We start from the raw sequence: 51,858 nt of genomic DNA on the forward strand, positions 1-51,858 counted from the left end.
ATCTAATAAGTTTATTGTATATATCTCCTAAACAACTAAAGCTAAAACAACGAAATTTGCCCTGCTAAAATATTATAAGAACTCCTACTGACAGTACAAATCTGTAACTAAATGTGCCAGAGACATAAAATTTTACCAAGATGTTATGACAGGGCTTTAATTGAGCCAGACTCAAAATTGGACAATGGACGTGGCAGAGCCCACTTTAGGGGGAAAACACATATATCGAGACGCGCCGGACCAAATTCAATCGATTTCGGTACATGTTATTCTACTGAAATTCTTATGCCACGGCGGGAAAATGGGCGAAATCGGACAGTAATCACACCTACTTCCCATATAGTACCATTTTAAATTAAATTTCCCTTTCCAGTACACAAAGCAAGAACTAATTATCAGGTTATCATAAGATTCCTTTAAAGTATGCCACCATATGACCAAAAATTGTCCTAATCCAACCATAACTCTTCAAGCGCCTAGATACCGAATATGTGGACCCCAGTACCTATGGTTGACTTTTAACCGAAAATATCGGTCAATGTATACAGGATATACAATAGAAATTCAGAGAGAATCTTTTCCTGACAATAGTAACGCTGTGCGTCAAAAATGGGTTGAATCGAGTCAATACCTGCCCGAGTCCCTATATGCCTAATATAAAGATTTTTAAAATTCCGGGTGACTTTGTCCCCACATACCGGTCAATATGTGAGTTATCTGAACGAAAATTAGAGAGCGTGTTTTACTCACAATAGTGTATTTTTGTGCCTAAAATTGATAAAATTGGGTAAGAACTTGACTTAGCCCCTATATAGCTAATATCAGGATTTTCGAATATCCGGCTGACTTTGTTCCATATGATTGGTGATTGTATGTGAGGCACCTTTATGAAACCCAGGAAACATTTTTTTAGTATTTGGCAATGTTCATGTAATAAAATCAGGCACACACTATGATATGGAGTGATATTAACAATTATACATTCATACATACATATCTCTATATATACATAAATGCACATATGTACATATATATTATATACAACAATAATTTCTTAGAAATTAGCTATAGTAAGTCCCAATGATAATATCTAGTTAAAAAAAAACCTGTATATAGTATACTATATAAGTTTATGAATATGAATTATGTGCGCCGTATAGAAATATAATTAGTAGCATAAATAATTAAAATAAAAAAATGCACAGAATTCCATAAAAATCGTAGCTTTTCTAATAGTTGTATTTATGTTGATTTGAAATCGAAGTTGTTTGCGACACGTTTTGCCTCAAAAAATCAATAGTGATTAGCAATTGATAATAAATTATTCAAAATAAACATTTAGCAGTATTTTAATATGGCTTTTTGTTGTTTGTGTTTCGTATCAAACTTAAATTTTCAATTGTTTTATATATAATTTTGCTTGGCAAAGCAAAAAATCTCTTAAAAATTGAATCCGTTCCGGTTCAAGTGCAATTTTGTATGCGAGATATTGTAATAAATAAATTGTAGTTATGTTACTAATGAATTGCGAAAAATATCAAAACAAAAACAAAAACAACAAATGCGTTGCGATATTTTTTTCAAATATTAAATATAAAGATAAATGTAATTATTAAAAGTAATTAATAATAAATATGCTCATAAATAAGTATTTTACAATTAAATGTAATTAAAAACAAAAACAAAAACGAAGCTAAGATAAACTGCTTTGAAACAGTTAATAAACATAAACGTGCAAAATTGAATTGAAGCAATACTTGAATTTAACAGCAGAAACAGTTATCACTAATACCCTAACAACACTAAATTTTTTTATACCGTTATAAGCTTTAGAAACTTCATATCGTCACTTAAAATGCAAAATAACGTAACATCACTTTTCATAAGTTTACAGGCGAAGGAAAAACGATATAATAGAAACCACTCTTATTGAAACAAAATTTTGAGTTTTGGTTATATAATGGTTAAAAAATAGGTTATTTATTGGTTATATATTAGTTATATAATGGTCATATATTGGTTATATAACGGTTATATATGGGTTATGTATTAGTTATACATGGATTATATATTGGTTATATCGTACAACAAAAGCTCAAAATTTTATGCTGCATATTTGTAACATGATATAGTGCATTATAAGCAATAAAAAACTCAATTTCGATTGTTTTGATGATACGTTGTTTTGTATTTTAGGTGACGATATACAGTATTTATAAGTTTCGGCACGCAATCTCACAAAAAAATTGAACAACTTTATTAGCGACTTTAATTTCTCGCCAGACTTTAATGATTAACACAAAAACATATATAATATACATAGACGTATGTATGTATGTGCGTACAATTGCGTGCCAGCACCAAACTTACAAATATTCCTTTCGCACGCCACGCTGACGCAACAGCAAACGAAATGTTAGTAGCAACAAAACTACTAACATTCGAAAATATCCATGGATAAAAAAAAATTTGAAATAAAAAGAAAGCGTGGAAATGCCATAGAGAAGAAAAACAAATTTCCGTCCTTTTCGGCGAAAATTTTGACTGACAGCTAAAAGATGGATGATTTTAATGTCAACGCCTGTGACTGCATATCTCGCAGTGCCTTTCTTCCGATATTCTATGCATGTGCACATGTATGTATGTATATGAAACGGCGTTTATACATCCTGTGTCACATATAGAAACATACTAATGTGTACGTCCGCATGTATTTGCACATGCGTCAACATATGCGCTTGTATGTGTGTAATGCCGGTTGTAATCTAGTAGCCTCGTGGCTGGACGCAGCATTGTAAACATTGGTACGCTTAGAACTCAAGTCGCCCAATTTGAGCCAACTGCGGGGAGCCTTCAAGTACCTTTCAATAAACTGTAGATTTGCTCAGCATATGAATTGAGCTGTTGCAGAATTAAATGGAGATATACAAGTATATGTATTTATGTATATGTGTATATATTTCAGGGAATATATTTTAAACGACTTACTTTCTTTCATCGGTTTTTATACGGAAATTGAGAGATTAAATTTTTCGGAAAAAAAATGATTTCTGTCAATTAAAATTTTTTTATATTCGCTTAACGGTACTTTATAATACTTTCTGATTCAGTTTTATCAAAAACATAATCCTACGAGTGGTACAAAGCTTTCAAAGACGGTCGAGAGATTGTTGAATATATGCCTCATGCCTCGTATTGGACGACCTTCGGCCACATGAACTGATGAAATTATTAAAAAAGTGAATGATATGGTGCTCGAAAATCGTCAAATAAGATGGTAAGAGAACTCGACATTTTTCGCGAGTCTGTTCGAATGGATTTGTTGGATATTTTGGGTATGAAACGCGTTCTTGCTCGACTCGTCCCGATAAAGCTGAATTTTTTTCAAAAAGAGTATCGTTAACAAGTCTCTTTGGACATATTTGATCGTGCGATTTCCGATCATACATTCATACTGGTTTATGAGTTTGACATGCAAAAAAATCAACAATCGTCCAAATAGAACCCGTTTTCAGTCGATCGAAGAGATAAAAAAAATTCTTCGTACAAGTCTTTAAGAATTGTATCTCAAAGACCTGTGTAAAATTTCATGAAGATCGGCTGAGTAGTTCTCGAGAAAAACACAGTTTCACGAAAAACGCGTTTAAAGGCGGCGCATTCAGCCTAGCTAGCTTCGATCGCTTTAGTTGTCAAGGCTGTATCTCCGAAACTATTACTCGGATCAACTTTAACATTTAGGACAATATTCCAGAGGTGTTATAGAATTTAATAAGTCAATAAAAATAATTAGATTTTTTGAAACTCGTAAGCCCACGTAACCCCTTAACTCGCCCCAAACGACAGATGGATTGTTCTAAGCAGCTTTTTTGCGTAGCCTCTCCGGCCAGGGATCGAACGCATAACCCACCGAGTGGCTGTCATGAAATTAACGCATTCGGCTCCAGCAGCCACTGCATGAACACACATACCATTCGGATATGGTATTTGAGGGACACATTGTCGCCATTACATGGAAGCAACCGAATGCCGGCTATCCGGTGCTGGCTGTTTTCTTCGCCACTTGGACCAGCTGGTAATCTATATGTAGGCTATGCGTGTATGTATGTGTGCTACATTCATTTGACAGTCAGCGAAGTAGCAGCGTGTTTTTCTCTTAACTATGTGTTTGTGTTTGTGCTTGTACTTGAATGCACATCTCCACTTTTGGAAATGCTGGCTGACAGAAGCGGTGAAAATTTAAGATTGATCACCCATAAGGGTGTTCAACGAAATTGGTTTATGTGGGCAACGAGTGTGTGTGTGTGGCTAAAAGAGGAATAATGTCAAAAATGTTTAGTACTTTTCAACAAATGCTTGTTCTTGCCCGCCAATTCCCTGTTGAGTGGTGTGTTGAAACGCAACAAAACATCGAAAAAGGAATCAATTTAGCTTGGGCAACCGTGGACCAATGGTCCGTTAGAATTCTGTACCGACAAATGTATTTATATATGTATGTATATCCTATATATACATATATTGTGTATATACATATGTACGAGTATATACTCGTAAAGGAAATATGTGTGTGTGTGCTCCGTCCACAGCATTTTTTTGTTGCACGAGAATTATGACAGGCAACTAATTAAATTATTTTTGATTAAGCAAGAGACTCGTGTCGGAAAATTAGAGTACCACCACTCGAGCTGGTACTAAGAGCAATGTTTCGTATATACAAAGTTTTAAATTTTGAAAATATTTAGCAAAATTTTCTAATAAAATAAATTAACTGTGGAATGATATTAATTTCATATCAAGTCACTTATTATTTATATATTTTCAAGGTTATCTTGTTAATAATGTTCCAACAATGATTTTGTAAGGTATCACTCTAGCTCTTTAAAATAGCAATAATATTAAATTGAATTTTCATGTTGCAATCATCGTATTCACCGATATAGCAATTTCGGCAATTTTTACGATGAGTGAAATTATGCAAGAAAGAGGTAGATCGCGTTGATCAACATGTCAATAAAATAAAGGAATTGGTGCTTGAGAATCTACGACTAAAAGTCAGAGCTCTTACTGGCATCGTTTAAATAGTGAAAGTATCAGTGAAAACCATTTTGAAAGATCACTTGGGCCTAAGAAAAGTGAAAATTCCAAAATCACTCAATTTTTTCGAACGTTAAAAAAGATGTCATAATTATGGACCGACACCTCTTGATTTTTGCACCACGATAAGCACAGTCGCATACTTCATTGAGTTTTCGTGAGTTTTTCGTCAAATTTTTAACCAATATCGTGCCACAACCACGGTATTCGTCTGATTTTACTCTGTGTAACTTCTGACTATTCAGCAAACTCAAACGACCGCTTCGGGGAAACCGTTTTGAGTCAATTTAAGACATTAAACGTGAGTCGCTACGCGCTTTGAAGGCTATTCCGGAAATGGGCTTTAACAGCTGTTTCGAGGACTGGAAAAAATGTTGACACAAGTGTATTGTGGCCAAGAGAGATTACTTTGAGAGGGACGACATAGATTTTGAAGAATAAATTATGAACAAAGTCTTACTTTTTTTTTGCTCATAGTAGTATAGGGGGTGAGAGGAAATATTGGTCTAATTTTACTCATTTTTGACACAAGGGTACACTATTTTTAGTAAAATATTATTTTTTAATTTCAGTAAAATATCTCATAGTTTTGCCGATATTTTAGTTAAAAAAAGTTATACGAGCTAAAATTGGGAACTTGAAAATTTTTGGACTTTGACTATTTTTTGACATGAACACGCCTGAGGTATAGGGTCACTATTTGTGCAAACTTTTGTTTCAAGAACTTATTGGTATCTTATTTTCTTAATACACCGGTCAACACGATTTTTGGGACTGACATCTACGTGTTAAATTTTAGTTTCTCCTATGACAAAAATAAGGAAACATTTTTTTTGCCGGTTAAAGTTTGCTTTCGTAGAAATTAGAGCAATTTTTCGATGATTTTTATAATTTTTCTACAATTTCACTATAGATTATAATTAGAAAATTTATTTTTAGATACAAGAGTCGTTTTTATTCAAGATGTGTGATAAACAATAATATATAAATGTAAAATAACAAGAAATTACTGTCTAAAAGTGAATATTTTTTGTATTTCTTTTATGCTCATATGAGCTCTCTGGTATTAAACCCCAAGCATACTTATCGATGTAGATCGGCCTTAAGCAAACTTAAAGAACTAAAGATTAATATTTAAGTGTTTTTCAATGTCTAGAATCAGAATTCAAGCATGAGAACAGAAACCCCAAAAAAAATATTTTTTTTTGTTGACCGGTGTTATCTTAATCTGTAAAGTGATTAAATCCAATGGAATTTAAATGGGAAAAGGGAGTAATCGTGGTTGTTGTACGATATTGTCCAGAATATCAAAATACTGTCATACCACCAACTTCGGCTGAGATTGTTAAAGTTGTTCCTTAGATATAAGGTCATTTAAAGGTACCACATCCATTGTTTAATTTTATTACTCGCTCATTTAGGCCGTTCTCTACCACATCGGGTGTAAATTGAATGCCCCCGACGTTTTTATTTATTAAGTCATCGCATTTTTAGTAGTTTTTAATATAACTATTATGAGTGGGTGTGATCATAGTCCGATTTCACCCGTTTTAACAGTGTATGAAGAGGTGCCAGAAGGACTTCGAATTAGTAAGTTAGAATAAAATAGCTCTTATGGGTTGTAAAATATTTATTTTAAAACTATTAGATGGTATTGCCCACTTTTTAAAAATTTTCAAACAGTAAATTTCTCTTTCTACAAAGATTTCCTGTACCAAATTTCAGTTTTTTATCTCATCTTTGTATTTCTTAAGCTTCGTTATAATACTTCATAAATTTTCTATTAACGGCATTTTGTGGACGTGGTAATGGTCCAACTCCACCTATCTGCAACACCAACATCCCTTGGATCACAAGTAACATATTTATCAAATTATCAATCTATAAAATTTTCTGCTCAGCTAACATTGCAAAGCATCTCCACCTCTGCATCAAAACAGAGTACTCCTTGCCGGAAATTACTTTTGAAACTAAATTCAAATCACTACTTTAATGGTTATGTGAGCTTTTTTTGAAATTTTCAAATTATTAAATTTATAACGGGTGATCCAAGCAGAAGAACTTTTTTCAATAGCCTTTTTTTGACAGATCACGCGTGAGTCATGTCAAGCTGTCATGTTATTTTTGTTCAGTTTTGTTTGGTATTTCATCATGAAAGTACTTAAGCCTGAACAACGTTTAGAAATCATTCAACTTCGGTTCAGGCCGTGGCAATCGTCAGTTACCAGTCGAAATGCTCGAATGAGTCATCGAAAATTGGACTCAACGGATGGACCATGTGAGACGTACCCGCGGCCATAGAAATCATTTAAATGCCAAAGATTGTTCTTTCGAATGATATTAAACATTCTCTTTTTTTCTTTAAAAAAGTTGGGAACGTCGAAATGGATCACCCTTTACTTCAATTATTGAGCTAATTTTTAACTCATATTTTTAATTCAATAGTATAAGTAAATCTCAGTTGTAAAACGATAATTAAGCATTTAATAATTAATTCAACAATATCCGCTTAAGATAAGAGTTCGTGCGAGCAAGCTTTACCCAAAAAATGCGCAGTCATAGCTTAATCATTTTCTACTTTTTTGGATTATAAAATGATTTCAAGTAAGCGAGATCATTAATTATTGAGCGTAAATAAGTGTGTGTCGGGCGCATTCCGGGCGCGAATCTATTTTAGTGCATACCTAAGCATGCACCTGCCATGTCTTTGTTTCTTTTTTTTGATTTGTGCAAACATACATGTTATGTATGTATGTGTGTGCGCACATACTTATCTTCGAATGTCATGCGAGAATAAGACTTGCAACTCATTACTTTTATTAGGCTTATTATGTGCAGAGCAAAACCTGAAACGGCCTTGAAAGGCCAAACAGCGGTAATTGGAGTGCACAAGCACATCTACATACAAGTGCACACATGTTCGTATGTATTCGTCACCAGACAATGCTTAATTTTCTTTCTATAAAAAGCACAGCGCGGCTTAAGGCACAAATACAACAACACGGCGAGTAGTTTGAATGAAAGTAAGTAGCAATGAACGATTATGTTTATGAATGCAGCCAATTGAGCAATCGACCAAATAGTTTCGGTTTTGATACACATATAGATGTGTGTATGTATGTATGACTGTGTGTATGTGCATAAAAAGCGAAATGAAATGCAACAATGCCACTTTGCTATTGTCCCCAACGACTCATGGCTATGTCTACCGTTATTGCATGCACCAACACTCACGCACACACATACACAAACAAATTGACATGCCCATTGTACCTTCAAACTACCAGTTTCAAACGGTGTTTCAGAGTTCGACATTTCAATGTGCCAGCACTCAGCATAACTGTTTCACCAAGTTTGGCAATGACAATAATAACATAACGGTAAATGATAGATAAATGCGAGTGAGTTAAAAATGTTATTGATAAATGTGATTTGCTAATTTTGAATTTTGTTGTAAATTCATATGAAATGCAGAGATTTATTTAGCCATAATTTTGCAAAAAAAAAGTTTCGGTAAATTAATAAGAAATGGTGCATATTTCAATTTAAAGCTTGTTTTTACTGACTCATTACTCTAAATATTGCTTGCAATAATTTAGTGTAATGCTGTAATGTAATAATACCCTTCACAGGTGCATTTCTTGTACCTTAAAAAGGGTATAAAAAATCCGTATATTGATTTTAATTGGTCCGTTTGTATGAGAGCTATGCGCCATAGTGATCCGATCTGAATAATATGTTCGAAAATTGTAGAGTTGCCTTGGAAAATATTTTCTGTCAAATTTCGTGTCGATATCTTGTCAAATGAAAAAGTTTTGTGTACAAGAACCTGATTTTGAACAGTCAGTTTGTATGAGAGCTATATGACATAGCGATCCGATCTAAACAATAGACTAGAAGATGATAGCGGTGTCTATGGAAATAAGCTGTGCCAAAGATTCGTGTAGATAGCTCGTCAAATAAAAAAGTTTCCCATACAGGTACTTAAGTTAGATCGGTCAATACGTATGGCAGCTATAACAAATATTGGTTCGATATCGTCGATTTCTACAAACAAACAATATCTTGAGAAGAAAAGAACAAGTGAAAGTTTCAGATTAATATTTCCAAAACTGAGGGACTAGTTGGCATATGTATATGCAGGCAGACGGACTTTCCCAAATCGTTCATGTCAAACTTAAGATACCTTGTGCAGGGTATAAAAACCCAACCTTTGACATGAAAATCCGTACATTTCCACCTTAGTCATTTCTATAAGCTTTTGACATTTCGAAAAAGTAAGCACTTGAGTATTACAAATTTATTTAATTGTGTATATTTTCATGGTTTTTTTTATGTTGATGGGAAGGAGTATTTTGTGCTTCAATGCTTGCTCGGCAGTATTTCAAATATTTTAAAACCAATTTCCAACGCACGCTTTAACGTATAATTTGCAGAAAATAAATCAATTAATGCAAACAAAAAAATCAAAATTATTAATATCTTCAGTACACAGTCACAAATAAATATTTTTTTTCTACGAAATCGCAACAGCAGGCCATAAAACATTCTCAATACACCCCACAAGACATTCAAAAGCCAAGCACCAAATATTGTCTATTGTATTTTTTTATTCGTTGAACCTAAACTATGAAAAATCACAATTTTGTCCAATGGCCGAGACTGCGTTTGAGGTCTTCCAACGTTATTTTTGGCGATTCAATGTTCGATGATGAGTGGCAAAGTAGTTCAATGAGTCCGAATGTATGGTAGTGATGTCATGAAGTGTGAAAGCAAGCTTCTCTTCCATGACCGAGCAAATATGTTTCACTAAAATCAAGAAGAATTCATGAATTACACACTTTAACATTTAACGTAGCACAAAAATTAATAATATTTATTATATAATTGTCACACTTACCGCAAATGCGAAACACGCTCACTAATCACTGCTTGAAGTGCCGCTGCTCGGTCAGGATTCTCACAAGTTGCATGGAATTTGGATGGCAGACTAAAATTTAAATTTAAATATTTTTCATCGAACTCCTCAGACTCAACACAAAACACTGAATGAAGCTGCTTGTGTTTGAACCCATATTTATATCTGCAGCAAAACTTAAAGTGTTCTCTTTCAAGAATCCAGCCACACAAACACACACACAGACACTAGTATGTAATGCACAGATCACTGCATTTCAGCATAAACTTTTGCAAAACTCCTTGTTGACATGCTCACATACATACACACACACACACATTCACACGAGAGTGTCTCCCTTTTTCACTTTTCTGCTGCGCTAGCCATTTTTTGCTCACCAGTCTGGTTCTGCTCATCCAGATTTGTTTTTTATCCTTGCCTCGCTACCAGCCCTGTGATGCAATACAATTGAAGGGGCGCTGCTTCACTTCTTTATATTCCACTCCAGAACACAGACTTTGTCGCTGCAATCGTATTATGCTATTTTACCTCGTAAATACATGTAATATAGTCTTACGCGTCGTGGCGAAAAAAAGCGTAGACATTTCTGCAAAAAAGCTGACATCTTGTAAAAGATGCATTCTCCAGCATTTCATGCCCGCTAGGAAATCTAAACAACATTTTAATTATTTTTTTTGGAATTTTCTGTTTGAAAATTCTGAAAAATCAAAAAATTTGGTTAATTTCTTCATAACTTTTATTTTTAATAAAATTTTGTTTTTAAATTATTCTAGAAATAGTTTCTGTATAATTTTTTTAATTTTTTTTTTGGAGTCAGAGATTTTTCTAGAATTATACGTTCAACGGAATTCTTTCGTAAAAGTAAAAAAAAATCAACCAATCCACATATTTTATTTGAGCACTGATCTGAATTGAAATCTTTATTGTGACGGTCATTACATAGGAGGCTTCAGGGGTGCATGGGTTTCCTCGGGTAAAAAAAAGCCTTTTTTCAAAATTTCTTTTCTCATATAAAAATTTATAATTTTTTATTGTTACAAACACACACTATAAAAAAGAAATTCTGAAATTTTTGGAAAAAAAAATATTTTAAACTCGGCCATTGCGACGCCATTTTCGGTGACCCCTCGCAAAAAAGATGCGCCCGCGTTGGCAGGATAACTCCTTGCAGATGGAAAAAAGCTCAAAATTGATTTTTTGGCAGAAATTTTTACACAAAATCAAAAAAAAAATTCTTTGTCCAAGTCTTTAAGAATTGTATCTCAAATTTCATGAAGATCGGAGGAGTAGTTCTTGAGAAATCTTGCCAACCGACGTCAAAAACACAGTTTCGAGAAAAACACGTTTAAAGACGGCGCAGTTAGCCTAGCTAGACTCGAGCGCACAAGTTCTCAAAGTTGTATCAACTTGAATTTGGGACAATATTCTAGAGGTGCTGTAAAATTTAACAAGACAATAAAAAGTTATTTTTTTTTGGAAACTCGTAAACCTATATAACCGCTTAACCTCTTTCACGTATATTTATCGTCCATTATGGTAGGTTTCCACTTTGTAATAACCCAAAAATACTTCTCTTAGAATTTTAACTTATCCGAAAGCGTTCCATGGTCACTGTGTATAGGCTACCCATCTCATATTTACGAATTCGGATAGAAAGTGAAAAAAGCGAACTCATATTTCTTTTGAAAAAATTTTAAAGTTTCCATTTATAACCTCAAAAACCACAAGAAGGCATCCAAAGGGCACAGGTTTGGGATTATTTGCTGATAAAAAGTTTATGGAATAAAATTATGTGAGCTTTGCATTAGGTTATAAAATTCAATGAACAATCATCAACTCTAGATTGCGAGAGGTTTCATTATGAAGAAGAAACTATGTGCATGAAATCATGAGATCTATACATCAGAATAGAGAAACTAAAAATAAAGCCGAAAAAGAGTTAGAAACTTAAATGGTTTCTATAAAAATAAACCAAAAGAGAAATAGAAATTTAACTAATTTCTATAAAACTGAATCCATAACCAACAATTAAGATCAAAAAGAATCAAGAAAACGATTGAAAGCTTAGACAATTCAAAAAAAGTAAAGAACCGAAAAAACTTAATTTAATATTTGCTAACAAAACATTAAAAATAACTAAAATATATTATATAATAATCCCTCTTTCAAATAATTCCCATTCAAATATTATCAATCGACTCTAAAAAAGAATAATTATTTCGCCTGGAGGACTTCAAGTCTATAAACATCAAGCTCAAATATTTTGAAAACTAGAGTCCTGAGTCCATATGAAATTACTGAGACTACTGTCGATGCTGAGCCCGTGGCTTTCTGATACGAATTTCCCTCAAACCTTGCGCAATAATTTTAAGATTGTTTCTACAGGGTTGTCTTGAACATATGGCTGCTTGCCGGAGCTGCATGTTCTACAAAAGCGCCCAGGTGCACGTAAAGTAAATGATTTTTACTTAAAAATTCTGTAAAGGAACAGAAGGTACAGCTAAACTAATGGATCTTGTAAGTATTTTTCACTGACCTTGGAAACTTAAACCCTTTCATGATTTTTACAAGTATAAATTAAGCACACATACACACACACATGCACACGCGTGCATGTAAGCCCACGTCTACAGGTATGCAATTTCCAAAATAACAAACAAACTTGTTTACGAAAAGTGGAAGCACAAAAAGATGTAAACGGCAGGTGCAGACGCAGAACGCAACGAAATATTTCGTAGACGCTATTGTGCCAGTATTTATTGGTTTATTTGCGATCTTTTCGGCGATGAGTGATTTTTATTTTTATTTTATTTTTGCGTGAAGATCTAAAACGATAACTGACGTATTTGCCATGCATGCGAGCGCGACTCTTATAGTTTCGTCCTTAATTGTAACTTCGTGAACTGAATAAACAAACAAACAACAAAAGTTGACACACACATACATATGTATATTATATTGTATGTGGTAAAATGCGAAGTGCATTGGCACATAATGAATTGAATGTATTTCCTTGGTGCTTGTTTTCAATTCAAATCGCTGCTTTTTGTATTTGTATGTCTGATTAAATGTTGTTTGAATCCGCGCGAACGGGAAAAAAATCCCTCGCTGGAGTCGAAGGGTTGGTTCTAGTGTCTGTGTCGGTCGGTCATTGCACTTTCGTTAAGCTCGCAGCATTTTGTAATGAGCATTTCGCTGTTGCTGCCAAGGGATCTTCACTGAACTGATCAACACAAAGCAGATGAGCCTCGGGAAACAGGTCAGCCCAATGCTCATAAATAAGCATTTCTATGAACTCTGTTTACCTCCAAGTCCAAGTCCTAACTTGCTGCCACAATAGATTTCAACACGTAAGTCGGTACGCTTGCGCACACAAGTTTATTACAGAGTTGAAAAGAAGTCGGTCAAAGGGAAGAATTGCAAATCCCTTTGTGTGTGCGCTTTTTTCTAAATGGACAACAAAGACCTAACATAACTTGCTCAAACTCCCATTGTCGCTTTGTTACGAATATTGTAAAGGTGACTTTAAGGTGGCAAGATTCAGAGAATAAAATTTACTTTGCATAAAGATTGTTCACATCAACTATTTGCCTCATGATGGTGATGGTGATGAATAAATTTGTGCCAGTATAAGAGAACTACTCTAGTTTCATTTCCCATTTCCAACTATTTGTATAATCATTGGGAAGTAGCCGAAAACGTTTCAAACTATTTAGCTATATATTGGGTAGTCGAAAAAGTATTTTCGTATTTTGTTAATAGATGTCGTTGTAGTCGTATTTCTCCAGTGCTACCAACCACATGGTTTCATACCATATAGTGTTGGAAAGGTGAGATTTTAAGCTTCATTTAACCAAAAATATTTAAATTCGGGGAATTTGAAAAAAAGTTGCAGCTGTTCAAAAATGAGTGAAAATAATGAAGAAACCGCTATATTTTGAAATGTTTGTATGAAAAAGGGAAGAATGCCACGCAAGCCACAAATGAAACTTGCGAAGTTAACAGAGACGATGCTGTATCAGTTCATGTAGCACAACGATGCTTCCCTCACTTCCATTCTGGAAATTTCGATGTGTTCGTAGAATAAGACAATGCTATTATGGAAAAGATTGACCAGGACCATCACATATGAAGCCATGACATCGCTAAGGAATTTAACATTCATCATCAAACGGTTTTGAACCATTTAAAAAAGGCTGGCCACAAAAAGAAGCTCGATATTTGGGTACCACTTGGATTGTATGTGAAAAATTTAATGGACCGAATTAACATCTGCGATGCTTTGCTGAAACGAAATGAAATCAAATCATTTATGAAGCGATTGGTAACAGGAGATGAAAAGTGGATCAAATACGACAGTAATGTGCGAAAAAGATCATGGTCCAAGCGTGGTGAAGCTCAACAAATGATCGCAAAGCCAGGATTGACGCTTCGAAAGGTTATGCTGAGCGTCTGGTGGGATTGGAAAGGAATCATTCACTATGACTATGCTGCTCCAGCCTGGTCGAACAATTGATTCTACATTTTACTGTCAGCAACTGATGGGATTAAAGCAAGCAATCGAAAAAAAACGGTCAGAACTGATCAACAGAATGGGCTTTGTCTTCCATCAGGACAACGCTAAACCACTTACGTCTTTGATGACTCGGCAAAAACTGGGAGAGCTTGGCTGGGAAGTTTTGATGCATCCACCATTTAGTTCTGACCTTGCACCATCGGACTACCATTTGTTTCGGTCAATGCAGAACTCCCTTGATGAAGTAAAGTTCGCTTTAAGAGAAGCCTATTAAAATTACTTGTCGGAGTTTTACGTCGAGAAACCAGAAAAGGTTTACACTGATGGAATAACGTTTCTCGGAAAAATGGCAAAAAGTGGTCCACCAAAATGGTACAATTGGTTCATTAAAGTTCAATGAGTTATATCGGGTGATTTTTTAAGAGCTTGATAACTTTTTTTAAAAAAAACGCATAAAATTTGCAAAATCTCATCGGTTCTTTATTTGAAACGTTAGATTGGTTCATGACATTTACTTTTTGAAGATAATTTCATTTAAATGTTGACTCATGTGGTTTCAACAAGATGGCGCTACATGCCACACAGCTCGCGATTCTATGGCCATTTTGAGGGAAAACTTCGGAGAACAATTCATCTCAAGAAATGGACCCGTAAGTTGGCCACCAAGATCATGCGATTTAACGCCTTTGATATTTTTTGTGGGGCTACGTCAAGTCTAAAGTCTACAGAAATAAGCCAGCAACTTTTGGAAGACAACATTTCCGAAGAAATTCGGGCTATTCCGGCCGAAATGCTCGAAAAAGTTGCCCAAAATTGGACTTTCCGAATGGACCACCTAAGACGCAGCCGCGGTCAACATTTAAATGAAATTATCTTCAAAAAGTAAATGTCTTGAACCAATCTAACGTTTCAATTAAAGAACCGATGAGATTTTGCAAATTTTATGCGTTTTTTTTTAAAAAAAAGTTATCAAGCTCTTAAAAAATCACCCGATATATGAAAATAAAGAAAAAGGAAAGAAAAAGTTTGATTAAAAATACGGAAAGACTTTTTCGACTACCATATATATAAACAGGTGAACTTCTATAACTCGAACTCTTGAATTGGCAATTGGTAAAATTTCATACAAATTTCCCTCCATAACTCGAAGTTTGTTTGTGGATTATGGTGTCAGTCGCTCAAAGATGAAAAACCTTCTAGAGTGAAATAATAAAAATGAAAATTGCTGTCACGATCTTACGCAGATTTTGATGCCGGCGGCGACAAGGTGTACCAGAATAACCAAAAGTCAAATAATCTTTGGTATTCATTATGTAAAAAAAATATTTTCTATTCTTTAAATTTTCCCCAAATGCAAATACAATATATGATATCAATCCTATGTTTACCGATTGCATTTTCCCCAAAAATACATCGCGAAAAAGTACATTTTTCGACCTTTGTGGGTGCTACCCCCCTTTAGTTAAACACAGCTACAGATAGGCTTTGTAGATTATTTTTTATTTAACGTCGAAATAAATTAGAATAAAATTATTAACAATTCGTTGAGCGTTCACGCACTCGTCCATTTAAAATAGTCTTCGAAATTGGACACTTCTCTTCGAATTAATGATGGTATGCAGGGGCGGCGTAGGATGTGTAATGGGCAGCTGGAGCGGCGTAGTGAGCCACTGGGGCAGCATAATGAGCTACGGGAGCAACGGTCTTGACCACAGCAGGGGCTGAGTAGTGAGCGACTGGAGCGGCGTAGTGAGCAACTGGAGCAGCGTAGTGGGCAACTGGGGCAACAGTCTTTACAACTGGAGCGACGGCAACAGCTTTAACGAGAGGTTCACGGTTCACGACGGCATTGAAACCGTTCACGGGATCCGAAGTGTATTGCACAGTGCGTTTGTAACCATCAGCATCAATCAGAGAGTATTCACCACGAACCACATCACCATCACGTTCCTCCACTTGGCTCTTGGAATCACCGGTGAGTTTGTCATCAACGCCATAAGAGAATTTGTATTGAGGATGAGGATCGTATTCCTCCGATTTCACAACAACCTTTTGGGCTACAGCCACAGGTGCTGCGTGCACGGCGACGGCAGGTGCGGCGTGGTAGACGGGAGCAGCGGGTATGTAGCCAGCGCTGGCCGCGGCGACGAAAGCGAGTGCGAATACAAACTGCAAAAGCAAATTGGATTATTAACGTAATATAAACATATTTCTTATATATTGAGTTCCCGCTGCTTAACGGTTTTGTGATTGAACTTACCTTGAAAGCCATATCGTGATTATTAGTTGAGTTCTTTGCGAATGCGAAGACAAGAAGTGAATGATACATGTCCGTCAATTCGCTGACACTTTTATAGTAGTGCAACGCTTTGATTTGGTCTTGAAAATTTGGTGTGAGTTTTTTGCTCTGCAATCTACATATTTCTTTTGCTAAAACCTGTTCAGCTGCAGTTAGTCAAAGGGCTAATATACTCTCCTTTTCCATTTTTATGTCGAAGCTACTTAGAGCTAATAAGTTGAAACTAATAACATTCAAATTAGACATACATATGTATACATATATAAATCTGGAGATGTGCGCTCTTTTAAATATGAATATGAAAAAGTGTGATATTAGTTTGTATCGCAGCCATTTGCATACAATTTTAAGTTTCCGCTATCAAATATAACCAATATATAACTATTTTATAACCAAAACTCAATTTTTTTTTCAATATACATAAGTGGTTTCTATTATTTTGTTTTTCCTTCGTCTGCAAACTTATGAAATATTTTAAACACCGCCCATTTCCAGTGATCCCTCGAAAAAAAGATACGTCCGCGTAGGCGGGATAACTCCTAAAATCTAAAATGGAAAAAAATGGTTTTAGTTGAAACCTTAACTTAGAGCTTGAATGAAGGGGAAAAACTGAAAAATGGGCAGACATTAAAAAAATGAAAGTTTACTGAAAATTTCGCCAAATTTTTTTTAATAGTTGTAACCGAAAAAAAAATTCTTCTTCCAAATCGAGAAATCTTGCCAACCGACTTCAAAAACACAGTTTCGAGAAAAACGCGTTTAAAGACGGCGCACTTAGCCTAGCTAGCCTCGAGCGCACAAGTTCTCAAAGCTGTATCTCCGAAACTATTACTCGGATCAACTTAAAAATTTAGGACAATATTCTAGAGGAGTTGTAGAATTAAATAAGACAATAAAAAAAATCGATTTTTTGAAAGCCGTAAACCCATGTAACCCTTAAATCTAGCCTTTATCAAGAACATATGTATGTAAGTTATGTTTCAGTAACATTTCAGCTTTGGCGACATCTAGCAAACCATTTATCAAAATCGAAATAAGTAAAAATTTTTCACAATTCATCAAGGTTATACCTTCAAAAGCTAGGCTTCTGGGCTTCCACAATTCGCACAATTAAGTCAGAAACTATTCCATCTAATTGAAGAGTTTTATAAGATTTTTTTTGTTTTAGAATTGATCGCTTTACATTTGCAGTTATGCCATAGGTAAATTTTTCACGGAAATCAAAATTTTTGTAATCAATAAGTGCTCGCCGACAGATAGTGACGTCCCACAGAGCATCACCGCACAAAAATACAAGCTGTGTGAATGAATAGAAGATCGTCAGTTGGCTAGTTAAGCGCACAGTTGTTACTAATGTAAACTCATTTATAACTAATTTATTTCACTGCAGGATTGCCGCTACATCAATCTGCAACAACATATTTAAGCATATATTTGTAATTATATTAGTAAAACTTTCAATTAACACGGTTCACCTTAAGTCTCAATTTCTTATGTGTAGGTGAATAGTATGTGTGCACCTTCAAAGATACAGTTATTTTCTTTGCTATAGCTGCATAGATAAATAAACGCACTGCAAAAAGTATAAAAAGATTTTTAAAATCATATTTGGCATCATTCACTTCTTGCATTCGTTGTGACAAAGAACCAACCACACGCTTAACACCGAAATTATTCAACACATTTCGAAAACATGGCATTCAAGGTAATTTTGCCAACCTGATCTAATTGTTTGCCAATATCAATAAAATGAATATTTCTCTTTGCAGTTTGTATTCGCATTCGCTTTCGTCGCCGCGGCCAGCGCTGGCTATCTACCCGTTGCTCCTGTCTACCATGCCGCACCAGCCGTCGCTGTGCACGCAGCACCTGTGGCCGTAGCCCAAAAGGTCGTTGTGAAATCGGAGGAATACGATCCTCATCCTCAATACAAATTCTCTTATGGCGTTGATGACAAACTTACCGGTGATTCCAAGAGCCAAGTGGAGGAGCGTGATGGTGATGTGGTTCATGGTGAATATTCCCTCATTGATGCTGATGGTTACAAACGCACTGTTCAGTACTCTGCTGATCCCATCAATGGTTTCAACGCCGTCGTGAACCGTGAACCTCTCGTAAAAGCTGTTGCCGTCGCTCCAGTTGTAAAGACTGTTGCTCCAGTTGCCCACTACGCTGCTCCAGTGGCTCACTATGCCGCGCCAGTTACTCACTACTCAGCCCCTGCTGTTGTCAAGACTGTTGCCCCCGTAGCTCATTATGCTGCCCCAGTGGCTCACTACGCCGCTCCAGCTGCCCATTACACTTCTTATGCCGCTCCAGCAGTCGTCAAATACCACCATTAAAGCCTAAGAAATGTTAAAAATTCGAATTGAAATGGGTGAATGTGTTATTTATGGAAATAATTTCCATTTGTTATTTAATATCGACATACATATGAATATGTACATATATTTATTTAACACCACAAATTTATTTAAATAAAAGGAAACCGATAAATTGAAAATAAATCGTTTTTAATGCTAGCGCAGCTAGAACTGTGTATTAATAAAACATACTTATACTATACACCATACGAGGGTTGCTTTTTATATTACGGGAGTAGAATACAAAAACAAATATTGATAAACCAAAATCTGTTTATTGTTTTCTAAATATTCTCCATGAAGACCTATACACTTTTGTACGGGTTTAAACTAATTGTCGAAGTACTTTTGTCGCTCTGACTGAGCTACATATCTCAAAACATAGGTTCTGAACACATCAACCGCCTTTACAGGTGCCAAAAACGCGTTTTGTTTGCGATTGACCAAGTGTGTGGAATACAAGGTGAACAATTTGTTTTTACAATTAAATGCAATTCATGCAATATTGAATGTATGATGGTCTTCCAGAACATATAATTCTAGATTGACCAGCAATTTGTAGATGCAGGCTCAAGGACCTAAGTTCCAGCAAGCTCCTGGAATTGTTCAGACTGCTGGATCTTTCTTACCATATGTGATATAGGAGAGGACGCAATAGGCTATAGGTCGCATTGCAAAGCCTCAATTTTTTATCTATCTCTGTTGGTATAGAAAGTTACATACATAGCTCTATCTATCTATGCTGTTCTAACTAATGATATAATTGTCTCAATCCCACGATAGGTCACAAGACGATCTTGCAATATCAGATTGCGCACAGCATCAACAGTTTCCGAGACAATAACTAATTTTGAACGACCTTCACGAAATACGAGTGATCTGTTAATTCGATTGGATTCACCATACCATCGACGAACACTGACCCTTGATGGAGCTTCATCGACATAAATTTAATTATAATAAGTTCATCGATACTGAGTTAATCCACGCCAAAAGTTGTAAAAAATAATCTGGATTCTATTCCATTTTTAGCCAAGATGAATATTTTAAGCTACTGCAAATAGGGTTCATATGTCAAAACGTTCTAGATATATACATATGTGGGACATAAAAAATGTCAAGCTCTACTATAATATGAATAATAAAGTTGTGATTTGCCAGATTGCAACACCAGCATTGTCCCGAAATATCAAAGGCAACCTACTTCATGTTATTGTGGTCCGACAAATGAGCTGTTCTAGGGGAGAAAAGAACGTGTACAAAATTTCAGAACGATATCTCAAAAATTAAGTGACTCGTTCGCAATATACAGGCAGACGAGCATGAATATATAACCTCAGCTCGTCATGCTGATCATTTATATATTTGGTCCAGATACCTGACCATCATGCTTATCAGCGTAGCGTTTTACGATTTTGGCGTTCTGACTTGAGCTTTCTCGCTAGTACTGCTTTGCTTCTGTTCTGTGAGATTCTTTACGGATGGTTCAAGCCTTGGGGAGAAGGTTGGTGAAGGGGTTTACCGTCGGAAGCTATCTATCAACTCCAGTTTCAGACTTCCTGACTATTGCAGTGTCTTCCAAGTCGTAGCAGTAGATCTGCTACTTCGGAGTGCAGCCTCCATTCACTCAGATAACAGAGCGCCGATACTAGCCTTGAACTCATTTACAGTGCGTTCAGGGTTGGTCAAGGAGTGCCTAACCTTGCTATCAATTGCATCGAGCATCTTTGCGATAAGACTGGTATAGGTGCCGGGCCATAGCGTAATGGCAGGAAATTGTAAAGCTGATAAGCTTGCAAGGAAAGGCACCCTAGAACCGCTATCGGTAGAATGGGAGTGGATCGGTGCTCCCGTATCCTCTTGTGTTCGGCTATTATATAGCTGGGCTTCGCGGAAGCTTGGCCAGCACCGAACCATCATCGGTACTTGCGCTGTCACAAAAGCCTTTTAGCCCAAGATTGAACGCAGGAGATCTAGTGACCTATTTGCCGTCAGTAAGGTCCTCTCCCTAGTTGTGGGGCTTTTAACAGGCCATTGCTCTATTATCGTCCATGCTTTAAGGTCGGGAATCTTACTAGGCGTCGTTTGCAGAAGCTGTTTGGAAGAAGATGAGGTGGAAAAACTCAACCCTTGCTTTATTGCCTGTCCCGCGTTCGGGAGGTCAAGACTTAAACACTTGGGAGCGCATACGGGATCGCATTGCGGAAATGTAAATTAAATGTTTGTGCAAATTTGTTTTGACTACTAAGCGTTTTGCCCATCTCTAAGTCCGAACACAAGAGTTCTTATATTCTATGGCTTCACAAAGGACTATACGTGCGATCATCGATCAGCAATCTAACCTAACCTAACTTATTAAATGTGTGTTTCCTTTAAAATGCGATTTTGAGCCTATCTGCTGTCTTACATTATTTCAAAGTTCAAAATTGTGCCAAATTTTCCCTAGACTTTATTTATCATATTATATAAAACTTTTTCAATCACTAGATAATTTTTTATCATCAAGCAATATGTGAGATATACTCATTGAATTAATAGAAATACTCCGCTTGTCATATGTAATTTGGTGTTAAACTTGCCTTAATCGGCGAGCTAAATACAAGGACCTCGGTCCCCTACACATTAACAACTCAAATATTTCAAATACTTCACACTCCTCAAATTCTTGAATTTTGCGATGTTTTTTAATGTAAGGTTCCGTCCAAATTTTACCCTTCAATATTTGTTATAAATTTAACCGTTACTAATTGTAGCAATATCAAACTGAACTGCTTCAAACCATTTAAATACATCTACACATGTTCGTATGTAGATATGTATTTAATTATGAGTCAAGCATAAACTAATTCATATTTATAATATTTTCGCACGTCATTACCTTTGTATGCGAAATTTTGTAAATTTGTATCAAGCGTGCTGAATGCTTTGATAAAGCGAGCTGACCTGTCAAGGCACAATTATACAATTTTCGCTCCAATAAAAAATACGGACAGGTGTAGTATAAAATAGGCGACAAACTCTTGTTTTCTATCATTCACTTCTTGTATTCGTTGTGACAAAGAACCAACCACACTTCTCTAAAATGGCATTCAAGGTAATTTTAGCGACTGCTTGAGATTAAAGCAACCTGATCCAATTGCTGCCAATAATATCAAATTTAATTTTTTCCTTTCCAGTTTGTATTCGCACTTGCTTTCGTCGCCGCGGCCAGCGCTGGCTATGTACCAGTTGCTCCAGTATACCACGCCGCACCTGCCGTCGCCGTGCACGCAGCACCTGTGGCTGTAGCCCAAAAAGTCGTTGTGAAATCGGAGGAATACGATCCTCATCCTCAATACAAATTCTCTTATGGCGTTGATGACAAACTCACCGGTGATTCCAAGAGCCAAGTGGAGGAACGTGATGGTGATGTGGTTCATGGTGAATACTCTCTCATTGATGCTGATGGTTACAAACGCACCGTCCAGTACACTTCGGATCCCGTGAACGGTTTCAACGCCGTCGTGAACCGTGAACCTCTTGTAAAAGCTGTTGCCGTCGCTCCAGTTGTAAAGACCGTTGCCCCAGTTGCCCACTATGCTGCTCCTGCTGTTCACTACGCTGCTCCAGTTGCTCACTACTCAGCTCCTGCTGTGGTCAAGACTGTTGCCCCCGTAGCTCATTATGCTGCCCCAGTGGCTCACTACGCCGCTCCAGCTGCCCATTATACTTCTTATGCCGCTCCAGCAGTCAATTACCATCACTAAAGACTATGAAGTCTTCGAATATTAGCCAAATCAATAATTGTGAATGTATCGGTTCTTGTTATTAATTTATGTTTGCATGTTTAAATCGATCAAAATTTTAAGTTAATAAATGATGTAATATAAAATCGTATCTTATTTCATTAATTTTATCAATTTTATTTCATTTTATTTTAAGTAAGATTAGGATAAGTGAATGATCCTTGCATAAATGACCATGAAGGATCCAGCTTGTACAACTTAGATCGCCGATCCTTTGTGATAACAAGAGATAAGTGTGGATCATAAAGGCTTTTATAAATCAGCTCAGCACTTAGAGCGTGTCATATATTCAACGAGAGACTAATGTCAATTCCAACGAAGTTATGGAGTATGAAATTTGTATGAAATTTTACTTCTATTGCCAATTCTAGAGTTCGAGCAATGGAAAACTTTGAGATATAGAAGTTCGAGTTATGGAAGTTCAAATAAATATTTATAACTCATCTGCTGACCGACATATTCGACAAAACGTTTGTTAGAAAAACGAAAATCATTATATGTGGTATATAGGAGTTGGGGGTAGTATTTATTTATTTTTGCCAATACTCCATATCATAAATATGCCACAACATACTCATAAATTGTTCCATGAGGTTCATTAAGGTACCATCACCAATCGTGTGGAGTACAATCACCTGAAAGTCTAAAAATCGTTGTGTTAGGATATATGGGAGCTCAGGAAAGACTTAGATGACACGATTCGGCCATTTTTGACACACAAACATACCATATTTTTTTGTAAAAATGTTTGCCAAAAATCCAATTCCAGTTTTCGGTTTTACCTTTGTCTACATTGACTGGTTATTTGTAACTAAAAACGTCAATTTTCAATAACGGGGATCATGTAATTATTCGATACCTAGGGCATGAACAGTTCATTTCGTTGTTCATTATGTTTCTAACAATAAAAATAACAATATTTAATTTTTTATGTACGTCCCGTTACCAAATTTTTTTCCTGTTAAACTATTTGCTTCTTGATTTGTAAAATCATAAAAAGCCAAAAAGGTCAGTAGGAAATTTTAAAATTTTTTTTTGCATTTTCTGTTCTCTTATACCCTTAGGATTAATGTAGAAACCCACTTTACCATTGGAAGGTTTCGAAAAAGACCCAAAAATAATAATTAGGGGAATGTCAATTTTTCAACGTTTATGTCCATCTTTGTATGCTTTTTCAGTACCTCAAACTTTAAACGCGTTTTTCTCAAAACACACTTTTTGAAACTTGCGTGATTCTGATCGAGGGCTACTCAAACTTTTTGCAAAATGTTCACAAAACGCCACTATCATCCCTATTAGATTCAAAATTTTTTATAATTAATTGACAATGTTATGACAAAATTTATGTAAAAAAACTTGGGGAAAATTAAAAAAAACGTTAATTACTTTTTTATTTATCAAAATTTCTTCATGATTCTATTGGGATGATAACCATTTACGTACTTTTTAAGAATAATTGGGTTTTTGTGTTTCAGATAATCCAAACATGAGAAACCGTGTCCGTCAGTGGAAAAACTCATCTCATTCACCCAGCCATTTCTCTGACAGATGTCATCAAAAAATTCCTAAAAAATTTGTTTGTACACTCCACGATTTACCTCATGATATATGAAAAAGTTCTATTGTAGAATAAAAATTTCTATGAAAAAAATGTCAAAAAACAGGCCAGATTACCCTACTGACCCCCTAATCAAGCAAAACAAGTGTATCTGTGGACAAACATTTTTAGGAAAGGTGGACGAATGCGTGCTCCCTATTGGGTTATAGGTACTTATCTCACAGACGCTATCATTCGCTATATCAATCAAATTTGCTGGTAAACTTTTTCTCTATTTTGTTAAGAATCGAACGTACATAACAATTTCGTGTACTTTTGTAATTCGATCTTCAGATACTGTAAAAGAGGTTTTATATCAACCCACACAATCGTTTCGAAACTGTTTTTGTATTTCGATCATAAGATGCTTAAATGAATTTTAATATCAATATCTGGTAGGAATCCCTGGCGACTAATATATGGTTTAACCGATAGTTGACTAGATGGGATAGTATTCAGCAACTTTCAAGTTTTTTGCATTCCATTGTGGAATTCGACGTACAAAATTGTACTAACTCAAAAACTTTAACATAGAATCTTCAATTATTGAATTAAATAAAATATTACATAGTTCCTGAAGCATTTCCTGCCTTAGTTTTAATTCATATGAACATCATTGGAACACGTTTATTGCCGAACTTTTATTATCACTTCTACGTACACAAGACTACAATGTAAATATGAACTATGTAGACTACGCAAGCACGCGCACTGCCAGCAACGGTACCATATACTCTTTTTGGCAAAACCGCTTTGATAAGCTTATTGTTGCAACAACTGAATGCTCACTTTCTGTTTCTAAGCGCGCTAATAGAGTGAACTGACCTGTCAAGGTACTATAATTTCAACATGTGTCTCACTCATTATTTTGCGTATTTCATGTATAAACATACATACATAATAAAAACACATATGTATGTATATATAATATCATAATTCAAAAGGTATGTCTAATTTTTATGAATACTAAGAAATTCCTTAACAGTTGCATGGTATAAAATTGGTCGCAAATTCACATTTGATATCATTCAATTCGTGTAATCACTACAGCACAGAACAACTTTACTCCTTACGAGACCAAATTTGCAAAATATGGCATTCAAGGTAAAAAGATCGAAATATTACACCTAATAATTTCTTATAAATAGTAAATTCCACTTTAATATTTGCAGTTTGTATTCGCACTCGCTTTCGTCGCTGTTGCCAGCGCTGGCTACGCACCCATTGCTCCAGTTTACCATGCCGCACCAGCCGTCGCCGTGCACGCAGCACCTGTGGCTGTAGCCCAAAAAGTTGTTGTGAAGTCGGAGGAATACGATCCTCATCCTCAATACAAATTCTCTTATGGCGTTGATGACAAACTCACCGGTGATTCAAAAAGCCAAGTTGAGGAACGTGATGGTGATGTGGTTCATGGTGAATACTCTCTCATTGACGCTGATGGTTACAAACGCACTGTTCAGTACTCTGCTGATCCCATCAATGGTTTCAACGCCGTCGTGAACCGTGAACCTCTCGTAAAAGCTGTTGCCGTCGCTCCAGTTGTAAAGACTGTTGCTCCAGTTGCCCACTACTCCGCTCCAGTTGCTCACTACGCTGCTCCAGTTGCCCACTACGCCGCTCCAGTCGCTCACTACTCAGCCCCCGCCGTGGTCAAGACCGTTGCCCCCGTAGCTCATTATGCTGCCCCAGTGGCTCACTATGCCGCTCCAGCTGCCCATTATGCATCATATGCTGCCCCCGCAGTCGTCAAATACCATCATTAAAACCTGTAAATATTGTGATTATAGTACATATAAAGGATTGTTCTTGTTAAAATATACCTGCGAGTATATACTTATTTATGCTTATCGATGAAACAGTGGAGTTAATAAAAGTTATAACTTATCTAAATACGAATATAATTTCTTTAAAGTTTTATTTGATAGTTTTGAATTACAAGTGCTTATCTGATAAGACCACGACAAGATCTTTAAAGCTTTCTTTTAACCGGGAAAATTCTGAAGTTCCTTCATTAGATTCCTAGGAAAGCTTATCCAGCTTCAGATGAACAAATGATACTCATAAAACGGAGTAAAGAGTTTTTGTAGTATTATCTGACTCAAGAATCGCAGTTGAGGCTACAAAAATTAAGTTTAATACAGCATGAAGTTTGATTTATAATATTCAATTGACAGATGAACAAAGCAACAAGATTCTGTTAGGAACTGATTGTCATAATATGTCATAGTATCCAATAATGTGGGCAGTGTAACACTAGAACCACGAGGAATTTATTTAAGAACTCATAGGCCAGTTAACAGACAACAGCTACCAGATTTCTGCTATTAGAGACTGGCACGCAAAGATGTTGTCGATGGCAACCGCAAAACCGTTTGGTTTGGGTCTCTGCGTCGTGTCGTGTTCGTCGTCGAAATATAAGTCCACTATTGTAGTCCAGAGTCGAAGAGACTTCAAGGAACAGTCGAAACACTGTACTTCATACTCCAAACTTCTGACCAGGAGCAGAGGGTGAAAACCGTTGTTTCCTGTTTTTCTTAAGAGTTGATCTATATCGTCTCTCTGAATAAGACCAAATTACAGAAAACTCCTTTTGCGAAAACAAATGGTCTTCCCTTATGACAATGCCCCGTCCCACGTATCCGTTTTTGTGGCGGTCGAATTAAGCTACGAGCTTTTGTTCAATTCTGCGTATTCCTTAGTTTTGACCAGAGCTAGGTTCCAAAATATACATATAATATTCAGTCAGATTTAATGTATTCATATTAGGATCAGTCATTTCTTTCAATTCGATGTATGCAAACTGCTCGACCAAAAGATGGTGTTATATTATCTATGTCAATCATGTTGAGGCAGACATATCTTTGTTTCAAAAGTTAGCAATATCCTATCATATATATAGTACATACATAAATGATCAGCATGACGAGCTCAGTCAATTAGTCATATCCTTCTCTATGTATGTATGTGAAGTAGTCACAAAGTTTTTGAGATATCAATCTGAAAGTTTACACACGTCCAATTCGGACAACTATAACATATAGCTGTCATACAAACTGAACGATCAAAATCTTGTCCTTTTACGCACAATTATTTTATTTGACGAAGAGTCTTCACGAAATTTAGCGGGGATTTTTATTTCAAAACAGCGGTACAATCAACGTAAAGAATTGTTTAGATCGAACTTCTGCTTCCTCGTCTTTATTGGGGTAAGCGGTGTCACGCGAGTTTACAAAAGCGCGTCTGTCGTTCTTCCTTTTCGCTGTTTGGCGGTAGTTGGAGATTCCAAATGTAGCCAAGTCCTTCTCCGCCTGGTCTTTCAAACGGAGTGGAGGTCTTCCTCATCTTCAGCTACCCCCGGCGGGTACTGCATCGAATACTCTTAGAGCTGGAGTGTTTTCATCATCGTCCATGCCTCTGCACCAAATAGCAAGACAAGGATGCTGAGTGACTTGTAGGGTTTGGCCTTTGTGCGTCGAAAGAGGACTTTACTTCTCAATTACCTACTCAATCCGAAGTAGCACCTGCTGGCAAGTGTTATCCGGATACTGTAAACCGAATGATATTATTCGAATAACGCCCTATTCGTTTAATCCAATTAATCCGGTTAGTTGATTAGTCGAATACAAAGAGCTTTATTTGAAACTACCCTTAGGGATCACAATCACTTTTGAATATTTCTCTTTCTGGGCATTCTTCAATTAAAGCTAGACGACCTTCTCATACATATTCAAATAACTAAATATTTTGAACAACCTTTTCGTTTTCACTTAAACCGGCCAAGACATTTTATTATAGTACATACCACGGTGGTTAAATTAATTGTGTCATTTTTAAGGCTGTGAGTGAAAATGTTTAACACATTGTATGTACTTATGTCAATGCTAATATTCAATTATACTAGACAAGTGAAAAGTGAACTCTTGTCTAATATCTGAAGGGCTGTACAGTATAAAATGATCTGCGAACTAATAGCTTGTATCATTCACTACTTGCGTTCGCTGTAAGAAAGAACCCGTCTTGGAGTTAAGAAACCATACAACATATTTTCAAAAATGGCATTCAAGGTAAATTGGCACACGCCTGAGACTAAAATAACCTGATCTAATTGTTTGTCAATTTCACACAATCAATTTGTTTCTTTGCAGTTTGTATTCGCACTCGCTTTCGTCGCTGTTGCCAGCGCTGGCTATATACCCGCTGCTCCAGTTTACCATGCCGCACCAGCCGTCGCCGTGCACGCAGCACCTGTGGCTGTAGCCCAAAAAGTCGTTGTGAAATCGGAGGAATACGATCCTCATCCTCAATACAAATTCTCTTATGGCGTTGATGACAAACTCACCGGTGATTCCAAGAGCCAAGTGGAGGAACGTGATGGTGATGTGGTCCATGGTGAATATTCCCTCATTGACGCTGATGGTTACAAACGCACTGTTCAGTACACAGCTGATCCCATCAATGGTTTCAACGCCGTCGTGAACCGTGAACCTCTCGTAAAAGCTGTTGCCGTCGCTCCAGTTGTAAAGACAGTTGCGCCAGTTGCCCATTACGCTGCTCCAGTGGCTCACTACGCCGCTCCAGTCGCTCACTATTCCGCGCCAGTCGCTCACTACTCAGCCCCCACCGTGGTCAAGACCGTTGCCCCCGTAGCTCATTATGCTGCCCCAGTGGCTCACTATGCCGCTCCAGCAGCCCATTACACATCATATGCCGCTCCTGCTGTAGTCAAATACCACCATTAAAGATTTGGCGAAAGTACTTAAATATTTTAGAGACTATTTTAGCAGATGTTGTTTTTATTTATGAAAATCTTGATTGTTTCCGATATTAAATGAAAATTAAAAATTATTTAAAACTAGTGTTTCATTTGTATTATGAGATAAGTTTAAATCGTTGTGGTTACATTTGAACTTTTTGTTATGAATTGTGCACCAAATTCAGAACAAAACCCAAAAATATTTCAAATAAATTTTGTTTTCAGTAAATTCAACAGTCGCTATTATGCAACACACTTATGCCAACGATTTTTCCAGTCCTCGAAACACCTTCGGCCTACAGCTCCTACAGCGAATTTTGTTTTATCTCCTCGATCGACTGAAAGCGGGTTCTGCAGAGCGGCATTTTCAGCTTTATTGGGACAAGTCGGTCAAGAACGGGTTTTTTATACATACTTGTAAAATATCTACCAAATTATTCGAACGGACTCACGAGAGATGTAGAGTTCTCTTGCCATCTCTCTAACAGTTTGCTGACACGATTTTCAAGCACCTTCACTTTTTAATAATTTCATCAGTCGAAGAGGTCGAAGATCGTGCAGAACAAGGCAGGGTTGTGTTTTTAATAAAACTTCCAACATTCGTAACGATTACGCACACGAAATGTGGTCAGAAATACAACACCTGTTCCTTTCCGCGCCATGATAACCGACTATTTGATTTGAAACTACTGTACTGTACCGACTTAAGCTGCTGCTGTAAGCAAACTGGTTGACAGATCGTGATCATATTTCGCTTAGTAATTAAGGACACTGCTACCAACTTAGCAAAATTATTGTTTTTTTAAATATTATCTACCCAGGAAATTTAAATTGCAATTTCCGGGTGCTTTTCTGTCCCAATTTAAAGTCAATCGCATGTACAGATATAATAAAACCCGTAAGGAGTATAAGAGAAGTACAAACTTTTGGTAGAAATAATATTGTATGTATGTACTTAAAATTATTACCCACTTGCCATTATCACCTCAGATAACTGGGCAAAAAATAGTAAGACTTTTAATTTATATTCGTTGAAACATTTTTTGCCTAGGTTGATATGACTGTCAGTGACATTTGTGCCTAATGTGGCATCAAAAAAATTGTTAGTGTTTAGTATACGGTTGCCTTTTTGATGTACATAAAGTGCATTGGCGATTTTTCAAACATTTACATCAACTGATGGTCAACCCCTCAATAAAATAACGGAAGGTGTGTTTGAGAATCAACGATTAACAATCAAAGATCTTACTGGCATCGTTTGAATATCAAAAGGATCAGTGAAAACCATTTTGAAAGATCATTTGAGCCTAAGAAAAGTGAAAGCACGGTTGGTTCCAAAATCACTAATTTTTTTCGAAAAGAGCGTTTCGTTAAGGTCTGTGAAACAATGCTTTCCTACCACCAGGATGTCATGAAACGTATTATTACTGGCGATGAGTTTCGGATCAATGCTTACGGTTCGGAGACAGAGGACTAATCGGCCGAATATCGTGGCAAAATGGAGTCAAAACCGAAAAAAACACGTCAATTCAGGTCAAAAATCAAGGTTATGTTGACAGAATTCTTCGGTTATCGAGGTGTTGTGCATTCCGAATTACTTTCGACAGCACAAACTGTCAACGAGAAACGGTCAATATTAAAAAAACGGTTTCCCATACAAGATTTTGATCAGTTTGTATGGCAGCTGTATTATATAGTAGTTAGTCTGCTATCAGCGGTTTAGACCGCTGTCTGGTTTTGTCGGTGTGTTCAGTAAGGTTTGCGATTTCATCATGTTACGTTTCACTTTGATACAACACTTGGAAATTGTCTGAGAATTTTTCGCAAGTTCATCTTATCCAGTGACTACTGTAAGAGCTCTTCGCGCAAAAAATCAGCTTCTTATATGAGCTCTTATCTTATATGACTTAATGGTTCCGTCAACAAGCAAAATTGTCACTTTTGTATTCCCGTGGTTCAAGAAATGCTATAACTTTTCCCAAAATAAACCGCTTGGTGAGGATTGTGATATGGCGGTATCATCGGAATTTATACCATTAGAAATGAGACAGAAAATGTCGTTACCGTAAATAGCGGGTTACAAGTTGTGGACCGACTGTTGTTTCTCGAAAATTAAGGAAATTGATGCGAATGATCCAACAAGAAATGCGTCGCCTAATGTTTCACGTCTGAACAGAGTCAGATTGCGTACAAAGTTTGGGAACTCGTTAATTTCCAGAAATGGCCCTGTCAAATGCCCGCTAAAATCATGTGATTTAATGCCTCTAGAGTATTTTCTCTGTGTTTATGTTAAATCAATTAATTTCGGTCAACCAGCGACCAGCGCACTATAGCCGAAATTCTTCACTGGGTCATAGAAAATTGGCGTAAATGGGTTGAGATATGCAAACATTCTGGCCGAATTTGAGAGTTTTATTTAACTTTAACATCACATTGTTGTTGTAGCGACATAATTCCTCCGGGTTAACAGTCTTTGGCCGGTTAAAAGTCCGGGTCCATTTCTGTTACGTAGACCCGACGGTGGGAACGGTTTATATTTAACCTCACGTCGTTCTTGTTTGTTGATCGCGATTTAATTCAAATATCCCTAAACTACTTGCATAAAAGAGACAAAATCTTTATAATCGAGGACTTAAGCATATAAAACTGATAAGTGTCTTCACCTCCGTCTTTTCGGTTGAATTTTAACGTACATTGTTGAACTCTAAGGTAGACAACCCGAATAAAAAGTGAGATAACCGTTCCTTACATCATTGCTTTTTCGGTGTTCATCATCTTTATGGCTTGAGAAAGGTTTTCTACAAGCTTAAAGGGAATTTGTTTCAAACATTTTCAATGTTTCAGTAACAAGAAGTTCACTCTAAGCAAAAAATATACAATTTGATTATGTTGTCACCCATATATTTTTTTAGGCATATGAAAATTCCTACTCGTTTGAAATGTAAAATGTCACACTCTCATATTTCGTGAAAAAGTTACTAAAACACATAAAATTAATAAATTATGTACCTTAAATGAGCAAATGTCTGCGCTCACATGTCCAAAATACCCACACATGTGAACAATTATTTCATCAAATGCGTGTGTGGCCTTACCTTTCCGAAAAAACGATTAACTTTCATTTATTTTATAATGTTGAGCAGATTAAACGGATACACACGCACATTGCGCCAGTTTCTTATTGTTTTAGTACAGCAAATTGGGCGGTGAATAAACCAGATTTTAACAAAAGAAATTTTCAATGATTAGCTGAACAGGTGTGGACTATAAATTGATCCGTTGACGGATACTTCATATCATTCACTTCTTGCTATCTCAGCGACAAAGAACCCACCTCAGTTCAAAAGCTCTTAAAAATATTTACAAAAATGGCATTCAAGGTAAATTGAGGCTCGGCTACCGTTAAAATAGCCTGTTCTAATAGTTTGAAAATATTTATCAATTAATTTGTTTCTTTCCAGTTTGTATTCGCACTCGCCTTCGTCGCTGTTGCCAGCGCTGGCTATGTACCAGTTGCCCCAGCATACCACGCCGCACCAGCCGTCGCTGTGCATTCAGCACCTGTAGCTGTAGCTCATTCAGAGGAATACGATCATCATCCTCAATACAAATACTCTTATGGCGTTGAGGACAAACTGACCGGTGATGCCAAGAGCCAAGTGGAGGAACGTGATGGTGATGTGGTCCGTGGTGAATACTCCCTCATCGACGCTGATGGTTACAAACGCACTGTTCAATACACTTCGGATGACGTGAATGGTTTCAACGCCGTCGTCAGCCGTGAACCTTTGGTTAAATCCGTTGCTGTAGCTCCAGTTGTAAAGACAGTTGCTCCAGTTGCCCACTATGCTGCTCCTGTTGCTCATTATGCCGCTCCTTCCGCTCACTACTCAGCTCCTGCTGTGGTCAAGACTGTTGCCCCGGTTGCTCACTACGCCGCTCCAGTCGCCCACTACTCAGCCCCTGCTGTGGTTAAGACCGTTGCCCCAGTTGCTCATTATGCTCCTGCTCCAGTGGCTCACTACTCCGCTCCTGCGGCTCATTACTCTGCACCAGCTGCTCATTATGCTGCTTACTCATCTCCAGCCGTCGAGTACCATCATTAATTCATTTCCACGATCATATCTGTTCAGCGAATCATTGAAACGATTGATAATATCCTTAAATTAGTAAAATGTTTTTAATGTATATATTCAGTATTGCTATTTATTCCCATAATAAACATTGAGGAACTATAAAAGTATTATGTGTTGTTATTTTGAGTATTTTGAGTACTGTAGGGTATAAAGGAGGGTCTCTCATCCGAGGTGTCCTTTTCATTGTAGTGTTTATTTACGTGGCAGGTCCCAAACCCAACGCACAACCCTGCTCTTTGGCTACCCAGAGGATACTTGGTCTCAGACCGGAAGTCGTGAGCTTCTTGAGTCATATGTAAAATAAAATCCCAAGTGTTCAGAGAGTCCCAAGTGGCGTTCAGAGAACGTTCCTCAGTTCCGTGAACTTCTGCACATGACTCCATCCTTCCAATAAAGAAAAATGGAATAAAGAAGTAAATACATTGAAGAAATGAAGAAAATTTTGCATCAAGCGAGGGTCTGACTTGAATGACTTCCACTATCCTTTTATATTCAGATACTCATAAAGGCGAATGTACTTGTATTACCCAGAAACGGAAATTACTCATATGAGATCCAGAGATCATTTTATGCATTTTGAATGCACGCATTTGAGATCAAATTTGGACGTAACTTAGATCGAATAGATTAATGATTGACTTCCATATGATTGACTTTATTAAGAAAATAGAACAGATCTTTTGGAAGAAAATTTAAAGTTAAATATTTACGCTTTGTTTGGTAACCAAATCTTTACCATCAGTAAGGTAGATTTGTTTGTACCAGGCAAATGGAAGCGGCAATAGATTTCCGCAAGAAGTATTTGTGAGCTTAAAACTTAAAGAACCGATCCCGTTTTCACAAAGTTTCGTCACCAGACATCAGTCAATAGTTGATTTTTAAAATTGTGTAATAAAGGTTAGGCTAAATTAATTTTCCTTCAACATATGAACTAGAATATTCTAAAAACATCCATTAAAGGCCTATTAAAGTTCACCTGCTAACCAAAAGGGTTATCAAACAATTTAAAACCAACTTTGAACGGATGTTTCAAAAGCGCGTAAAAATTTACACCTGTGTGTTTTTGTCTATACCGAAACTAAAGAATTAAAGGCAGAAAGAGGAAATCTGTTAATGGAAAACTGCGGGGGATTTTTCAAATTCAATTACATACATTTCTAAACGCGTCATTGAGCGGGCGATTGCCCATATGGTCATTCACAGCGCTCTAAATGTATGAACTATATCCGTGATAACAGCATGGCTTACGAGACAAAAGCCGGAATAAGCTGTGCCGGGTAAAGCATTTTACCGAATCATCAGCGAACGTCATTACAAGTTCGTGTTGTTTGTACACCAAACGCGAATGTCGATTATAACGACCCATTAGGAAATGAAAATAAATGAAAAGTTTGAAGAAAGCGCGGTTTTATAAAAGCTGTCTTCGATTCGTCGTTTCTCTATTCGCTATCTTTGCGCGCTGCTCTTTTGGCAAAAAAATTACATGTAAAAGCAGGAACAAAGTTATCAAGATGAATTTGTACAAGAGAGTAAGCATAAACCAATAAAGTGGTAGGTAAGTTGCCTTTTATTTTTCCGGATTAAAAAACAAAAAACAAATGTTAAACAACGAAAACCGTCCAGCTGTTTTTCAAAATATTCTCCATTAAGATCTATGCACATTTTGAAACACACATACAGTCGACTGCTCTTTAAATTAGGGCTCCTACGTATAAATCCACGTCATCTTTCATGATGCCATAGATGTGTTTCAAAGCCCCGCTATTTAAATTTTTTTTTTTAAATAAAGTTAAATTAAGTTCATTGACGCACTATTGCTGAGATAATCCAAGTCGAAAGTTGGAAAAAAATTTCTGATTTCAAAAATATAATCGACTTGAACCGCTGAGGAAGTTAAATATTTTTCAGATAATATTTTGAGAGCTAAGCATCAAACGATCCCAAAAACAAAAATTTAACTAATCTAAATTTCCCACAGGGCAGTCATTCGCATATGTGTGTTTGCATAGCATTCTTTGGCCACATGAGTTATTTAATTGAGCCATTTAGTAATTTTGGCCATTTGATTTAGCTGTTGGCGCCAAGCACTTGTCTGCCAGCGCTGCGAACGAAACCAGCCAATGAACAGAGCATTAACTGCATTAACCGATTATGCCCGCTATAATTTCAACGCCATACGACACATGGACGCGGTGCGCAGACTTAGCGCAAATCACGTTTGCCGTGTTTACGCTGAAAGGTTTGAAAAATTGGCCGGCTATTTGCCAGCGAATGCGTTGAAAATTGTATCGCGAACATGACATTGAAATTCCTCTTGCAAACGGAATTTCCTAATTGTTAGATATGTGCTAGTATTCGCTCGTCATTTCAAACTTTGTGTACGTATGTAAATATGTATGTGTTGTTGTTGGTGTATTTGTTGGAGCACAGTGGATAACATGCGCTGGAGCAATTGTTGCTTTAATGCCACCAATATTTGGCTAATGAAATCGAAAAGTTCTCATTAAAACACGAATGCGCGATTGAATGGACGATTGGAGAATTTCGTGAGATTTTTTATTTATTAAATAAATATATATATGTATGTTACATATACATATGTTTTTACGCTATTGTGTTATTATAATCGTGTACATACATACATATGTACACATGTTTAATTAATTTACAGGTTTTCAGTGCAGTAAGCCAACGTGATTCGCATATTTCCGGTTCGAAATTCTTAACGCTTCATTTTATGCCCCAAATTCGTACATTTTGATTGATAATAATACTCGCTACATATACTGGGTGGTTCATGTGTTCATTTATTTTTTAGAATTAAATATAAAAGTATATATCGATAAGTTATCGGCTGGAAAAAATATTATTAGCGCATTTTCTGACATAATTGTTAGAACATTGTGTCACTGAGATCTGAAAAACCGTAATATATTTTATATATGGTAAGCATAATGCTCAAAACTTAAAAATATTTAGATTGGAAAGCTATTTTGAGCTTTAAATTAAAGTACACTCAGGGACGTAGAGCGAAAACGGTGCCCGGGAAGGGTGTGGAGAAAAAAATCGGCCCAAATTGTTGCAGAGTGCAAGGGAACTCCGGGTCCGAGAGGAATTGCCTCGGTTTTCATCTCTCTCAACTACTTTAAGAAACTACCACTAACAAAATTCTAGTATGAGAACTTTCATCATGGGTAGATCATTTACTAATGAAAAGTTTGCAGCCAAAAATTGCAGAGCGATTAGAAATTCAGAGACACAAGGAAATTCAACTAAAAAATCTATGTAAAAGACCTCCCAATCGCTGGGCTCAACTGGTAATTGGCCAGCGCTAGGGTAGACTGCTTTCGCAATATTTTTTGGACCCAAAAAGCGGAGCAAGAGGTTTGGTGAGTACCTCCAATTGTGGGTGTTCTAACTCGTTAATGCACTAACAACGTCCACCCATGGAGTTTGAAACTTTTATCGGATGATAGTTTTAGAAGTTGTTTGGAAGTAAACAAGGTAGAAACGACCCTTTCTTCTTGATGGCCTCCACTCTGTGGGATCATGGCTTAAATAACTCGGAGTTTATACTTTCAGACATACCGGTGAAGCTGGAAAATTACAGCAGTTCTGTTTTCTGGTTTCCTCAATCCCTGTATATAGTAGTGTGAGTGAGATCGCCATCTTGAGAATCATAAATTGAAACTAATTCTCGAATAATTTTCCGATCTCAACAAAAATTACTAGAAAAGATGAATGAGAACCAGGGTCTAGTGAGGAAAGCTCTTTGAGCATCATTCACTAGCTGAATAGAGAGAGTACAATATTCTACAGGAATGTACAACTGCTGGTGAATGCCGATGACATCGATATCAGTGGCCATAATAACCGCGCCGTTAATTCTGCTTTCTCCAAACTGGATAAGGAAGCGAAGCTTATTGGTTTGGTTTTGCACGAGGACAAGACGAAATATGTCATGTCACCAAAGTCACCGCATTCTAGACTTGACTCCCACGTCACTGTTGACAGTCATACTTTCGAAGTCGTAGATAAATCTTTCCTTGAACCAGCATTAATACCAACAACAACATCAGCTTCAAAGCCTAAATTTTATAAGTCATTCATCATCCCCGTCCTGCTATATGGTGCAGAGGCATGGACGATGCCAACACCTGATGTGTGGGCGTTACGAGTTTTCGAGAGAAAGGTTCTGTGGAAGATTTATGTGAAGAAGGACTGGCTATTCTTGAAATCTCCAATGGGCGCCAAACAGCGAAACTCGGCTATAACCGCGGAAGCGGTGTCTTCACCAATAAAGAAGTAGAAAAAAGTATTTGAAATTAAATTTTTGGAATGGACTCTGGTAGCTCTGATAATTAAGAACTTGATAAATAAATTAACACCATTAGGACCACCCTGTATTAATGAATATAAGCAAATTTATATCCGTAGAGGTGGGGTAATGTGTATCACACACTGTCTTTTGTCATCCAATTATTATCTGTGAAAAAAAGATTGCTTAAAAGTACATTCGAACAATAATAGAAATAATTAAATCTATTACTGAAATGCACTTCTGACAGCTTCACTGTTTTTATCGTATACCATACGAGGACCGGATGTATAATGTAGTGATAATAATTTATTGTTTTTCCGTTAATTTGATTCTTTTTTTATCTTCTCATGAAACCAAAAAAAGGTATTTATACCGCCAGTTAAACCTATAAGTAAATAATAATTAAAGTTGAGCATTACTACATATATGATTTGTAAATATGTATATATAAATATACTAGCCCTTTTAAATGCAATAACAATCTAAATGTTTAAGAATGGTGATCGCTATAGCCAAACGAATAATATGTACATACACACACATATATATATAATTACCCCATAATATAATAGTCGAATTACTTGTATATTAATTATGTGTATTTTCGTTTGAAATTAGAAAAACAATTAACAATAATAAGATCACCTTTAGAGCCGCCTTGTTAATGGTGTTTTGTTGAAATATCTTTCAGTTTAAGTCGGTATGTATAAGTACAATCTAAACATCAATTATTTACTTTTAATTGGCTTTAATATGCCTATTATTGGACATAATTTGTGGACGCTGAAAAATTTTAATCGAATTTTCATAGCAGCGCTGGTGGGGCTTAAGGCAATTAGGAAGGTGAAGATAAAACGTGGGCACAGTTTCATTTTTCAAAAAATCAAAACAAAATCGAAATTAAGCTTCAATTCGATTCACACCACCCCAAGACTTCCTCTTTATGCAGTGTTGTATTGAATTCTTTTTGATTAATTTCAAAAGGGAGCGGCTAAAATTAATTAAGAACTGGACAGTGCATTTTGGTTCAAATTTTGTGTACTTGAAAATGAGTTACTAGACGGACATGAAGAGGTGTGGAAATATTTTATATGCATAAGCTCGCCTTAATAAAAAAATAAGAATGATTTTAATAATGTTTTATAATTTAATATTTGTTAATTATAGATATCTGTATGTGGTCTAGTGAAGCCCGATTGAAATGCAAAGACCAAAAATAAAATTTAACTCAAAAATATGTGTATAGGATGTGTCAAACCACCAAAGTAAAATTGAAAGGTGTATTTTGTCCATTTCATCTCCTTCAAAGGAATTCCCTTCCGCTGTTATGCAGTTATCATAGCACTTGGAAAAATCCTTCGTCGTGATGGCCATCAGAGCCTTTTTCGATTCAGCTTTTAAATCCTCAATTGAGTCAAAACAGTGTCCTCGGAGTGGTCTTTTGAGTTTGCTGAACAGCCAGAAGTCACACGGGGCCAAACCAGGCGAATACGGTGGATACAAATTTATTAATCATTGACCCAAAAGTCGAAAAATTTGTATTGTCTCTCCTTTATATAGCTGAACAGAAAACTGAATTAAGAAATGCGTGAGCCAGAAAAATAAAATTATTCATCCTTAGGGCTCACTTATAAAAATAAACTAAATTCTCACAATCTTGTATATATGTAAGTCGATTAGATTAGATAAATAAATGAGGTTTGCACTCCGGCTTAAGGTCTATTGTGTGCTCCCCTAAGTCACAACGACTCACTACACATATGATAGGACTAATATTGATAAATTCCAATAAACTGCTAAGTGTCATTGAGGCGATGTGAACCCTATTTGAAAAGATGGACCCAAGGGTCTTTATCCTGCGCCCACAGAATGCTGTGCAGTCAGTTAGTAGGTGTTTTCGAGTTTCAGGCTCAATGTCGCAGAATCGGCAATTTGCACAAGCAGCTAGGCCCATTTTATATATAGTAAGTGTTCTTAAGCTTACAATGGCCAGTGTAAAAAGCGAGGTTGATTACATATTTAAAAGTTTTAAAATTGTAACCACCCATTAGTAACTTGATATGGCGATTGCCTTGGAGTTGTTACCAATACCCTTTCTTGCCAGACATATCTTGTGGAGCAGTTCCTTTTGGGTATGGGAACCAACCGCAATGAAAGGTTCGGGTCCTACCATGTTGGTGAATGCTGCGGAGCGAGCTCATCAGCCAGTTCATTCCCGGTTACATCTTTGTGACCGGGCACCCATATAAGGTGCAATTGGTTACGATCTGATAGACTGTTCAGCCGTTCTATAAACTTCTGCACCAATAGCGATTTGATCTTGTAGGCTGAGATCGCTTTGAGTGCCGCTTGACTGTCGTTAAGTATAATAAATACATTTCAATAGTTGCGTTGGCGGTTTATCTCTATGCACCGACTTACAGCAAAGACTTCTGCTTGGAATATCCTCGGAAACATAAGTATGAGAAGTTTGGTGCGTGGTCCTGCGACTCCTGCGGCAATTCCCTCCGACGTTTTCGAGTCGTCGTTGTACCACTTGATTGTACTATCCCTTAGCAGTAGCTCGAGAGCTGAATGGTTCCTGTCCCTAGGGAGAAGAGCCAGTGGTATTTCGCTACTTAAGTCCCTCATGCGCTGGGAAGAGATTACCTTACCTCTGCCAAACCCTTCTTCTGTCATTTGGTGCAGTGTGTGTTTGGCTACCTGATCGATTAGTAGGTGAAGTGGTGTGAGATTCCAGCATAACTTCAATTGCCGCCGTCGGATATTATTTAGGTATCTCGCTAATGAATAAGCATCTCATACTCAAACTTTTAGAACTTATATACATATCTACAAATGAAAGGAATGCTGTCACAAACATATAGCAAAGTTGCGAAGTGATGAAGCTTTCCTTTACAGATAAATAGTAAGCGATTTAAAAATGTTTGATTCCTGTTTTATAGATGAACCTCTTATGAATATCGCTCCACCGAAGGAAGAACAGCTGAATTTCTTATAGCATAAAAGGCCGCCATAAAATATCTTTATCTTGATTTTGATAGGTCCGTTTGTTTGACATCTTGTGCTATAGTGATCCGATCTGTTCAATTTGTTTGGATACTGCAGCATGGTGTAAGGAAATAATCCATAAAAAGGAACTAGTTTCTGAATATTCAGACAGACGGACATTCTAAGTCGACATAGCTCGACACGCTGACCATTTACCAAAGAGGGCGTTTGTCTTTTCCCTCTTTGAGTAACAAATTTCGTGACAACCTAATACACCTTGTTCAGGGTATAATTTTTTATATGCCCATTCATACAAAAATAACGAAAGCAACATAAAAATTTGATTACATCTACTCAAAAGTTGTAACACAACTAAGTGAACTTGCGGTGGTAATATAGTAAGTGGACATTATTGCTTTGACAACTGACGAATTTCTGCTCAAAATAGTTGTCATTGTTCCTGTAATTTGTCACTTTCACGACAACCTTAAATGCTTAATAACCGCCAGACTCGAATAATATAGATGGAGCACAGCTGACCTCAAAATAGACAATTTGTCACTTTCACGACAACCTTAAATGCTTAATAACCGCCAGACTCGAATAGATAGCACGCTGACCCTGACAACTGTTGAAAATAACAGTACTGAACTCAAGTGCATTTTGTTTCTCGTTGAGTGGCCCTTTCTAAATGCATACCGTTAAGGTATGTAAATGAAGAACTGTAAAAAATTAACTGTAAGAAAATTCAGTTATAAATTAGACTAAATGCCAGATAACTAATTCATTCAACATTCGCCAGTTCAACTGAGAGCATTACTAAATCAAAACAAAATCAAAGCAAAATCATGATGAAGGTACGCATAATTAATAATTCACGAAAATTTTAATAATAATTTTATAATTTTCGTTTCATATTTCAGTTGGTTATCGCATTTGTACTGGTGGCCACCGTTAGTGCCGGAGTTTTAGTACCACAACCGCTCCATCACTACAGTAATCAAGTGGATGAATACAATCCTCATCCTCAATACAAATTCTCTTATGGCGTTGATGACAAAGTGACAGGTGACTCTAAGAGTCAATTCGAAGAGCGCGATGGCGATGTGGTGCATGGCCACTACTCCTTGATAGATGCTGATGGCTTCAAGCGCACAGTCCATTATACCTCTGATCCACATAACGGTTTCAATGCGGTCGTAAACCGCGAACCATTGGTGAAGGTAGCCCAAGTTGCTCCAGTGGCGCACTATGCTCATGAGCCCGCAGTTGTTCACAATGCTCCTGATTATCATTATCGTCATTACTGACAGTTGTCCTTATGTGTATACCTAACTGTATTTATTTTTATTATTTTGTTTGCATGTATTTGTTTGTTTTATAAGTGTTTTTGATTATATACATTTTAAAAAGTTAAATTTTGTTATGTGTTTGTTAACTGGCTTCGAGTTACATATGTGCAGTGTGTTCAAAAAATAATAGTTTTGTTTTCCACAGTGGTGGTAGTGTTTATTGGGAAAAATGTTGTAATTACAGAAAATAAATTCAGCGAACATACTTGGACCATCTCTTCGTCGATTTCAAAGCTGCTTTCGACAGCACGAAAGGGAATTTTTATGCCGCGATGTCTGAACTTGGTATCCCCGCAAAACTAATACGGCTGTGTAAACTGACGTTGAATAACACCAAAAGCTCCCTCAGGATCGGGAAGGACCTCTCCGAGCCGTTCGATACCAAACGAGGTTTCAGAAAAGGCGACTCCCTATCGTGCGACTTCTTCAACCTGCTTCTGGAGAAAATAGTTCGAGCTGCAGAACTAAATAGAGAAGGTACCATCTTCCATAAGAGTGTACAGCTGCTGGCGTATGCCGATGATATTGGCCGTTAGTTCTGCTTTCTCCAGGCTGAACAAGGAAGCACAGAAAATGGGTCTGGCAGTAAGACGAAATATCTCCTGTCATCAAACAAACAGTCGTCGCACTCGCGACTTGGCACTCACGTCACTGTTGACAGTCATAACTTTGAAGTTGTAGATAATTTCGTCTATTTAGGAACCAGCATTAACTCCACCAACAATGTCAGCCTGGAAATCCAATGTAGGATTGCTCTTGCCAACAGGTGCTACTTCGGACTGAGTAGGCAATTGAAAAGTAAAGCCAACATAGTTCAGCGAATTAAAAGACAGCGGCTACCCTGGCTAGGTCATGTTGTCCGAATGGACCAAAACACGCCAGCTCTGAAAGTATTCGACGCAGCACCCGCGGGGGGAAGCAGAGGAAGAGGAAGACCTCCACTCCGTTGGAAGGACCAAGTGGAGAAGGAACTGACTTCGCTTGGAATATCCAATTGGCGCCACGTAGCGAAAAGAAGAAACGACTGGTGCGCTGTTGTTAACTCGGCTATAATCGCGTAAGCGGTGTCCACGCCAATTAAGAAGAAGAAGAACATACTTGGAAGATTTCCAGAAAGAGTTTTAAGTGTTCACTCAAGATCATATTTGACCCGGACTGAGCCATAAAAACTGTGACGAAAGCTGCATCGATAAACATTTTTTCCTAGATTGGTACAAGATCGTGAAATCGTCGAAAAATTACCTCTATTCAAACCAAAAATTTTTAGCCAAACGTTTATAAGATATGATGATTACCGAAAGAATGATTTAAATACATTATTTTCAGAATATGTGTCCTTGAACCCAATTATATGTAAATATGTTAAATTGATAGACCATAACTGTTGGCTTTGGCCTAAAGTTTCGCAGTTTAGAAAAACCGATCAGTAGTGTGTAATCACTTGAAATCAGATTCCGACTACTACTATAAGCAAAAAAAAGCAAGACTTTGTACATAATTTTAAAATTATTAATAAATTCTTCAAAATCTATAACGTCCCCCAAAGCCCGTCTTGGCGCCAATACATGTGTTGCCAATACTTTTTACAATCCTCGAAACAGTTATTAAAGTCAATTTCCGGAATATATGTACGTAGCCTTCAATGCGCATAGCGATTCACATTTAGTGTCTTCAATTGAATCAAAACGGTTTCCCCGAAGCGGTCTTATGAGTTTGCTTAATAGCCAGAAGTAACACAGCTATGTAAATTAGGCGAATACGACGTGTGCGTCACGATATTGGTTAAAAATTTGGCGAAAAAATTATTTCGGCCTCTTTATACGAATATCTTCGGGCAAACGACGCATAAAATTCAAATAGTATTCCTTGTTGACAGTTTGGTCGGTCGGAAGGAATTCGGAGTGCACCACACCTCGATAATCGAAGAAAACTGTCAACATAACCTTGATTTTGGACCTGGTTAGACATGGTTTTTGCTGCTTCGACTAACCTTTGCCATGATATTCAGCCGATTGATCGTTTGTTTCCGGGTCGTAAGCATAGATTCAAGACTCATCTCCAGTAATAACTTGACATCATGGTAGTCGGAAAGCATTGTTTCAAGTCTGTCTGTTAATCGTCGATTCTCAATCACTGATTTCTTTATTTTATTGATATGTTAATCATCAGTTAATGTTGATGACCGTCTTGGACGTGGTTCATCGCCAACACGTACTCGACCTTCTTTAAATAATTTGTACCAATCAAAAACACTTGTTGGCGACAAACAGTTATCACCGAAATTTAAACTAAAAAGTCTTACTATTTTTGCCCACAATAGACTAAGGTTAATGCAGAAGAACCGGCTAACTAAGCTTCCGGAGTTTTTTTCTGTCAATATTGTTAAAGGTATAGATCCGAATTCGGATGAGGGGTAGTAGCTCATACTAGACAATTCGCTGCCAATCACACTAAACACACTACCGTTTGCATCGGTTGATTGCGATTCAACCACGACCGTTTGACATTGTCGTAAGTGAACCATTTTTAATGATCATTAACCATCCGCTTGAGAAATTGATCGCCTTTGTTGCAAATTCGAAGGCTGCTGAAATTCGCAGGTAGAAATTCAGCCTATGATCCTTTTTTTGGTCATATGGCACTCATATCTCGAGCTTCCTTTTATATACAGCCTTATTTAAATAGTTGCAAACGTTTCTTTTTTGTGCAGTTTTTAGCTTCTGGGCAATCGAAACAGTGTTTACATATCGATCGGACTCAGCGATTTCCATTATTTTGTCGACAATTGGCCGTGTCATATCGGACCACGTCCAACACGCCATGCAGAAAATATAGCAGCCGTAGATGAAAGTGTACACGAAGACCGTGGAGAGTCGATTTGGTGCCGTTCGGAGGCACTGGGACGGACGTATGAAACAACTTGGCTCATTTTACGTCGAGGTCTTAAATTGAAGGCGTACAAAACACAGCTTGTGCAACAACTGAAGTCGCTCGACCTACCCAAGCGACATCGCTTCACTCTATGGGCACTTGAAAAGTTCAAAGAAGATCTAACGAATTTTCGAGCCAAATTAAGTTTAGCGCTGAGGCCCATTTATGGCTCAATGGGTATGTAAGCAAGCAAATTGCCGCATTTAAATCGAAGAGCAACCGGAATAGATTCAAAAGCTGCCATTTCATTCAGAAAAAACAACGGGGTGATGTGGTTTGCGGGCTGGTGGAATCATCGGTCCATTTTTTCAAAAATGATGCCGGCGATGGCGACCGTTATCGCGCCATGATAACCGACTATTTGATGTCCGAAATTGAAGCTCGTGATCTCGGTGACATTTGGTTTCAACAAAACGGTACCACTTTCCACACATCACATCAATGAATGTATTTATTGAGAGAACACTTCGGTGATTAGAGAATTTAACCAGTCGAAATCCTCGAACGAGTCATCGAAGATTGGACTCAGCGGATGGACCATCCGAGGCGTAGCCGCGGCCAACATATGAAAGAGATAATCTTCAAGCAATAAATGCCAAAGAATGTTTTTTCGAATGATAATAAACATTCCCCATTGAATTTGAAGTTTCTGTAGTTTTTCTTTAAAAAAGAAGGCAACCTCGAAACAGATCTTTTGTAGACCTATTTTATTTGTTATTCTAAAATTTATATATTTATATTATTTATGAAATTTAGCTTTTCACCAAACAAATTTCTTATTACTTAAAGAAAGCTTTCAATTTCATAACTCCTTTTTAGATCCTCGAAACAAAACTTTAACAAAGTAAATACCACTTCGTAAACAAACTAACTGAAGCTGCCGAACAATGCCGCGTAGCTCATCGCGCTAAGTGGGTCAACAATTGTAAGCCTCACCGGTATTTAAGCGCTCAATAAAAAGTTATGAATGTGCGCATGTATAAACTTTTTCAAAAAATAAAAAAGCACAACAACATTTTGTATCAATAAAGTGCAAAATTAGATTTAAGCAGCAACAACAACAATTGTAAATAAAGAGCGACGCTTTGCTCTAAAAATAAAGTGAAAATGCTGAAAGAAAAAAGTGAGCTTTAATAAAAGCTCAATAATGATTTTAACAAGCAACCAGCTACAACTCGTTATGAGGTAACAGCACATGATAAACAGTTACATTGTTGAACTTGAAGCCAGAAAGGCAGAGAAGCGAAGAAGTCTCAGCGGGTGTGGGGCGGTGGACGCTTAGTGATCGAGGTGGGCAAACCGGTGGGGGTGTGGTGGGAGCCGGAAAACCACAAAGAGCGCACCAACCAAACTGTCGAAAGTGCTGTGCAATTTTTCGAAGTTCGCAAGCAAACAATAAAGTACAGACACATTGACATACATACAAAAATAGATACATATGTACGTGTACGGAGATATATTGCGGATAAGCAATTTTATTATTATTTAATCATTTGCTTATTTTCCAGCGCACACGGCCAATATGGGCGCACAATTAACAGCAAAAGCAAAAGCAAAAAATCCCAGCCACGGGGCAATCGTGCGTTGGTGGAAAGGGCGTGGTATGGCCGGCAGCTATGGCTATTACGCCACCAGTGTTACTGCCAGCGGCAATATGCACACACACACACACACATACATGAAACTCTAACAAAGCAGCGGTCTTCCAGCGATCGTGTTGGTATCCGTTGAAGAATGCAAATCATGCAGACGCGCGTTCGCTTTTACTCGTATGCGCGAGGCAAGACGAACACTTGCACTTTTACACAAAATATAATAAAATTATAAATGGCTTAGAAAAAAGAGATAAAAGACTACACACCAAGGGTATTATAGCGTAACCATATGAAATATCGTTTATACCGTTTACCGGCGAGTATTCCGTATTCCATTGAATTTCGTGGTCCGCCAGCGGTGCGTTCAATTTTCGTATAAAAACTAACACTCGACTCCAGCTCATTAGTATTCAAGTCACACACTTCGGAGTGGGAGGACAAACCGATACGCGAATTTTGTAATTTTTTGCAGTTGTAGCGCTCACATTCACGAAATGGCATTCAAGGTGAGTGCATAACTTTCATATGAGCGTGCCTCGATGGTTGCTATGTTGAGGAATTTTCGGAATATTCAAATTTGGTGTGCGATTTTAACCAGCAATTTGCTTCTCTAACTCTCATTTCAGTTCTTCGCTGTTGCACTATTGATCGGTGCTGCTCAAGCCGGCATTATCTCGGTACAGGAACAACATGGCATTCCCTTGGAGCATCATCAGCACCATGAGGCCGCCGCTTTGTATCATGCACCCGCACAAGTAGCTCACGTTGCTCATGCACCAGTTGTACATGCACCAGTGCATTTGTTGCACAAGCAACACGTTGCCCATGAACAGTATCCCGATGATCCTCATCCTCAGTACAATTTCGCCTATGACGTGCAGGATGCTGTCTCCGGTGATTCCAAGAGCCAGTCGGAGAGCCGTGACGGTGATGTCGTCCATGGTGAATATTCGTTGAACGATGCTGATGGTTTCCGTCGCACTGTCAAATATACTGCCGACTCTGTCAATGGTTTCAACGCTGTTGTGGAACGTGAGCCGCTCACCCATAAAGTTGTGGCTGCTGCGCCTGTGCAGTATCATCACGCTCCTGCCGCTGTTGCTCCTGTGCAATATCATCACGCTCCCGTTCACGCTGCCCATGAGTATGCCGCCGTGCCAGTTCAGCACCAAGTTGCCACACACACCAGCTACGAGGCTCCTCATCATGAAGAACAACAACACTACTACCATCATTAATTGACAGAAATGCCATTTTTCATCCAATTCGCCTACTCTGCCCTTGCCATTGTAAAAAAAAAACACATTATAGATAAGTAGCTAATTAAAAATTTGTATACCAAGTATTATGCATTAAACCTAAAACATAGCAAATATCAAAGTGATTTGGGGTAGTTATTTTACTTAAGACAGCAACATTTCGTGATCGGAAGGCTGTTGAAGAAATTTTCTTCCTGCTATAAACTGGTACATGCAATCTAAAGAGAATCTCTTTACAAAATTAAAAGCTCTGTTGAGAGTGTGGATACGTCATGGCCATTATAGTTTTTGTAAATGTCAGGTAGACTTAGAACTACAACTATAGAAAAATTGTTGATTCTCCAAATGCTATTGGGTTTCAATATTCAGGTTTCATTACGAATTTGGATTTTTCAAAACATTTTTTCCTCACTTGGCTTGAAGTGAATTAGATTGGGTAGCCTCCTACTCGGCTAATTTTATTAAAATTTCATACTCAAACTCGATCCATATGAAAAAATCTGATCTGTAACACTCTCAATAAATCTTGGCTTAAGTTAAAAATGGTGAATTAGCCAACTGCACTGTTGCTTGGTTATGGAAAGAGTATGCAAAGTCAATTACACGGTCGTGTCCGATTGGGCGAACACCAGCATGATCTTTACCTCTGCTCATTCCAACGTTGAAGCCCCTGAGTAAATATCTATGCATCCGCTGGGTAATGAGCTGGTCATGCCCAATCCGGCTGGGCATTAAATTTGGGTTGTAGTAGAAATTGGTAGTCAACATGTAAAATCAAAATCCAACGAAAGATACGTTGTCGACCACCAAACGGAAAAAGGCTTACTAGTTCCAAGCATTTTATAGCTTACATTGTCTCAGACATAAACACGTTATATATATGTTATATATTTTCGTTTCATTTGGTATCTTCTAAGCCCCATTCATATACTTATGTTATATATTTTCGTTTCATTGGTAAACTTTGAAGAGTATTGTTTTTATTAGTCTGTTCTTTTCTGTTAGTCAAAGTTTGATTTGTATAAGGTGTTTAAAATTGCTATACAAAACAAATACTTTTAAAATACCAGATTTCTAACATCGAAGAATATTGACCATTTTTGTCCTCTTCATTATGATGTTAACTTAATTTTTTTGCTATAGCGGTCCAATGAGTAGATTCTTGGCGATAAGTAGACATGTGCAAACATTCAGGTCTACATCTCAAAAACATAAATAGGCGGACGGACATACGAACATGGCTAGATTAAGGCAGCTCGTCATTTATATATAACGGGTATCTAAGTAGAGGTACTTCTTTCAATAGCCTTTTTTTGACAGATCAGGTCTTACCCCTGAATAACGTTTACAAATCGTTCAACTTTATTGCGAAAATCCACGTTCTGTAAAGAATCTTGAGACCCAACGTTCATTATTGGATAATATTCGACCGAATAGACCACGTCGATATCGTTTCGCTCTATGGGCTCTTGAAAAATTCCACGAAGATCCTACGTTGTCGAGCCTTATTTTGTGCAGCGATAAAGTCCATTTCTGGCTCAATTGGCGATCGTTATCGCGCCATTAATAACGGGCTTTTTGATGCCTGAAAAAAAGATCGTGACATTTGATTTCAACAAGACAGCTTCAATTCCCACGCATCTCTCCAATCATTAGATGTATTGAGAGAACACTTCGGTGAGCAGATAATTTCATCTTTTTGGACCGGTCGATTGGCCACCAAGATCGTGTGATATCACACAGTTAGATTTTTACCTGTACGAATATGTAAAGTGTAAAATCTATGCGGACAATCCCGCTTCAATCCAGGTCCTGGATCAAAATATCACGCAAGTCATTCACCAGTTGTCAGTAAAAATGCTTGAACGAGCCATGAAAATTGGGCTCAACGATGAACCATGTGAGACGTAGCAGTGCCAACATTTGAAAGGATAATCTTCAATAAATGCCAATGAATGTTCTTTCGAATGATAATAAACATTCCCTATTAAATTTTAAATTTCTGAGTTTTTTCTTTAAAATTAGGAAACCTCGGAATGGATCACCTTTTATAATATTTGACGGGGTCTCCGATGTTTCCTTCTGAGTGTTAAAAACTACATGTCAAACATAATATGTCATGATCAGGGTATAAAAATCGGTTTAAAGAAGAGCACAACAATCACTTATTTATAAGCGAAAACTGAAATTTCGATATAACAAGAATAAACTACACAGGGTGCCTCGAATACTTTACTTGCTGTATATAGGGTTTAAAGTTACTTTTAAAGCTCCTGCTCCGGATGCTTGTAAAGTAATAATTATATGCGTATTTTAATTATTTACATATTTTTTTATTTGAAAATCACAATTTTAATTAAACTACAAAAACAGTCAATCAACTGAAAACTACGAAATCAGGCATTTAGTGGTGGGCAGCAGTGTAGGTGGTATAAGCGGGAGCCGAATAGGCGTGCGCGACAGGGGCGGAGTAGTGGGCGACTGGAGCAACAGTTTTGACCACTGCAGGGGCTGAGTAGTGAGCAACAGGAGCAGCGTAATGGGCAACTGGAGCCACTGTCTTTACGACTGGAGCGACAGCAACGGACTTAACCAAAGGTTCGCGGTTAACGACGGCGTTGAAACCATTCACGGGGTCCGAGGTGTATTGAACAGTGCGCTTGTAACCATCAGCGTCGATGAGGGAGTATTCGCCGCGTACCACATCACCATCACGTTCCTCCACTTGGGTTTTCGAGTCACCGGATACTGCGTCCTGCACATCATAGCTGTATTTGTACTGAGGATGTGGGTCGTATTCTTCATCGGCCTTGGCCAACACGGGCTGTGCGGCGTACGCCACTGGCGCGGCTTTGATGACATGGGCAGCGGGTGCCGCATGGTACACTTGAGCAGCTGGCAGTAAACCAGCGCTGGCGACAGCCAGAAGAGCAAATACAGCGACGAACTAGATTTGGAAGAAGAATGTTATGCATACATACACAAGTCAGATTAATGCTGTTATTGTAAACGAAACGTGCGTAACTTACCTTGAATGCCATTTCGATTCAATTAACTTGTTGACTGATGAACTTGGAGCTGAGCTGGTGTTGCTCGGATGAATGAAAATCTGATAATGTTGCTCCACTTGCCCACATAGTCTATTTATACAAACTCTTTGCGCGTTACACTTATCACAATTATTTTGGAATTATTACATTTTTTATTTTACATCCATTTTTTAATGATGGCGAGCAATGCTGCAGAAGGTGTGTCGAAAAGTGTAGCATTGAAACTGTGGCAACGAGTCATAACTGCTCTTGTCAAATCATGTTTTCTTTCTTAATGCTTTTCTGCTTAATGGCTATTGTATACTCAAAATTGTATATAGTGTATGTATTTTTGTAAAATCGGTTTACTGTGGAGTCGGTGAAACAGTAGTTCATGTTTTTCGGCACCGATATTGTCTTTTCAATTTCACCATTTGAGATAAGGTGCGACGAATTCAAAATCAGTCTGTTTGGTTATTTATCATCACTCTCGCGATTTTCTTGACAGTTTCATAGTAATTTTTACATACATCAAAACAAATGGAATAAAAAAGTGAGAGTGATAACTAATATTGGAATGTATAATATTAGAATTTTATCAAACTTTAAGACGTTTGGCAAATCTGCGGGAATAATTGTATTTCATTCCAACATGAAACAATTTCTTCTCAGATGTTTTAGCGTCCCAATATCACTTAACAATTTCGTGAACAGGACTCAGTTGAATATTTTGTATTATCACATATTTTAGGCTGAACGATCGTCGAATGGAACTATTGAAATTGTGGGAGTATCATAACTTGCTACTTTCAATTAAACTGCAATCCCCTTTAGTTAAGAGTATGAAACAATAATGCCTCCCACTGATACATCATGCTTTTATCTCTGTATTTTTCATACATATTTGCCCACTGTAAAT

General features: G+C 37.2%; 8 protein-coding genes and 1 long non-coding RNA gene across 9 annotated transcripts; 6 read left to right on the forward strand and 3 right to left on the reverse strand.

The window, feature by feature from the left end:
* Window positions 1-9,681: 9,681 nt before the first annotated feature.
* On the reverse strand, window positions 9,682-10,124 carry LOC126765417 (uncharacterized). Its single transcript, XR_007668369.1, has 2 exons — window positions 9,992-10,124; window positions 9,682-9,900 (listed from the first exon to the last, which is right to left on the reverse strand). It is a non-coding gene; the product is annotated as an uncharacterized LOC126765417 (long non-coding RNA).
* A 6,006-nt stretch (window positions 10,125-16,130) lies between these two features.
* On the reverse strand, window positions 16,131-16,797 carry LOC126765336 (larval cuticle protein A2B-like). Its single transcript, XM_050483063.1, has 2 exons — window positions 16,786-16,797; window positions 16,131-16,694 (listed from the first exon to the last, which is right to left on the reverse strand). The coding sequence occupies exons 1-2, from the start codon at window positions 16,795-16,797 to the stop codon at window positions 16,131-16,133; spliced, it is 576 nt and encodes a 191-aa protein (XP_050339020.1).
* Window positions 16,798-18,517: 1,720 nt separating this feature from the next.
* Window positions 18,518-22,933, forward strand: LOC126765152 (cuticle protein 19.8-like). The gene is made up of 4 exons (XM_050482752.1): window positions 18,518-18,529; window positions 18,594-19,148; window positions 20,383-20,394; window positions 22,430-22,933. The coding sequence occupies exons 1-4, from the start codon at window positions 18,518-18,520 to the stop codon at window positions 22,931-22,933; spliced, it is 1,083 nt and encodes a 360-aa protein (XP_050338709.1).
* A 2,728-nt stretch (window positions 22,934-25,661) lies between these two features.
* LOC126765327 (larval cuticle protein A2B-like) lies at window positions 25,662-26,335 on the forward strand. Its single transcript, XM_050483052.1, has 2 exons — window positions 25,662-25,673; window positions 25,742-26,335. Exons 1-2 carry the CDS (start codon window positions 25,662-25,664, stop codon window positions 26,333-26,335), a joined length of 606 nt encoding a protein of 201 aa, XP_050339009.1.
* A 2,289-nt stretch (window positions 26,336-28,624) lies between these two features.
* LOC126765316 (larval cuticle protein A2B-like) lies at window positions 28,625-29,311 on the forward strand. The gene is made up of 2 exons (XM_050483042.1): window positions 28,625-28,636; window positions 28,718-29,311. Exons 1-2 carry the CDS (start codon window positions 28,625-28,627, stop codon window positions 29,309-29,311), a joined length of 606 nt encoding a protein of 201 aa, XP_050338999.1.
* Window positions 29,312-32,693: 3,382 nt separating this feature from the next.
* LOC126765209 (larval cuticle protein A3A-like) lies at window positions 32,694-33,431 on the forward strand. Its single transcript, XM_050482862.1, has 2 exons — window positions 32,694-32,705; window positions 32,781-33,431. Exons 1-2 carry the CDS (start codon window positions 32,694-32,696, stop codon window positions 33,429-33,431), a joined length of 663 nt encoding a protein of 220 aa, XP_050338819.1.
* Window positions 33,432-41,690: 8,259 nt separating this feature from the next.
* LOC126765253 (larval cuticle protein A2B-like) lies at window positions 41,691-42,083 on the forward strand (the record flags this gene model as incomplete). The annotated part of the gene is made up of 1 exon (XM_050482978.1): window positions 41,691-42,083. A coding segment is annotated over one exon (393 nt), but the record flags the coding sequence as incomplete, so codon positions are not given.
* Window positions 42,084-47,145: 5,062 nt separating this feature from the next.
* LOC126765322 (larval cuticle protein A2B) lies at window positions 47,146-47,943 on the forward strand. The gene is made up of 2 exons (XM_050483079.1): window positions 47,146-47,157; window positions 47,272-47,943. The coding sequence occupies exons 1-2, from the start codon at window positions 47,146-47,148 to the stop codon at window positions 47,887-47,889; spliced, it is 630 nt and encodes a 209-aa protein (XP_050339036.1). The 3' UTR covers window positions 47,890-47,943.
* Window positions 47,944-50,314: 2,371 nt separating this feature from the next.
* LOC126765345 (larval cuticle protein A2B-like) lies at window positions 50,315-50,951 on the reverse strand. Its single transcript, XM_050483073.1, has 2 exons — window positions 50,940-50,951; window positions 50,315-50,857 (listed from the first exon to the last, which is right to left on the reverse strand). Exons 1-2 carry the CDS (start codon window positions 50,949-50,951, stop codon window positions 50,315-50,317), a joined length of 555 nt encoding a protein of 184 aa, XP_050339030.1.
* Between the last annotated feature and the right edge of the window lie 907 nt (window positions 50,952-51,858).

Source organism: Bactrocera neohumeralis, chromosome 2, assembly GCF_024586455.1.
Source record: "Bactrocera neohumeralis isolate Rockhampton chromosome 2, APGP_CSIRO_Bneo_wtdbg2-racon-allhic-juicebox.fasta_v2, whole genome shotgun sequence".
In the NCBI taxonomy this organism is placed as follows: Eukaryota; Metazoa; Arthropoda; class Insecta; order Diptera; family Tephritidae; genus Bactrocera; species Bactrocera neohumeralis.